Consider the following 72,089-nt stretch of genomic DNA (forward strand, 5'->3'; position numbering starts at 1 on the left):
CTGGATCAAGAAGGCTGAGATCATCGTCGAGCTGTACGTGTGCTGAACGCGGAGGTGTCGTCCGTTCGGCACTAGATCGTGGGACTGATCGCGGGACGGTTCGCGGGGCCGATCGAGGGACGTGAGGACGTTCCACTACATCAACCACATTCACTAACGCTTCTGCTGTACGGTCTACAAGGGTACGTAGATCACACATCCCCTCTCGTAGATGGACATCACCAAGATAGGTCTTCGTGCGCGTAGGAAATTTTTTGTTTCCCATGCGTCGTTCCCCAACAAATGATCCATCAATGATGATCATCACACTTACAACTCAAAACTTAGAGAAATGATGACTCTATATGAAATGCCTTCGGTAGTGTACCGTGACAATGATCTAGCATGGCATAGACATCAATGGAAACATCATGCTAGCTATCTTATGATCATGCAATGGCAATGTAGAAATGGTGGCACATGTCATGGTGGTAGTTTCATGGCAATATATCTAGGAATGGCTTTGAAAAAGCCATAGTAGGTAGGTATGGTGGCTGTTTTGAGGGAGGCTAATGGTGGTTTTATGCACCAGCGAAAGTTGCACGGCACTAAAGAAGATAGTGATGGTGGAAGGTGAAAGTGCATCTAAACCATGGACTCAACATTAGTCATGAAGAACTCATATAATTGTTGCAAAAGTTTTAGTAGTAATCGAAACAAAGCATTCAACGCATACTCCTAGGGGAAGGGTTGGTAGGTATAAACAATCGCGTGATCCCGACCGCCACACAAAGGATGACAATCAATAAACTAATCATGCACATACTTCATCACATAGCAGTTCACCATACGTGCATGCTACGGGAATCACTAACTTCAACACAAGTATTTCTAGATCCACAACACCTTACTAGTATAACTTCAAAATTACCACAACCACAACTCAAAACTAATTGAGATGAATCAAACTTCTCTAACTACTCAATGCACATGAAGGTGGAAGTTTTCATATCCCTTTGGATAACTACCCCTTTTGAGACTACTTCCATAGCATATATCAACTACCACGCCACGCGCTTCCGTGCTCTAAAAGATAGAAGTGAAACACATAGAGCAAAATCAACTAGCTCAAAAGATATAAGTGAAACACATGTGAGCTGAATTGTCTAAACAAAGGATATAAGTGAAGCTTGACAAAATCACGGTGAGTGCATGTCTCTCTCTCTAGGTGTGCAGCAAGGAAGATTGTGACACAACAAAAATAAGAGACTCCTACGATACAATACGCTCCAAGCAAAACACATAACATGTGGTGAATAAAAATATAGCCCCAAGTAACGTTACCGATGGATTGAAGACGAAAGAGGGGATGCCTTCCCGAGGCATCCCCAAGCTTAGGCTTTTTCGACATCCTTGAATCAACTTGGGGTGCCTTGGGAATCCCCAATCTTGAGCTCTTGTCACTCTTTATCTCTTTGTCCATAAGAACTTCACCCAAAACTTGAAAACTTCACAACACGAAACTTAAACAGAAACTCGTGATATCATTAGTATAAGAAAGCAAATCACCACTTCCCTAGGTATTGTAGAAAACTTAAATTCTACTAAAGTTGATGTTGGGTTACTGTATTTTCAATCTTCCATGGCTAATACCCCCCGATACTATCCATAGTTTCATCAAAATAAGCAACCAACTCAACAAAAACAGAATCTCTTAACAGCAGACCAGTCTGTAGCAATCTGTATACTTCGTATACTTATGGTATATCAACAATTCTGAAAAATTACGAAAGTCTGAAGAATTTGCGTAGCAATCAGCAGCAAAAAGAATCAACTCAAAAGCTCCCACCGAAAAAAAATGAAAATGCTTTTCGTGAGCAGAAAGTTTCTGTCTTTTCCAACATGATCAAACGATCATCCCCAAGGCTAATAATAACGGTTTCACTTGGCACAAACGCAAAAGAAACACAAAAACACAATCATAAAAGAATTATGAAAGTGTGGAAAACAGAAAACAGAACGAAAAAGGAATAAATTCATTGGGTTTCCTCCCAACAAGCGCTATTGTTTAACGCCCTTAGCTAGGCATTGATAATTCAATGATGCTCACACAAAAGACAAGAATTGAAGCACAACGAGAGCATCATAAAGCATGTGAAAATCACATCTAAGTCTAACGTACTTCCTATGCATAGACATTTTATAGGAAAACAGATTGTCAAGACAACCAATAGTTACCATATGCAAGGAAGAAGAAAGAGACAATAGCAATCTCAACATAACGAGAGGTGATTTAGTGATATGAAAGTTTCTACCACCATATTTTCCTCTCTCATAATAATCACATGTAGAATCATATTGGAATTCAACAATGTAACTATCACATAGGATATTCTTTTCATGATCCACATGCATGCAAAGTTGACGCTCTTCAAAAATAGTGGGATTATCATCAACTAAAGTCATGACTTATCCAAACCCACTTTCAATAATATTGCAAATATCATATTCATCATGAGGCTTAAACAAATTTTCAAGATCATAAGAAAAATCATCGCCCCACTCATGATCATTGCAACAAGTAGCGGGCATAGCAAAACTAGCATCCCCAAGCTTAGGGTTTTGCATATTCTTAGCATGATTGTCACTAATAGAATTTATAGTGAAACCATTGCAATCATGCTTTTCATCCAAGGAGCCCTCGTGAATCACTTCATAAATTTCTTCCTCACAATTTTCAGATTCACGCATCTCAAGCAAAACTCCATAAAGATAGTCAAGTGCACTCAACTCACAAGCAATTGGATCAACATAATTGGATCTCTTAAAGAGATTAGCAAGTGGATGAGGATCCATATCACTAGATTTTCAGCAAGCGAAGATGCAAGCATATTGAAGGCACATGGCACACAAGCGAACAGAAAGCAAGCAAGAGAAAAGGGTGAACGAAAAGGCAAACAAAAAAGGCAAATTGGTGAAGTGGGGGAGAGGAAAACGAGAGGCAACTGGCAAACAAAGTAAATGCAAGAGATGAGTTTGCGACACTTATTTGGATGAGTTCTTGACTCGATCCTCCCCGGCAACGGCGCCAGAAATCCTTCTGCTGCTGGCTACGCCTATAGGGATTTCCTTGGCAAGTATGCAAAGGATTCCCCCGCGGCCTTGGAGCCTTGCGTTGGTGTTCCCTTGAAGAGGAAAGGGTGATGTAGCACAGCGGTGGTAAGTATTTCCCTCAGTTTGAGAACGAAGGTATCAATCCAGTAGGAGGATCGCGTCAAGTCACAAGTACCTGCACAAACACAAAGAGCTTGCACCCAACGCTATGAAGGGGTTGTCAACCCCTTATAGATTGTTTGCAAAGTGAGAACTGAAAGCAAGAAGTAAACAAAGCAAAGTAAAAGTAAAAGCTGAGATGATAATTGTGAGTAGACCCGGGGGCCGTACTGTTCACTAGTGTCTTCTCTCATGAAAGCAAGTAGACGGTGGGTGAATGAATTACTGTCGAGCAATTGATAGAACCGCGCAAAGTCATGACGTTATCTATGGCAATGATCATACATATAGGAATCACGTCCAAAACAAGTAGACCGATACTTTCTGCATCTACTACTATTACTCCACACGTCGACCGCTATCCAGCATGCATCTAGTGTATTGAGTTCATAAGAATAGAGTAACGCCTTAAGCAAGATGACATGATGTAGATGGACAATCTCAAATTTATGATGAAAGCCCATCTTGTTACCCTTGATGGCAACAACACGATGCGTGCCTTGCTGCCCCTTCTGTCACTAGGAAAGGTCACCGCACGGTATGAACCCAAAACCAAGCAATTCTTCCATTGCAAGAATCATAGATCTAGTTGGCCAAACAAAACCCAAGACTCAGAGAGACTTACAAGGATATCAAATCATGCATATAAGAAATCAGCAAAGACTCAAATATAATTCATAGATAATCTGATCACAAATCCACAATTCATTGGATCTCGACAAACACACCGCCAAAGAGGATTACATCGGATAGATCTCCATGAAGATCATGGAGAACTTTGTATTGAAGATCCAAGAGAGAGAAGAAGCCATCTAGCTACTAACTACGGACCCGTAGGTCTGAAGTAGACTACTCACGAGTAATTGGAGAGGCAATGATGTTGATGTACAAGCCGTCCAGCTCCAAAGTACCCTCTGGCAGGGCACCGGGAAGGGTCTCCAGATGAGATCTCGCGGAAACGGAAGGTTGCGGCGACGGAAAAGTGGTTTCGTGGATGCCCTGATTTTTTCTGGGATTTTAGGGAATATATAGGCCAAAGAGCTAGGGCAGGGGAGCTCCAGGGGGGCCACAAGCCTCGTAGCCGCGGGCCCCCTGGCCGCGGCTACAGGGCTTGTGGGCTCCCTGTGGGCCTCTTGCCTTGGCCCTCAAGTCCCCCGATCTTCTTCTGTTCCGGAAAAAATCATTTCGGTGATTTTATTCCATTTGGACTCCATTCCAAAATCAGATCTGAAAAGAGTCAAAAACACAGAAAAAACACGAACTGGCACTTGGCACTAAATTAATAAGTTACTCCCAAAAAAGATATAAAAGGTATATAAAACATCCAAAGTTGACAAGATAACAACATGAAACCGTAAAAAGTTATAGATACGTTTGAGACGTATCACCAGCCCACCTAAATTGGCCCACCTAAAATGGGTAGGGGGTATAACCCCCCCATCTAACCCTAGCCCACCTCACAGCCCCTCTCACTCCCCCCACCTGTGCCGCCAGGAGGAATCCCACGAGGGGATGTTCCCCTCGATCCCACCCTCTCGCTACCCTCGTCCTCTTGTCGCCCCACTTGCCAGATCCCGCGAGGGGGTCGTGCCCCTCGTCCCCCATCCCATCGCCCCGCTTCACCCCACCCCCTCACCCACCTTTTCCCAGCGCGCCACCGCGCTTGCCATGGCCCCTGCCCCTCGTTCCCTTCTCGAGCCAGGTGCCCTCACCCCGTTCCTCCGCCTCCATCGCTTCCCTTTCCCCATGTCACCCAAGCGCTCGCTCGCCAGATCCCCTCGCTCAACCCAGTGCCCCCATCCCCACCGGCCTCCCCAACCTACGGCCGAGGCCCCCAGCTCCGTCGCCCGCCGCCCACAACGCGCCGGCCCTCCTCCCGCCGTCGGCCGCCTCACATCGCGCCACCACTGCCTCCGGCCTCCCGCACCCCGCTCTCCCTCTCCGGCAACCACCACTGGCGCCCCCCTACCGCACAGTTACTTGACCCTGTTACTGGGAAACATTGATGGACAATGTTTGGCAGGTGGATTCCCGCGTGTATGTGTCGAGGCGTGGCTGGGCATCCTAGTCCTTGACACACATCCTCGAGTTAATTAAAATGCTAATGGATTTGGGTATTTGATTTGGGTTGGTCGGAGACCATTTCGCACTAACCAGCTACGCGGGAAGAATTATGGGTACTCGACGTCGCGGTATCAGCCGAATCTCTTCAGATGTCTGCAATGGAGCGGCGCGCGCCCGAGTGGTCTGGATAGACATCGCACTTGTTATAAGGGGTGCTAGGACTGACCTCGGCCGCCCATGCATCATGCAGGAGCGCGGAGGGCAAGTGGGCCCACGACCCCTTTGTGCTTAGGATTTAGACCAGCGGGCTGGCCTCTTTGTTGAGCTTAGGTGGGGCTGCGACGTGTCGATATTCCGAGGCCGGGCATGACCCAGAAAAGTGTGTCCGGTCAAAGTGTTATCGAGTGTGACGGGAAACTTGGTGCACCCCTGCCGGGATGAAAATTAACTATTCGTATAGCCGTGTCCACGGTTACAGGACGACTTGGAGTTGTGCCCTGATCTTATACAACTACAATGGTTACTTAACTCGATTTGTCTGCCTCGGGATTGCTTCCTCGCAGGGAGTCGATGGAGGATCTCTGGGCGTGACCTCATTATTTTAATTGCTGCAACAATATGACTATTATTTGTGTTACTTGTTCTACTCTCGTCTATTGCTGCAAGACCCCTGAAGATGCTAGTCTTCGATAGGACTTGGCCTTCTCTCTCTTTCTCACATTGTTGCAGTCAGTCCACATATAACCCCCCTTCTTTGATACTGATGCATACTTAGTATAGTTCTTATGTAAGTCTTGCGAGTACTTTGGATGAGTACTCACCGTTGCTTTGCTCCCCCTTTGCCCCCTTGATCCGTTGCTGCGACTAGATGATGGAGTCCAGGAGATGGAGTTTCCTGCCGACGCCTGCCAGCCCGATGGTGACTTCTACGTGGAGGCCTCTCAAGACCAGGAGTAGTTAGGAGGTTCCTAGGTAGGAGGCCTCGCCTCGTTCGATCGTTGTATCTTTTGTGCTAGACTTCTCTAAGGCACCCCGTGTTTAATGTCTGTACTCAGATATTTGTTGCTTCCGCTGACTCGTGTGTTTCGAGAGCTTCTGTATTCTAGCCCTCGAGGCCCCTGGCTTGTAATATGAAGCTTGTTTATTTTATTTGTGTCTAGTGTTGTGTTGTGATATCTTCCTGTGAGTCCTTGAGTTTGATCGTATGCATTTGCGTGTATGATTAGCGTACGATTGAATCGAGGGCGTCACAAGTTGGTATCAGCGCCAGCTGCCTGTAGGTAGCCCCCTTTCCAACTCCTTGGCCAAAGTTGAGTCTAGTGTTTGAAAAACTTTACTAACACTGATGTTGTGGCTTATGGGCCCACATCTCAATTGGGTGGTATTAGTATCTTTTACTCCTTTCCTATACTCTGGGCTCTACTCTCTCTTCTCTTTCGGGATAAATATTTTGCTAACTCTAACATTAGGTTCTCGTAAATACTTGCTCCCGGAGAGCCCTGTATTCCAGACGATGGCTTTATCCGTCAGAAGAACTGCAGTTACACTTTGATGTTCTCTTGAGAACTTGTGCTCATTACTTTTGCAATTTTCCCTTCCTTCGTCAACCCCTATGGATGATTACATACAAATGCCATTCATATTTTCTTTCAAATTGCTCTTGTTTTACGGGATGCAGCGAATTATCTTATCGGGGATTCGTCCGTCGTCAGTTGTCATGGATTTCGAAAGCTCTCCGAATTACTATTCGATCTTTCGGAATCCCCAGTAGCCTATTGCTTTTGACCTTTCTCACCTGCTTGTGTTATGGTTAAATCCATATGTCTAGCAGCGTTCATTAAAATCCTTTGTGATTTTCCTGTGATCTTGTTGATTCTACCTTTGTGTGAATGCACACAATCATCTGTTGGTATTCATAAATTATTTTCTGGCTTAGACATCCTTTCAAACAGTGTTGGTTCTCGACAAATCAACTTTGGTTGGTTGTCCATCTAAATCCATTCAGCCTACTTGTATTTGATCGGAGCATCTGATTATGATACACCAACCTGGAAATCCTAATTTCTTTGGTAATTAAATATCGGTATTTTTCAGATGTTCTATAACCCGATGCATTGCATCCTATCTCCCTCTAATTGAGTACCGATACTCACATCAGGTCCTTTGTGGATTGCCAGACCCATTGCTGGGTTATTATCCGACGGCATCCTTAACATTCAAAAAATTCTTGTGATATTGTTCCCCTGATACATAATGCCATTGGTAAATAGTGGCTTCTCCTTCTGATAAGTTGTAACCTACGCCTTGGTCAGCCATGCTCTTCAAGCATGTGCTAATTACTCTTGAAGTTTGCGGTATATGTTCCTAAGATGCCCCAACGGGTTGAACCTATGCCTTCATAAAACAATATGATCTGACGAGTTTTCACGAGTCTTTCTCTTCTGGTGCTTTGCCGAATATCCTTTCAAAGCTACAACCCGATCAAAGGCGGGGAGTAAGTGGCAGGTGATGCATTGATGAAGTGGGAGTCGACCTTGAACCTTGTGTTCATGCCCATGGAAACCACATTGCTCTTATCATAGAAACTTCTCGTATCAATAATCATTTGTTGCATGGTTTGATCTTGCATCTGTGAATTGGTACTTTCCAACCATGGTTCCGACCATGATTGTTCTCCGTTGATCTCATATGTAGACAAGTTAAGGTGCTTGTCTTCCAGAGATCAATACAGTAGTCTAGCCTCTACTCTGATCAACCTCTGAGTATTATCCCTGTTATCTCGAAAATATCATGAAGCTGTATTACTTGTTATGAGCTCTTCATCAACTATGATATTTTGTTGATTCCAGTTTTCCTCGTGTTCTGAGTTGGACACTCAAGGACATCGATGACCCAACCGAGTACACATTGTGATTCAAGAACTCATAGTAATCTTCTTTGCTTACGAGTTTGTACTCGATCATGTCACTCCAAGTTATTAAGCTTCATCATCATCGTCAAGTTGGAGATTGACCATGCTATCTATGCCCTCCTTGTCCGGAACATATTTTCAACTCTGCATTAAGCTCACATCGAGCTTTCCACATCATATTGGTTGTTTTGAAAGCCAATTTTGATTCTGAGCTAGAAGTCTTAACTGTGTTTCCAACAACCTTTCGCTTCATCATTTCCTTGCTTGATGTCATCGTTGAATGACTACATCTTGATGAAACTTCTCGACAAATGTCTCGTGATCGATCATCAACATTCTGAACTCTTCCTAGGTATCAACCAGATTATTGATGATAAGAGCTACTATCCTTTCCCCTCGATGATTTGTGTTATCATCGACAAACCTTATTGCTTTCTCTCCAACACAAACTTGGTCATGTTTTGTGTTGTCCCTTAAGTTCCTTGCTATTCAACTTATGTTATCTTCTACCTTGGAGTATTACTACCTTTTATTTCAAGAATTTCGTGAGGATTGCACACCTCTTAAGAATTCTTGATATAGTAATACTTCTCACCATCACCATTCATTTCTTGGTCCCGCGTTGTTCCAAACCGGAATACCAACAAGTGAACTTTGATGTGTGATCCCAATAATTCTGACAAACCCTATCGTTTTGAAGTTAGCGTCTGATAGTTTCAGTCTTGGTGTGTTGGTTGTCGACTCACCATTCTAACATTCATCGTGCTACTCAGTCCATATTTCCGAGTGCACCCTTCGACCAATGTTTAATTGTTGTTGTTCCCTCGAGCATATGACATTATACCATTTGATTTGACAAATGCTATCTTCTTGATATTATAATTTTGGAAATTCATCCCTGATAAAATCTTGACGGATTGTTGCTGAGCCCATCAGCCACACCCTCAACTTCTCCATGTCCCATGATGAAGCTCTTGAAAGTATTATCCTTGTGCCTAGATCATGAAGAATATGTTGGATAGAAGAAGTGTATTTCCCAAAGTTCACGTGCACTCTTTCTGCCGTGAATATGTGAAAGTTTTGTTTCGCTTCCTCTCGGGAAATACCAAATAATTCACGCATGTGCAAAGTGTTATATGTTTTGAAGATTTATTATCTTCACTTCATATAACTTCTCTTAGCACGCCAAGCCAGTGACTTATTGGATCAAGGGAAATGAAGTCCCTTCATAAGAACTAATCGAGGCTTGCACAATGGACTTGATATCCTCGATGGTGGTTCTCAAATCAGAACTCAGTTGCATTGTGTTGTAAGAATTCCACGTGGGCACGAATGTCTTGACATGGTGTTCACATGTCTTACAATCTAACTCGTGATCCAAGGTTTTCTTGTGTAGTTCATACCCCGAGAATATTGCATCATCATCTCGTCTATTTTTGGTGGTCCCCTTTTCTTCTCAAGCACCCTGAGGCTGAGGTGTCCTGACACCAATCAGATCTGAATCTCGGGCAGATATGATGGTTGGAACATTTTCCAATAACTATAACTTTGGTCTTATATAATCTGGTACGGTGATGTCTTGTCTGGCACACCAGGCCGAAGGACCTATTGTTATCAATTCTTCCATATGTAAGATTCACCATCTTCCATGCGGAAATTATATGACTTATTTCCTAAGTTGTTCCTCATGGATCCTCTTTGTGTACCCAATGGTCCGACCTTTATTGGATGACCATGTCAGTACTACCTCGAAGCACGGATGTGGTACTTCAGTTGTCAACAGGAACATTGGAATCGCAATGCTAAATTGTTCCTGATCAATTATCCAAACCATATGGTATGGGTAAAAATCATGATTCTTCTTGCCCTTTTATCAAGATGGTTAGGTACTTGATGACCTACCATGTATATCATACTCTATTTTCCTCGGGAATGGTATACTCTAATACTGGTGTGTGTGAACATATTTTCTTTGCCATTGGTCAGTTTGACCTTTCTTGTGTCATAACTTATCTAAGTAGTGTTAATTCCGTGCTTAGGTAAAGTTCTCGGTATACAACTCTGTCAATAAGACCCTGTTATTATCGTGGATAACATTCCGGTAGCCGCCGGTGGACGAGAACTTTGCCTATTGGTCCGCCTCGTTTCAGCGAGCAAGAAAATGGTTCTATTCGTCCCCCGCCATTGGTACCGACGTTGTTGCCAACAAACTGATAGGTTATCCTCTGACATGTCTTGTTATCAAGACCGTATAAGATGTCGCCGCTCTGCTTATTCTTCGCCTACATGGTGGACCCATAACCCAAAGTTCCACAGGATTGAAACCTGACTCTACTATACACCCTTGACTCCAAAGTATCCTTTGCACTTGGCACATATGAAATTCCTGAGCCACCGTTCAAAGTACCGATCACTCTTCGGTCCAGATGTTATCCAACATGCCGAAGATCAAGTCCGCATTATTCATAAGAATCTAAAGGCTGCTCAGTCTCATCAAAAGAGTCTGTATGAACGTCATTATCAAGACATAGTCTATTAACCTGGCGAAAAGGCTTATCTTCGTGTCACACCAATGAGAGGTGCACGCCGTTTTGGGATCAAGGGCAAGTTAGCTCCTCGCTATACTGGTCCCTTCATTGTTCTCGAAAGGCGTGGGAAAGTGGCTTATCAATTGGAACTGACGGCGAACTTTTCTCAGGTTCACGATGTCTTCCATGTGTCTCAGCTCCGTCACTGCTTGAAGGATCCTATTCGAGCAGTGGATCATGATATGCTTGAGCTGCAACAAGACCTCTCTTATAAAGAGCATCCGGTTCGCATCCACAACCATCCTGAACATCAGACTCGTCGCAAAGTCACCAAGTTCCTTAAAGTGCAGTGGTCGAATCATTCTGAAGATGAAGCCACTTGGGAACGCGAGGATCATCTTCGTGATGAATACCCTGAGCTCTTTCCTTCTACCTCTAAATTGTCGGGACGAGAATTCTTATTAGTATGGGAAAGTTGTGACATCCTCAACTGTTGCTACAGTAAACCTATCCAAAGGATGCCATGTCACCTTGAGTGCTATCGTTGATCTCGCGTTAGTTAAAACAGTTTGAATTGAAATTTAAAATAAAGTCAAGCGAAAAGAGTTTTCGATTGTCAAAATAAAAATGTTCGGGTTTGTCGGATATTACCTAGGAGAACTGTTCTTTAGGAATTATTGTTTTTGAGGGGATTTAGTTTCACTCAAATAAAGTAAATCTAAAATTGTAATAAAGAAAAGAAAACACAACAGAAATAAAAAATAAAATGAAAGAGCAAAACCCCCATCCCAAATTGGGCCTGCCAGCCCACCTAAATTGGGGGGGGGGGTATAACCCCCCATCTAACCCTGGCCCACCTCACAGCCCCTCCCCACTCCCCCCACCTGCGCCGCCAGGAGGAATCCCACGAGGGGATGTTCCCCTCGATCCCACCCTCTCGCTACCCTCGTCCTCCCGTTGCCCCACTAGCTAGATCCCGCGAGGGGGTTGTGCCCCTCGTCCCCCATCCCATCGCCCCGCTTCACCCAACCCCCTCGCCCCACCTTTTCCTAGCGTGCCACCGCGCTTGCCAGGGCCCCTGCCCCTCGTTCCCCGCTTGAGCCAGGCGCCCTCGCCCCGTTCCTCCACCTCCCTCGCCTCCCTCTCCCCACGCCGCCTGAGCGCTCGCTCGCCAGATCCCCTCGCTCACCCAAGTGCCCCCATCCCCATCGGCCTCCCCAACCTACGGCCGAGGCCCCCAGCTCCGTCGCCCGTCGCTCACAACGCGTCGGCCCTGCCCCCACCGTCGGCCGCCACACATCACGCCACCACCGCCTCCGGCCTCTCCCACCCCGCTGTCCCTCTCTGGTCACCACCACCGGCGCCACCAGCCTACCGCACCGGCTGGCCCCTCCGGTCCTCCTTCAACCCGCAACCGTCGCCGTCGCCGGTTTCACCACCGCCGGATCCACCTCATCGGACTGCAGCACCCCGTCGGCCGCCGCCCTCCCTCGAGCCCGCTTTGCACCTCTACGGGCTCGGTGAGCTACCCCCTTCCTTCCTTCCCCCCTCCGGCCCCGTTTCGGTGCTCCGCACCATGGCCTCCGCTGAACTCCACCTCGCCCCGTGGTTCTTGCTCTCGTGTAAGTTGAGAGGAGGAGGAGTTGTTCCTGTGAGATGTAGACGGAAGAGTTAAGAAAATAAAATAGAGTGGTGTATATATGTATGTTTGCAGGGGTATAACATTTTGTATGTATATGCACAGTATGTGCGGTGCATGTGTATAAATATGTATGTATGTTAAAATGAAAATATGTATGTAGGTATATATGTGGTGCGTGTATTGTTAGTGTACTAGCTGTCCTAATGACATGCGGGGCCCATGTCCCAAAAAAATATTTTAGTATATAGAAAACGGAAAATTAAATAAATAAATATATGGTTAAATAATAATAATAATAAAAGTAAATAAATAATAAGTTATATTAATTAATTAACTAATTAGTTAATTAATTAAATAGATAAATTACTAATCTGTTAATATAGATAAATAATTATCTTATTAGAATATGACACGTGGGTCCCATAGTAAATTAATCTGATTAATTAATATTTAACCCTAATTAAAAATGAAGTCTATGACACATGGGACCCACTAGTCAGTTGAATTAATTAAATATGTTTTTAATTCCTAATTATTAAATAAAACTTTAAAAATTAAAATAAAATAAAGTGTAGGTCAGATGAAAATATTTTCAACATGAAAGTTGATGAGGAGAACGAGAAGAAACCGAATACACGGTTCATTCGTCTCTCACGCGTCCCTAGCATAGAAAACATGGAAAATTTTCATCGTTTTCAGTCTGACCGGTAGTAGCCAGAGACACGGGAAATATCATCTGATATTCTCCCGACCCGTCTAATGGACAGATGTTACAGCGTTAGCTCATGTCTAGCCTGCATATTGCCATGCCATGCTTGGTGTTGCACTTGTTGCTGTTATTTATTGTTTCTCCCCCCTCTTCTTACCGGTAGACCCCGAGACTGACGCTGCTGCCGTGTACTCCTACCTTCTTGAGGACCAACCCTTTGCCGCAGAGCAACATGGCATGCAAACCCCCTTGGTCATCCCTATATCGCCTATTCTTTCTTCCTCATGCTTGCATTAGAATTTTGGGACTATTGTAGTTAGCTCCTATATGTGATGCATAGCTATTTTTTGATGAACTGCTACTTTCAGTACCGTACTTTAAACTATTTAGCATAGGAGGAGCAGTCATCCCCTCTAACCCCTTACTCCAGTTGCACCGCTTAATTGTCGAGTCTCGATCCCTGATCGAAGAGCCAGACCCGGCATGGCACTTACACCCCCCTTAGTTGTGCGACACTACACATATACTATCGGGTACCGAGGGTGACACCTCGCGAAGTACTCCTGATGATATCTGTGTAGTACAGCTAGTCGGTCGTGGTTATCGAGGGTGATTCCTGTTTCACCATTCCTGACGATGACTCTGTCGTGCAACTCCTCAAGTGTGGGACCCTCGAGGTGTGATTCCTCTAGGTCCACCTTGACGGATACATCGTTCGGAATCCAAGGAGGGTGATACCTCGGATTCCCCCTGATGTTTCTACCACACAATTACTTGACCATGTTATTGGGAAACATTGATGGACAATGTTTGGCAGGTGGATTCCCGCGTGTATGTGTCGAGGCGTGGCTGTGCATCTTGGTCCTTGCCACACGTCCTCGAGTTAATTAAAATGCTAATGGATTTGGGTATTTGATTTGGGTTGGTCGAAGACCTTTTCGCACTAACCGTCTACGCGGGAAGAATTATGGGTACTCGACGTCGCGGTATCAGCCGAATCTCTTTAGACGTCAGCAATGGAGCGGCGCGCGCCCGAGTGGTCTGGATAGGCATCGCGCTTGTTATAAGGGGTGCTAGGAATGACCTCGGCCGCCTACGCATCATGCAGGAGCGCGGAGGGCAAGTGGGCCCACGACCCATTTGTGCTTAGGATTTAGACCGGCGGGCTGGCCTCTCTGTTGAGCTTAGGTGGGGCTGCGACGTGTCGATATTCCGAAGCCGGGCATGACCCAGAAAAGTGTGTCCGGCCAGAGTGTTATCGAGCGTGACGGGAAACTTGGTGCACCCCTACAGGGATGAAAATTAACTATTCGGATAGCCGTGTCCACGGTTACAGGATGACTTGGAGTTGTGATCCAATCTTATACAACTACAATGGTTACTTAACTGGATTTGTTTGCCTCGGGATTGCTTCATCATAGGGAGTCGATGCAGGATCTCTGGGCGTGACCTCATTATTTTAATTGCTGCAACAATATGACTATTAATTGTGTTACTTGTTCTACTCTTGTCTATTGCTGCAAGACCCGTGAAGATGCTAGTCTTCGATAGGACTAGGCCTTCTCTCTCTTTCTCGCATTGCTGCAGTCAGTCCACATATAAACCCCCTCTTCTTTGATACTAATGCATACTTAGTATAGTTCTGATGTAAGTCTTGCGAGTACTTTGGATGAGTACTCACCGTTGCTTTGCTCCCCTTTGCCCCCTTGATCTGTTGCTGCGACCAGATGATGGAGTCCAGGAGATGGAGTTTCGGGCCAACGCCCGCCAGCCCGATGGTGACTTCTACGTGGAAGCCGCTGAAGACCGGGAGTAGTTAGGAGGTTCCCAGGCACGAGGCCTCGCCTCGTTCGATCGTTGTATCTTTTGTGCTAACCTTCTCTAAGGCACCCCATGTTTAACGTCTGTACTCAGATATTTGTCACTTCCGCTGACTTGTGTGTTTTGAGAGCTACTGTATTCTATCCCTCGAGGCCCCTGGCTTGTAATATGAAGCTTGTTTATTTTATTTGTGTCTAGTGTTGTGTTGGATATCTTCTTGTGAGCCCTTGAGTTTGATCGTACACATTTGCGTGTATGATTAGCGTACGATTGAATCGAGGGCGTCACAGTCATTAAACACAAGAAGGGTAAAGAAAATGTTATTGCTGGTGCTTTGTCTCGTCGTTATACTATGCTTTCACAACTTGACTTTAAAATATTTGGTTTGGAGACCATCAAAGATCAATATGTGCATGATGCTGATTTCAAAGATGTGTTGGAGAATTGTAAAGAAGGGAGAACATGGAACAAGTTCATCATTAATAATGGATTTGTGTTTCATGCTAACAAGCCATGCATTGCAGCTAGCTCCGTTTGTCTTTTGATGTTACAGGAGGCACATGGAGGAGGATTGATGGGACACTTTGGCGTAAAGAAGACGGAGGACATACTTGCTACACATTTCTTTTGGCCAAGGATGCGACGGGATGTTGAGCGTTTTGTTGCTCGTTGCACGACATGTCAAAAAGCTAAGTCACGACTCAATCCTCATGGTTTATATATGCCTTTGCATGTCCTAGTGTTCCTTGGGAGGATATATCTATGGACTTTGTTTTAGGTTTACCTCGAACAAATAAGGGGAGGGATAGCATATTTGTTGTCGTGGACAGATTTTCAAAAATGGCACATTTTATACCATGTCATAAAAGTGATGATGCAGCTAATGTGGTTGATTTGTTCTTTCGTGAAATTACTCGCTTGCATGGTGTGTGAAATAAGATTGTTTCAGATTGTGATGCTAAATTTGTTAGCCACTTTTGGCGATGTTTATGGGCTAAATTGGGGACAAAATTGCTTTTTAGTACTACATGTCACCCCCAAACTGATGGACAAACTGAAGTAGTCAATAGATCTTTGTCTACTATGCTTAGGGCTGTTTTGAAGAACAATCGAAAATTGTGGGAAGAATGCTTGCCTCATATTGAATTTGCTTATAATTGTTCGCTGCATTCTACTACAAAGATGTGCCTTTTGAAGTTGTGTATGGTTTCCTACCTCGTGCACCTATTAATTTGTTACCTCTTCCATCTTCGGAGAAGGTTAATTTTGATGCTAAAGAATGTGCTCATTTGGTATTAAAGATGCATGAGTTAACTAAGGAAAACATTGAGCGCATGAATGCTAAATATAAACTTGCTGGAGATAAGGGTAGAAAACATGTTGTCTTTTCACGTGGAGATCTTGTTTGGTTGCATTTGCGTAAGGATAGGTTTCCTAATTTGCGCAAGTCAAAGCTAATGCCGCGTGTTGATGGTCCATTCAACGTGTTAGAGAAAATAAATGATAATTCATATAGACTTGAGCTGCCTGCAGATTTTGGGGTTAGTCCCACTTTTAACATTGCAGATTTGAAGCCATATTTGGGTGAGGAAGATGAGCTTCCGTCGAGGACGACTTCACTTCAAGAAGGGGAGGATGATGAGGACATCAACACCATTGTTACACCCACATCCCCAGCTGCTATACATACTAGACCGGTTACTAGAGCTCATGCACGCCAACTGAATTACCAGGTACTTTCGTTTCTTGGGAATACTTCTAATGTTCATGAACATATGATGTTGCCTAAGTTAGATACTTTTGTTGTGCTCATGAATAAAGGACCTAGCATGGACAAGAAGGATATCTGTTGGAGCGGGATGAAGCATGGAGAAGAAGGTACACGCGCGGGAGAGAACAATGGAGCTTCCCCTGGTGATTTCCGCACTTTAAAGCCACCATAAGGAGAGCATGAAGGCTTTGGACGAAATATTCAAGACCCCACTTTATAAATTTCGTCCATAGGCCTATTATAGGTGTTGCGCCACTTTTTTTTGGGGCCAGGCCCATGTAATTTCAAAATACCATAATATAGGCTATTTTTAGAGTCCGTATGTGTGGGGAAACCGAGTTTAGGGCTGTTTTCGGAACCCTCCTACAAGGGTTACGAAATTGCCTCTCTATTCCCTCATATATATAGCCCTTAGGGCACCATTTAGACTTGGGTTTTGTTTAGATTACAAGTTCGCCATAGCTGCAACTTCGCGTTCTTCGTTTGCGTTCTACGACCAAAAAAAGGTGTCACAGAACCCCACCTTCATCAATAAAGCTTTCCTCTTATATTCGCAATATCTTGATTGCAATCTTAGTTTCTTGCATGTTCTTCATTTGCGTGCAGGAAACAGACCTTCGTGGTCAGGTTGATCGTGCTCCGACGTGGTCAATAACCTCTCGGAGTTGGTTTAGCGATTGCTAAGGCGCAACGTCTTCACACGTTCGTAGTCGGATCGTCAAAGTCGACTCTACCAAAATGAAACCACCATCTCATCGAAAGACATGGACAACTTCGCCTCTATCACCGGGGGTTGTAGTTTTCCCTAATGGCATCTCATGTAGTTGGCATACGATGGGTAAACTAATTACTATTGGGCAATTGATAGAAAAGTGCATAGTTATGTGATATGCACGACAATGATTATATGTATATAGGCATCACGTCCATAAGCAAATAGGCCGACTCCTGCCTGCACCTATTACTATTACTCCACCCATCGACCTCTATCCAGCATGCATCTAGAGTATTAAGTAAAATTGAATAATGCTTGGAGAACAATGATATAATGTAGACAAAGAGAACTCACTCAATATGAATTAACCCCATCGTTTTATCCTTAGTGGCAACAACACAAAGACGTATCTTGTCCCCTTTTGTCACTGGGATATAGAGACCTGTCAAGTTGAACCCACTACAACGCACTCCTCTCACTAAAGAAATATCAATCTACTTGGCCAAACTATTTCAATTAATCGGAGAGATTTACGAAGCTATGATAATCATGCAAATAAGAATCATAATTACAATTCAGAGAAGACTCATATCTTTATCAAGAATAATGTGAACATAAACCCACAATTCATCGGATCCCAACAAACGCACCGCACGACAGGATTACATCGGATAGATCAAAGCGAAGATGCGATGATCATTGTATTGAAGATCAAGAGAGAGAGAAAGAGAGAGAGAGAGATAGCCATCTGTGACGCCCTCGGCTTAATCGTACGCTAACCATACACGCAAATGCGTACGATCAAACCCAAGGACTCACGGGAAGATACCACAACACAACTCTAGACACAAATAAAATAACATCAGCTTCATATTACAAGCCAGGGGCCTCGAGGGCTAGAATACGAAAGCTCGATAAACACACGAGTCAGCGGAAGCAACAAATATCTGAGTACAGACATAAAACATGGGGTGCCTTAGAGAAGGCTAGCACAAAAGATACAACGATCGAACGAGGCGAGGCCTCCTGCCTGGGAACCTCCTAACTACTCCTGATGATCAGCGGCCTCCACGTAGTAGTAGGCACCGTCGGGGTAGCAGTCGTCGGTGGCGGGGACCTCCATCTCCTGGGCTCCATCATCTGGTCGCAGCAAAACGGATCGAGGGAACAAGGGGGGGAGCAAAGCAGCGGTGAGTACTCATCCAAAGTACTCGCAAGTCTTACATCAGAACTATTCTAATTATGCATCAATATCAAAGAAGGGGGTTTATATGTGGACTGACTGCAGCAATGCGAGAATAGAGAGAGAAGGCCTAGTCCTATCGAAGACTAGCATCTTCAGGGTCTTGCAGCAATAGACGAGAGTAGAACAGGGGTAAAACATTAATAGTCATATTGTTGCAGCAATATTAAAGTGAGGTCACGCCTAAGGATCCTCCCTCGACTCCCTGCGAGGAAGCAATCCCGAGGCAAACTAATTCCAGTTAAGTAACAATTGTAGTTGTAAAAGATCGGGGCACAACTCCAAGTCGTCCTGTAACCGTGGACACGGCTATCCGAATAGTTAATTTTCATCCCTGCAGGGGTGCACCACATGTCCCGTCACGCTCGATAACACTCTGGCCGGACATACTTTTCTGGGTCCTGCCCGGCCTCGGAATATCGACACGTCGCAGCCCCACCTAAGACTAATCAGAGAGGCCAGCCCGCCGGTCTAAATCCTAAGCACAAAGGGTTCATGGGCCCAGTTCCCCTTCACGCTCCTGCACGTGGCGTGGGCGGCCGACGTCAGTCCTAGCATCCCTTAATCACAAGCGCGATGCATCTCGGGACCACTCGGGCGCGCGCCGCTACATTGCTGGCATCTGAAAAGCTTCGGCTGATACCGCGACGTCGAGTACCCATAATTCTTCCCGCGTAGCCGGTTAGTGCGAAAAGGTCTCCGACCAACCCAGATCAAATACCCAAATCCATTAGCATTTTAAAAAGGCCATCAACACAGTCTCACGGGAATCCACCCGTCTTACAACTAATCACCAATGATCCCAGTAACATGGTCGAGTAACTGTGTGGTCGTAACATCGGGGGGAATCCGAGGTATCACCCTCGTTGGACTCCGAACGATGTACCCGTCAAGGTGGGCTTGGAGGAAATCACCCTCAGGGGTCCCACACTCGCGGGGTGGCACGACAGAGACGTCATCGGGAATGGTGAAAGAGGAATCACCCTCGATAACCATGACCGACTAGCTATACTACAGAGATATCATCAGGAGTACTTAGCGAGGTGTCACCCTCGGTACCCGATAGTATCGCTGTAGCGTCGTACAACGAAGGGGGTGAAAGTGTTGTGTCGGGTCTGGCTCGTCGATCAGAGATCGAGAATTGAAAACAAGCGGGGCAACTGAACTACGGGGTCAGAGGGGATGACTGCTCCACCTATACTAAGCAGATTAAAGGTACAGGACTGAAAGTAGCAGTTCATCAAAAATAGGCTATGCATCAGATATAGGAGCTAACTACAACAGTAGAAAAAATACTAATGCAAGCAGTAGAAAGAAAGACATAGGCGATATAGGAATGATCAAGGGGGGTTTGCTTGCCTTGCTCTGCTCTGCGGCAAAGGACTGATCGGCAGGGTCGTAGATGTACCCGGCAGCAGCGTCAGTCTCGGGGTCTACCGGTAAGAAGAGGGGTAAGAAACAATAAATAATAGCACTGATGCAACACAAAGCATGACATGGCAAGATGCAGGCTAAACATGAGCTAACGCAGCAACATCCGTCATAGACGGGCCGGAAGAATATCTGACGATATTTTCCGGGTCTCGGGCTACTACCGGTTATACTGGAAACGATGGAAAAGTTCCATGTTTGCTATGATAGGGACGCGTGACAGACGAACGGGCCGTGTATCCGGGTTCGTCTCGTTTTGCTGATCAACTTTCATGTTGAAAATATTTTGATCTGACTTACGGATTATTTAATATTAATTTTCAAAGTTTTATTAATTATTTAGGAATTAAAAACAGATTTAAATGATTTAATAAAATCCCATTATGACATCATCACGATGTCAGGCTGACATCAACATTTGACCGGTCAACTGACCAGCGGGTCCCGAACGTCATAGGCACAAGTTTTAATATCGATTAAATATTGATTTAACAGTTTAATTTAATGATGGACCCACGTGGCATTCTCTCATTATTCTAATTAATTAATTTAACTAATATATCTATTTATTTATTTATTTAATAAAAACATTATTTTTATTTTTTATTTTTAATTATCGCATGGGGCCTCCCTGTCATAGACAGCGGGTGCATTGGCCCCACCGGTAAGTGACCTAAGGTCATTTACTCATTTTTTTCCTTCCATAGATATAAACATGCAAATATCGTATTCCTCCAATATCTATATACGCAATACATACATAAATACGGGTATCAAATACATACATACATACATACGGAATACAACATTTGTTTTTATTTACTTTTCTCTCTCAACACTCATCTCTCTCTCTCTTGTTAACAGACACAGAACAACTCTCTGCTAACTCCACCTAGAAGAACCAAAAGTTCAATCCTTCCTACCGGAGTCTACCATCGACGGATCGGGGTCCCGTTTGCCGGAACGGAACCGGGGCGGCGAGGAGAACGACATGGTGGGAGGAGCCCGAGGAGGGGCTCACCGACGTTGACGGGAGGGGCCGGTGAAGCCGGAGTTCGCGGGAAGGGGCGGAGGAGACGGCGTGGTTCCGGTGGTGAAGGGGACGGTGATGATGGTGATGACGCGCCGGCGAGGGGGAGCCGGCCGGATCCGGCGAGGTGGAGATGTCTCCCTGCCCGGTCCCTCCTGGACCGAGCAGGAGAAGGCCGACGGGGGCGGCGGGTGGTAGGCCGGCGAGGTTGGAGGGCCGAGGTGGTGCTGCTGGCCGGCGCGGTGGAGGTGGGGGGGGGGGCTCGCCGGCCGGGAGAGGGGAGGGGCCGCCGGGGGAGGAGGAGGCCGTGAGGGGGGGGCACCGGGGGAGGAGGAGGCCGTGAGGGGGGGCGCCGGGGGAGGAGGAGGCCGTGAGGGGGGGGGCGCCGGGGGAGGAGGGTCGGTGGAGGGAGGAGGCCGTGGGGGCTCGCCGGCCGGGAGGAGGGATCTGGGGGCGACGGGAGTTACGGGAGAGGAGGGCGAGGCGACGTGGGAGAGGAGGGGGATCTGGCGTCGTGGGAGGGAGAGATGTGTCGGTGGGGTGGGGGAGAGGACCGAGAGAGGGGGCTCTCGTGGGGGAGGGTTACGGGAGAGAGAGAGAGCGTGGGTGGGTGGGGGAGTGCGTCGGTGGGGGTGGGGCCGAGGGGGAGCGTGGGGGGCGCTGGCGGCGCTCGGTGGGAGGAGGGAGTAGCGAGGGGGGGTGGCCTGCCGCCAGGGGGGCTCTAGGGTTTGGGTGGGGGCGATTTGGGGGCCTGGCCGGTTGGGCCTCTTGGCCCAGCTGGGCCAGGGGGTGGGGGGTTGCTTTTTTCCTTTTTTTTTGTTTCGTTTTGTTTTATTTTGCCTTTTCCCTTTTTTATTATTTCTTTCTTTCTAATTTCTTTTCTTTCTTTTATCATTATTTTTTATACTTTATTTTTATATATATTCTTTTAATATTTGTAACGAACTTATAAAGTATTCTTCTTTTGTTTCCAATTTTTTTAATCCGGATAGACTTGAATCAAAGCGGGTCTGAGATGGGAATTCGATGACGTGGCATCATTAGCCGTTGATCACTGTAGCTTAATTACAAGCATTACTGTAGCAAAAGTCGGGGATGTCACACCATCTAGGTACTAGCTACGAACCCATAAGTCCTCGATAAACTACTCACACATCACCATGGGAGCAGCAAAGATGATGTGGAGGTCATCCGTGATCGATCCCCCCTCCGGCAGAACACCGGAAAAGGGCTATGGATGTCCTCACGGAGGAACAGAGACTTGCAGCGGCGTAAAAAGTGTTTCGGGTGGATCCCTAGGTTTTTTTTGCAATATTTAGGAATTTATAGGACGAAGAGGGACGTCAGGAGGCGCTAGGGGGCCCACCACACATCAGGGCGTGACCAACCCCTCGGCGGACCCTTTTTTTGGTGGCTCTCTTGTGTGACCTCCGGTCTCCTTCCGAAGCTTCCAGGTCTTCTTTGGATTCAGAAAAAAATCATAAAAAAAGCCAAGGCAATTAGACTTCATTTGGTGTTGTAAATATGAAAAGCCAAAAGCATGTACTCCCTCCGGTCCTAAATATAAGTCTTTTAAGCGATTTCACTATATGTCTACATACGGAGCAAAATGATTGAATGTACACTCTAAAATATGTCTATATACATCCGTATGTGGTTCACTAGTGAAATCTCTACAAAGACTTATATTTAGGAACGGAGGGGGTAGAAAACAGCAAATGGCACTCGACAGCGGGTTAATAGGTTGGTGCTCAAAAATAATATTAATTGATATAAAAACATTCAAGAAGTATCCTAGAATGATAATATTATAGAGTATCCTAGACGTGTCACTAGCTAAGGATCCTTTTGGAAGAATAACTATATAGCTCGTGAGTGAATGAATATTCGATAGGCCCGAGCAAATCTGAGAGCAGGATTAAACTAGGGGCTTCACCTTCTTTTCTCTTAACTACTACTAGCCCTTCTCGCTTATCCATGGACCAGTGCTTGGCTAACTAGGCTAAACGTACCTATAGATAGGGTAACTGGAAATACCCCTAGATAAAAGGAAAGCAGTGAATGACTCTCTTAACCTGTTAACTTTCTTCTTTCCTTTCCTCCAGAATCATTGTGTTTTTCTTCCTTTCACCTAAAAACTTACTTCAAAGTTGTTTTTTCACTCTTTGGATGGGGGCAAGGCACCAGTCTCAATTGAGTCGAGGCCTCATCAACGTCGAGTGATCTTACCAATTGAAAAGAAATGCTTTATTGGTCGGTAAGAACTTAACTTCTAGGCGAAGGAAATATAGAATCTATGGCTCAACCTTCTCTTCTTGAACTTGGAGTGAAACTTCTCTATCTTTGTCATTAAAGGCTATGTATCCCTTTCTCTCATTAAAGGCTATCCCTTTCCTCACTCTACCTTCATAGGCCAGGACCTAGGCTAATAAGCCAATCTAGCCTTAGGATCATGGCATCTTCGTCCAACTTTCTCACTTTTGACCTTATAACTCGGCATTGCATCTCGTATCAGTTATATATATATATATATATATATATATATATATATATATATATATATATATATATATATATATATATATATATATATATATATATATATATACCCACTTGATGACTTTACCCCACCGGGTTGTTCTCGCTAATTTCAGGGCTAATCCTCAAGGAATCCTTTGAAACTAAGACGGCTATCAATAGTTGGATATGAAGTGAAGAGTTAAGTCATAAGAAAAAAAGGGTTTCTAATATTTTAGTGAATAAGCCTGAAAGAAATTGCACTTGTTGAGATAAGTCAAGTTGTTCTTAACCATAGTATTTTAGATCCCAGTGGGTCCATTCGAACTTACAAGATTGTTTGTAAGGTCTCGCACATCATTGATATTTGAAATTAATTCAAAAGGAATGAGTTTTTTCAGTGACGTCTGTGACCTCGGAAAGTCATTTGCTACTCTGCTTATCGACACGAAAGGAGGGCCATGCTCCATTTTTGATAATTAGTCCTACCCTTAGCTTTTCTACTTGTCTCGAAACAATGGTGTGAAGTTCGCCAGAATACAACGACATGTTGAGTTCTCAATGACTATCATGAATTGAAGGACATTGATTGTTGTTGTACCTATTGATAAAGGATTGGACAACTCGACATGAACTACATAACGGGCTTCAAGGAATTGAAGAATCAGCTAGTCACTACGTTGCATACTCGTACCAGGGAAAGTTGCATATCAACGGGCACTTCGTTGCTCGGTTGAACAGAAACTCACGTATGGAGTACTTGTGAGATCTTTCACTCTTCGACAATGAAAGCTTCGAACCCTGGCTCATTCTCTCTTGCTCTGTACCCTCCTCTCCCTCTCTGAGTCCGATCCCATCGAGTGCAATGTCGACCTCCGGCTCCGACGACTCTCATGCCGAGTACAACGAGTAGCTGGCCCTCCGCGTCACCTTGGAGCGGTCCAAGGTGGAGACCGGCGACAGCTCCTGATCTGGAGCTCAGTCGAAGCTCCGGCACCGGCGGAGCTATGACGCCGAAGCTGGACCCTCCTGGCCCGCACGTAGCTCTTCTAGGAATGCGCAGTCCGCACCTGCCCCGCGCGTTGTCCTTCCCCTACCAGCCCGAGTGTTGGGTCCTAGTGCCCGCGCCGTTGGCCCGCACGCGCCGCCAGCCGTGAGAGACAGCGGGCAAGAGAGAGGGAAGCAGATCAATCTGCATGCCACCACCGCGGGATGCCGATGGAGCCCGAGGAGGACGAACACCTCCTCGCATGGGTGTACCACCGGTCCCTCACGACGGCGGAGACGGACACTCGACGCCTCCGATGGAAGAATGCCAAGGCGCTTCGGCTTACTATTGAGTACTCGGAGCGCGAGGCGAAGAAGCTAGAGGAGGAGAATGCCTGGCTCACGAAGATGAAGTGGGAGCATGATAGGGATGTCCGTCGGATGGAGGGCCTTATCATCCTCTCGAACTCCGACTCCGACTACAGCGGCACCTCGTCCTCTGACCCTCCTCCAACCACGGACGGTTACAGCTATGCCGGTGACCCGAAAGGGCAAATCGCCGACAAGGAAGTGGTGATCTGCCCCTCACTCTCCCCCTACGCAAAGTTTATATAGTTTTTTAGTAATTTAAGAAGTATGTCTGATGAAATGAAGATGATCTTTTGGCTAATCTTTGATGTCTTTTTAAAGCTGATTTTATGTTTGTGTGCTTTCGATTTTGTTTTCTCATGTTTGATCACATAGAATAACTCAACGTTGCAGGGGTAGTATGAACATAGGACGCTGGATATGAAATACACGGATGTAAAGAGGGAAATATAAGATGCGCCCGGTCACGCGTTTGAGGGGCCGGATTTACAAGTTCCGGCTCCAGATGCTCTTACAATGTTGTAAACCAAATAAGCAATAGTGCCTTCCGCAAGCTGGATGTCATGTCAAGTCGTCAAGCCCAGTTCCCGCAAAAAGAAAACTCATCAAGCCCAATACATGACATCTGTGGCACCGGAATACAAGGAAATCACTTCCCCTCGACAAGCCCCCATCAGTATCCGCAATTGCCGGACATTTTTCAGGTCTCTAGATGAGCTCAGGATGTTTTTTATTTTATTTTTGTACCAATAAGCAGTTCACTGTTCAACAAGCATATAACAACAAACAGAATCACCACCATCCAAAGTCAAATCATAACTCCAAGAATATACGAGTAGATGGACGAATGGCTGTCCTTCAATTCAAAGCATATACGAGTAGATTGATCATGGATGCCAAATTGCCAAATGCATGCTGGCTAGGCTAGGAGCGTTCCATTCATCACAGTTAGAGCTTCTCCCTGGATTTGCACTCTCTGATTTGCGCCATCCAGTTGCAGGTATAGTGTTCCACCCCTGGGAGATGCCTGATGATACATATGGACATATGAAGGAAAACCAACATCATGGTTCAACTGACCGAGTGAATGTTGCTGCATCATTTTTTAAATAAAATATTTTTTTCCTAGTCCATATTAAATTGCTGAAAACATAGCTAAGCACATACTTGAAATGCCGTCAATTTTTGCTTCCCCAGCTTTCTGCCTCAATAGGGTGCCAAAACACAATGTATACTGCCAGTAACGGGGTCCTGTCAAAATATAGTGATCATAGGGTATGAATTATGGAACAGGAAGATATATTACATGGAGAATATCGATAGCAATATACGCCAAATGATAAATGTTAAATGAACGAGTTTTGTCTTATATATACTTACTGTTCAACTATTGCTATGTAATACTCTCTCCATCCCAAAATAAAATATTGATAAATGTTAAATAACAAAGTTAGTACAAAGTCAAGTCACTTAATTTGGGACGAAGGGAGTACAAGACATTCAAGTTCCTTGGTGAAATTATCTGTCACAATTGCAAGGTAAAAACTATAACTGCCTAGTTAATGTTAGAAATGAACTGCCTAGTTAACACGACTAAGTATCAAATTACACATCAAGATAAGGAAGGCTTAAGAACAAGCTGGAAGTAGACAACTCGATAGACTACAGGACTGTGGAATCCAGACTGAAAGATGTAAGCATATCACATGAGCCATACCTGGCCAAACGGGCCGGCCCGGCACGGCACGGCCCGGCCCGCCGTAATCGTGACAGGCACGGCACGGCCCGCCTGGGCCTGATTAATATACGGGCCGGGCCGTGCCGGCCCACGTGCCAGCCTCCCAGGCCGAAGCACGGCATGCTGGCCTAATCGGGCCGGCCCGCGGCACGCTAGGCCCACGACACGTTGGCTATTTTAATTTAAAAAAATAAAAAGGCAAAAAAAATCAGGCCCCCCTCCCTTTCCCGCACCCTCCCCTCCCTTTCCCGCGCTCCCACCTCCCTTTCCCGCTCCCGTCTGCCCTTTCCCGCCCTCCCCTCCCTTTCCCGCGCAGCCCTCCCACCCAGCCGCCCCTGCGCCCCCGCTGACCGCGCCCAGAATCCCAGATGGCCAGCACCAGCCAGGTCTATCGGCCCAAAGCCCCAAACGTGCCCCCCGTCGGCCCGCCTCGCTCCCTCCTAATCGTGCCGGGTCGTGTCGGCACGCGGGCTCGGGGTGGCAGCCCGGGCACGGCCCACGGCGTGCTCGTGCCTGGCCCGAGCACGATTAGCCCGTGCCGGGCCCGGCCCGTGCCGGGCCCGGCCCGTGTCGGGCCTGGCCTGTGGGCAGTCGGGCCGGCCCGCTTGGCACGGCCCGTTTGGCCAGGTATGACATGAGCATAATTAGGTATTGGGACTTGGGAGAGGCAATCATGCACTTACTTGTAGTTAGCTACATATTTTGATACAAAAACTGGTTGATGATGTAAAAACTATAACTGCCAAGTTAACACTACTAATTATGAAATTGAAAATCTAGGAGAAGGAAGGCTAAGAACAAGCTGGAAGTAGACAACTCAACAGACTACAAGAATATGGTATCCAGACTGAAAGATGTAAACACTACACATGAGCATAATTAGGTACTTCGACTTGGGAGAGGCAAACATGCACTTATTTTTAGTTAGCTACATATTTTGGTACTCCCTCTGATCAGCGTCAATTAATATGGATCAGATGGAATACAAAAATTGGTGAATGACGTGGTAAGTTCAACAAGCTTCGCCATTTCTATATACTTTGGACTAAGAAAAGACATCACCTCATCTATCCCAAATTTTGGGAAGAAGAAACGTGTAAAGAAGTCATAACCAGATCCAGCAGGCGCCGGTCCTGTAACAATGAGACCCCTGCAGGCCAAGTTTCTAATTTCATCGATGCTAGGAAGGATATCCACAACTTCTTTTCCCGAAGAAAGTTCCACCTGAAAGCCATGCAAGATTTGTATTGACAATTAACGTCTGAAGTAAAACTGGCCTACGATTAGCAATATTTCATAAAACGGGGCCAAGAGAAATAGTTGTTCAGCTCATACATTCGTACCAGCATGCTCCATTATAAAATGAAGTTGATCCTGAAATGTAACTATGCAAGCAAAAATAGGGGGAGAGAAGGTACAATGAGGTCCCCGTCGGTCGCCGATTTGTGAAGCTGACAATGGGTGCACCGCTTAGGGTCTCCGGAATCAACGGCATTTCATTGCAGTCCAGAAAGCCAATCATGGGGAAATCCAGCTCATAAACAGCTTCCCCTGCTTGTCACCTGGGACGCCAGTGTTCCCTGGTGCAGGAACTGTCTTGGCAGTTAGGGTCCCGGACCTGGTCGTGAACTCCAGCTTGCCATGCTCCGGAAGAACAGTCGTGAAGAGGAAGTGCGCAGAGGCCAACGTCGCGTGGCCGCAGAGGTCAACCTGAAAACAATGAAATGATGAGTCAAGGTAGGTTACTGTGCAAATCGACTGGTGCAGAAGTTCAGGTCGATACTGGTCGTAAGAGGGGGCTCTGGGATCTGTGGACGAGATGGATGGGGAGCTAGGATACCTCGGTGACGGGAGTGAACTGTCATAATTTACAACAGGCTTTTCGCTTCTCGAACCATTTCCTAAGTGATCTGCTGCTTGTACTTTCGCTACAATGATGTAGTGATACAAGTAGGATCTGAAGGCCTTAGGCACTACAACAAAAGGAATATAGCTGCCATAATTTAGAACATGATTTTGGTTTCTAGAACCATTTCATGCCCAAGTAATCTGATGCTTGTACTTTCGCTACAATGATACAACGATATAAGCATGATCTAAAGGCATTCAGAAAACCTTCGCCGTTCAGGAGATCAAACTCATCACTATTACTGAAGAAGGGAAAATCCATGTAATCACCTTCTGGCATTGATGCATCATCTAAACCAGGCATGCAAATCCCACCATCTGCTTGCAATGCTAGATGGTCTATGTTGGCTGTCTTTATTTTCTTACCATCAGCAAGAGTGAGTGTGTCTGTTTCATCAACCCCGTTCCAGATTGCTTCTCCACTGTTATTAGGAGGGAAATGGACGTGTTCCACTCTAACTTGATCAGTAATCAACATTTCTTTTGATTCTGCTACTTCATTGCCGCATTGGTTGCTAGATGCCAATTGCTGAAACTGCATAGAATCCTGAAAATCTGTAATATCTCTAAGAGAGACATTGCTCACTTCACTTGGCTCAGGAACTTTTTGTGCGTAGGCGTCATACATTTGAATGTCCGAATAGACATATGGTGCATTATTGGTGGCATCTTCATTTTTTATCATGCTCCCAGGATGCTGTGCATGGAAAGAATGACCATGTATTTCAGGATGTGTTTGTTGTGCACCACTGTAGCTTCCACCTACTTGCGCATAACAGCTCACTGTACTCATCCCTGGTTCAACATTTTGAACTACATGCTGATCATGTGAAGGTTTAGGTACGCCTCCACAGACACACTCCCCGCCAATCGCCATGCAAGAACAAGGGGCAATGAGAAAACCAAGGTCGTTGGTGTTACAGGGTTCATTGCATACTCTCTTTCTCATCGCGTAGTATAAATTCTTGACACTCTCTATTTTCCGCTTCTGAAATGAGAAATCTTTTGCCTTTGAGTTGACAAGTTTATGTAGCTTGGCAGGGTTGGAAGTGAAAAGTTCAGCCTCATACTCAACCATCCGAGCAGAAGCTTGTGCTGAGATCTCTCGGTCATATAGCAATGAAGTCCAACAACAATAGGATTCATAGCCCAACCCTTGCAGTAGAAAACTGGTATGCTCTCAGGCAAGATAATCGACTTCGGTATCTAAGTTCTCTAGCAAACCAGAGTGCCCCTCAAGAAATATACCTTTAGCTTCTTGCATGTCCTTGCAGCCATATGCATCAATGCCTTCAGTTCCAGCTCCATTGGCATAAAATTCTGAACTAAGTTGCTGAACTGATAGAGCCTTTAGCTTCTCTAATACCAATGTGAAGCTAAGCTCATTTTCCTGCTCGGCAGATTGTTGCTGCTGTTGCACTTCAACGCCCTTACTGAACAGTGCATGATCCTTCCACTCTGGTGGTGTCTCTTTGCAATCGAGATCATCGAAACCATTGGAAGATTCTTTGCTTGAGCTGGCATGCCCATTGTCCACTTCTGCCGTTCCAACTCCCTCAACCTCAAACTTGTTTTGCTTTACCATGTCTGCATATGACACTAAACCCTTTTCTGGTTTGAGCTCATTGCTCCGCTCATTGTTCCACCCATCATCCACATCTCTCAGTCCAACTCCCTCAACCTCAAACTTGCTTTGCTTTACCGCATCTGCATATGACACAAAAATCTTTTCTGCTTGGAGCTCATTGTTACCCTCAAATTTTTGTACCCACACAGGAGGTAGTGTTGGTTCTCTCACATGCTCAGCTCCTGGTTGTGAAGCAGGCGGCATCCAGAACTTGCTGGGGGAAGGCGAAGGAGTAAACATAGCCATCAAAGCACGTGTTTGAGCATGATCCAATTCAAATCGGAAGAAGTGAGGCTTCTGGCCATAGACAGTGGGCATCTTCTGGTAATAATTGCCTATAATAGCATTCCTAAGCACGAGTGGTAAATAATGCTTTGGATCAACTCCAGCCCCAGTTGTACCTGCAGTTCTTTATAAGAAAATTTTGATTCCAGGAATCTGGTCAGTTTCTTTGATTACTGACTGAGTTACTACTAAATTTGGCAGGTTGGCACACTTGCTTTATTTGCAAGCAGCCGTCATCCTATCAATGCTTCTGCTGTCCAGATGTATCTCTGTGTGTGTGTCTTGCATGACCAAAGCACAATTTGCAAGCTTGACGGAAACAAAGGGATTCCACATCAACTGTCTAAGGAAGGATAATGGTCACAATATAGAGGAATAGTGATTTTAATTCATCAAGAATATTTTGTTTTGGCAATTGCACTGATTTATTTTGAAGTATGGTACTAAATAATTTTGAGTCAAGGTAACATCTGACTCATTTTCTGATAGTATTTAATAGTTATTCTTTGACTATGGCATTTGGCCCCTCGAGTTTCTTTCCTTTTTTAATCAGATGACCGGCCGGAGTATGCATCTCTTCAAGCAATTCTATTCAGGCCATTTGTTCTTGCGGGTCTCTCCTCCAGTGATTGTGATGCAAAAACCGGTAGTGCTATTTCAGATTGGATCACTTAGCATCCGCCGGTGCCGCTGCAGCTGACCCTAAGGATCAGGGCACGGGTGTTCGTGCTGGGCATCCACGAATTTGACAACAAATAAATGTTGTATAAATAAATTTTCAACTTAAATCCAAGGACCTAGTATGCTCCATATAATTTAAAATCCCTTTGGCACACCTTGATTGTTCTAATTTGTCATCTTCCTATAAAGATGCCATGACCCCCCCTCCCAATTTAAACATGCATTATGTGGAAAATAAAGTGATATTGCAAAATATACTTCTTATTAGTTGCAAGATATCTTGTTTACATATTGTTGATGAGAAGGTGCGTGCATGTCTTTAGGGTGAATTTATCATTTGATATTGGACACAGCAAGTGATTATATGCCATTTAGTGTTTTGAGGTCATGGGTCATAAACTTGGTTAAGACTTTTTGCAGCATATAGTAGTCTTCATGCAATTTTGAATGTAATTCAGTTCACAAAATGCTGATATTTTAACCGCTTCTACAATAACTACATTGAGTTAGCTTGGTTTACTGCAAGTCATATAACTCTAGGTTAGTTATTCTCAGTTGATCTGTTGCTATTGGAAAAATCTTATCCTTGCAATAGTTCCTCTGTTTACCATTCACTTTCTTACATGAATCATCTATGCACAGGTGGTGGAGGATGAATATGAATTCTTTGCTGTTATCTGAAGGTTAGTGGAGTGATATTTTTGTTTTCACAACCACTTCAACAGCCTCTTGATATAACAGCTCTTGGTCAGCTGATCAACTTCTCTCCGTCCCCAAGCTATCATCTAATCCATCCGTCCCACAATATAAGAGCATTTTTCAAGCTATTCTTATTGCGGGATAAAAACACTTCATAACACCAGGAGAACTGATTTATCACTTGCGTCTAAGAAATGGCATGAACTTACGGTGGATAAAATCGATGGCTTGAAAAATATCTTCGAGGGATGGTGCGAAGAGGTAGTCTGTTGTGGGAGAAAATAAAAGTTATGTTAACTTCATAGATAAGATGCACTTGCAATAACAAAATGTTTATCTTCTTATCCTTGAGTATCCTCGACATTATATAATGCAAATAAATTAATCAATCAGAAGTTTAGAAAATGGTCCAAAGTATTAGAGAATGAAGAAATGGGGATGTGACTGCATGCATCTGTCAAGTTGATAAGGTGAAACCCGCCATATGGATCACAAATACCATTGACTCATCTTGACCCTAAAAAAATAAGAAGCAATATGCTGCTGTCATCCTTGAAAAATGCCCAGACCTTGGTATTCTCAACCTAGATCTTTACTTGGATAACGGGGAGGACAATGGCAATATTTGCAACAAAGGAAGATTTTTGCAACAGGGAGTACTTAGACAGGTTCAAACAGAGGTACAGGGGAGAAACAAGAATCAACTTGCATATGGTAATCTATCAAGCATGAACACACATCGACAAGCACGGTCTTTCACTTATCTGCCTATCTCTAGTTTTTTTGTCAAACCCCACAAAGCTAACAACTAATCGATGCTAGAAACATTATGTTCGGACAGATGTAAAACACCCAATTTATCTATACCATTACTATCAGGTTGGTGGATCAACATCCATCCAGAATATGAACTTGAATTGTGTGGATCTGTATGGATGCATATAATGACAAGGAGCAGCACACATAAATGTTGTCAACAAGTATACAAGTATATCTACCATAGATATGCTAATAAGTTACTACTCCTTGAGGGAGAACATTAGTCTGACCGCGAATCATTACCGATGGAGGCGAGGGAGTAGGGGGTGCCGGCGAGCAGGACGGCGGCGTGCATCTTCTCCTTGAGGCCGTCGTAGAGGCAGCACCCCGGCTTGGTGTACAGCACCAGCCTCTGGGGCGCCGGGGCCGAGCTCGACGCATCCCCCGCCGCCGCGGCACAGAGGAGGTGGGGCGCGTGGAGAGGAGGACAGGCGATGGCGGGGCACGGGGAGAGGAGTGCCGGCGGGGCGCGTGGCTGGGGAGGCCGCGGTGGCCGGGCGTGGGGAGAGGAGGGCCGCTGGGCCGCAGGGCGGGGAGGCCGCGGTGGCCGGGCGTGGGGAGAGGAGGGCCGCTGGGCCGCAGGGCGGGGAGGCCGCGGTGGCAGGGCACGGGGGAGGCCGAGGTGGCGGGGCACATGGGGAGGAGGGCCGGTGGGGCGCGGGCAGAGGAGGGCCGACGGGGCATGGGGCGGGGAGGCCGCGGTGGCGGGGCGCGGGGAGAGGAGGGCCGCGGGATCGTGGGATGGGGAGGCCGAGGTGGCGGGGCACGGGGCGGGAGGAGTAGGCATCGATGGCGGAGGACCGGCGGTGGCGGGGCGTGGGGTGGGAGGAGGATGCGTCGATAGTTTGGGGAAGGAAGAGGCTACGATCGTGGGTGGGGAGGGGTGTTTACGGCCCGAGCGGGGGCGACGGGGGCGCGAGGCGAGCGGGTTGAGCGAGGAGGTGGAGCACGGTCAGCCTTATTTTATTTGGTAAATGCACACGGTGGTGCTGCGTGGATGGTGAAAGGCCGTTAAATTGTAATTTGTTGTCTATTTGTGTGGTGATGATTGGTGTTTGTTTTTTGAGGATAATAGTTGTGTGTATCTAGAGAAGTTTTCGTTTGATCTTTTATTAGTAATATAGACAAAGCGGCAGCGGCACGATAATGGCAACGGCGTCGGCGTCGGCGGCGGCTTCGGCGGCTGCAAATTTGCGCTGGTAGTGGTGAGCTGGATGGTAGTCAACTGTATTACTCTGTAATCTGCATTCTAAAATGACAAGTAGACGACGTGCAGATTATGTCTTTTCGTCAGTTGTCACCGGAGTAGTGTTTTTTGATTAACTAGCTTTCAATGGTGAGCGAGCTTGTGTGGAATTTCGTGCTTCCCCATCAGACTAAGCTGGCTTTTCAATTTTCTCGGTTGAACTTGTCGTGTCGTCTGCGATGGCTTTAAATTAGCGTTCGATGGCCGTTGGATCTACCAGCGGGGAGCTGTCCGATCGGTCTTTTGTCACGTCTCCTCGTCTCTTCCTGCACTCATTCATTTCTAAATCAACGGACGTGTTGTATAAACAATTATTTTGATTGTTGCAAATGTCGTATTATTAGTTTTTAAAACAACGGTCGCGTTGCATAAATAACTGCTTTGGCTATTGTAATTGTACGATACAGTGGCATCTCTCACCACTACAATAAAGTCGCTGTTGTAGATTTTTTGTAACCCAAGACTCGTTGCAGAAATTTTTGCAACACATGTCTTGTTACATAATTTTTTTGCAACAAAGATCTTGTTACAGAAAAACTTTGCAACAATGATAATGTTGTGGTTTCTCTTCACCTTCGTATAATGTTATGGAAGAAATATTTTACAGCATGATTGACGTTATAGAAAATCTTGCAACAAAGAGGAACATGCAAAAAAAAAAGTGCCACTGTGTTCTCTCCGAGCTAGATGGTGGTGACAGAGGATTGAAGTCATCCATCCCTGCCTTCACGTCGCCGCCGGCGAGCTCCAACCTTCGACCAGCACCGTTGTCGTTGCCGACAGCACCGTCGGCTAATTATTATAAAATTCTTGCAACACACATGATGTTGCAGAATTTTTTTGCAATGAAAATGGTGATAAAAAAACACCGCCGTCGTTGCCGATAGCACCACCATCGCTCGCCTCCGTCGCCACCAACCAGAAGGCCATCCACCTCCAAGCTCTCGTCCCAAGCGCCACCAATGTCCATCGTCGGTTGCATCCGTCGGTGAGCATGTATCCTACCTCCACCTCTGAGCTCTCGTCTTGAACACCACCAATCCCCGTCATCAGTCGCGTCGACCGACGAGCTCACGTCCTGCCTCCATGAGCGCTTGTTGTTGTAACCCCTAGCTACTTCTTGCATGCTACCCTCGGGGGCATGGCCGGTGGGCACAAGCTAGAGCAGTTCGTGGGTGTCTCCGTGGGAGCTAATTACCATGCTGCTTGCGTGTGTGGTGGATGAGGCTGGATGGCTAAAAGGAAGAAGGCATGAGAAGAAAAGATGTGGAGGAGAGTAGTCGAAGGATAAGATAAGACAACACATGAAAGCGGTTGGCTCGCCCACTTGGACACACGTCATTCATGGGAGCAGGCAAAAGCAACGGAAAAAATCAGCCGACTAATGGCGATCATTTCCCTTTAGGTTAACACTTCCTTTGTATTAAAAAATATATATTAAAAATTACATTGCCGGTGTCAACAAACATCTAATATTTTAGGGAAATTATTAGTTCCAGCCGAGAGACCGCATGCAAGACGTCCGTCACCTCCTCCTTGCGACATGTGTCTTGCATAGGTCCACCTAGTATAATTGATATAGGTTCAATGCAACGCGTGTGCGTGTGACAAAGGAAGTTTTCTGCAACATCAGTTGTCTTGCAAATTTTGTCCGCAACAACTTCCATGTTGCAAAAAAGCTAAAACGAAAAAAATGTGCAACATCACCCAGCAGAAGTTGGGCGTGTCCAACCGTGCTGCCGCAACCTGACAAGTTTCTGCAATGACGACGGAATTACAAAATGCCGACGACAACGAGGGCGGTCTTGTTGTGATGTCATCTTTCATTACAAAAAAATCCACAACAACATCCATGTTAGAGAAGTCCTTTTCGGAACATCATCTATGTTGCAAAAAAGTGAAGAAGAAAACAAAATATGTAACACAATCTCTATTGCAAATGTTTCTGCAACATAAGCTCTATTGCAAAATATTTGAAAACACTGCATTTGTTGCAATGGATTATGTTAGATCTACGGCTGCTGAGGCGTCGGATCTTTTAAAAAGATTCATGGGCCGACGCATAGCACAACCTTAAATTCTATAGATGTTTTCGCAACACATTCTTTGTTCACTACTGAAAACAGATAATTTGCCATGTGCCTAGTCTTTGCCGTCAGCTAGTTGATGGCAAAGAGCATCTTTGCCGTGAGCTGACAAAGAACAGACGACAAAGTAATGGTTGTTGGCAAATAGAATCTTTGCCAACAGCCATTACTTTTCCGTCAACCAGCAGACAACAGAGAAGGTGCATGCAGACGGTAAAGGCTTGGCTGTTGGCAAAGAACCTATTTGCCATCAGCCAGACCTTTGTCGCCTGCCAGCGGACGACAAATAAGGTGGAGGTAGACGACAAAGGGGATGGCCGGCGACAACCCTAACGGTCAGAACCAAACCCACCCCACCCGCCCCCACCCAACCCTTTGTCGTCTGTCTCCACACCTTTGTCGTCCGCCTGCAAACGACAAAGGGGACGGGCCCCAAAACGGTAACCTCTCTCCCACCCGCCTCTCCCCCACGCCACACCCCCTCGCCACCGCAGCCTAACGGCCGGATCTGTCCACAACCACCGCGCACCCCCTCCTCCCTGCGACCCCTCTCCTCCACCACCGCCGCGACCCCCCTCCTCCACCACCACGCTGCCCCTCCTCCACCACCGTACCGCCCCTCCCCGCACACCCTCTCTCCTCCACCATCGTCGCGACTCCCTCCTCTACCACCGCACCGCCCCTCCCTACGCACCTCCTCCTCCTCTACGCCCTGCGTCGGCCCCCACCCCGTCGCAGCCGGCACCCTGCCCCCGCCCCTGCCGCAGCCGACGCCTTGCCCCCGCCCGACGCCCCTACCGGCGCCCTGCCCCCAACCCTGCCGCAGCCGGCGCCCTGCCCCCGCCCGACGCCCCTGCCGGCCCCGGCGCCACACTGGCCAGGCCCCCACCGCCCCGGCACCCACTGCCCCTGCAGGTGAGTTTTTCCCTTTTTCTTTATTTCCTGCTTTTTCTTTTAAATTAGATAGTTAATTTAGATAGTTGGTTTATTTTTTGTTTTTTCTGTTAAATTGGATAGTTAGTTTTTTTCTTCTGTTTTTATGTTAAATTAGATAGTTAGTTCATTAGGTAGAAAAAGTAGACAGAAAAGAAAAAATAGATAGAAAAGAAAAAAAACTTAGAAGAAAATAAGAGAAGAATAAACTAGAAGAAAGAAGAAGAAGAAGAAGAAGAAGAAGAAAGAGGAGAGGAGGAGAAAGAGAAAAAAAAGAAGAAGAAGAGGAGGAGAAAAAAGAATAATAATAATAATAATAATAATAATAATAATAATAATAATAAGATGATCAAGAAGAAGAAGAAGAAGAAGAAAAAGAGGAGAGAGGGGAAGAAGAAAGAAGAGGACACCGACCCCCGACCCCCGGCCCACGACCCCCGACGCCCGACGCCCGACGCCACCAACCCCCGACCCTTGACCCCCGACCCCCGACGCCATTGACACCTGACTCCTAACCTCCGACGCCCGACACCACTGACCCCCGACCCCCCGACTCCCTACCCCGGACTTCACTAACCCCCGACCCCGACGTCCGACGCCACCGACCCCCGACTCTCGACGCCACTGACCCTCGACCCCCAACCCCTGAAGCCCGACGCCACTGACCCTCGACTCCCGACGCCACTGACCCTCGACCCCCGACGCCACTGACCCTCGACCCCCGACCCCAGACCCCCTACCCCCGACCCCGATGCCACTGACCCCCAACCCTCGACCCCCGACACCTCTTCGGCCTCTTGTTGACTGAAAAAACTCCAACCCCCGACACGAGTGACCCTCGACCCCGACGACACTGATCCCCGACCACCGACGCAACTAACCCCCGACCCCAGACGCCACTGACACCCGACACCACCGACCCTCGACGCCACTAAGGTCCGACCCCCGACAACTCTTCTGCCTACTCTTGAACGAGAAGGTGCTTTTCGGCCTTCTAGAGGCCGACGGGGTCATAGTTTTCTAAATTATGAGTTAGGTCACATATTTTCCGATATGTTAATCATAAAAACATCATATATGTGTTGATCAGGTGAATTTCAATGTGCAGTTGTTCGACGACCTCCACGTGCGTTGGACGAGCTCCGCCCCTGCGTTTGTTGGTGAGCACAAATGACTTCTCCTCCTACCCCCTTAATTTTCTCTGTTCCGGTCTTCGTGCCGATGAAACTTGCTAGCTATAGGTTTCTTCAATCATGAGTATGCGTGACCAGTATGCGTCTCCCGTTCGAAAGGGCGACATCTATAAATATGCATGTCTTTGCATATTTATAACCGCCATCCTTTCGAATTGTCCAACGGTATCCATGGACAACCCGATTATGTGTAGATTGGGTTCATTTTCCCTCTGCTGTGCTCCGGATCTGATGCGGAATTTCGTCAGTACCTCCCTGTTGTTCTCCGGGTACACATCCTCTCTACTTATTGCCGAGACATGTATCAGGAGAACAGTGGGGAGGTGCTGCCGAAATTATGCGTCGGATCTGGAGCAGAGCATGGGAAAACGAACCCAATCTACACATACTCGGGTGGGATTAAGACCTATCTTTACCTATTAGCGTGTAGGTTGCATGGACGTAATAAAACTGACAAACTTTATTAGCGGATGAATATAGATGATGAATTATATATTTAATTCTTGTGTGCCCATAGGTAGCTAGGCAAGATGAGTGATCATGCTTGGATGTACACTGGTCACCCTAGTCAAAAAGGCATGACCCATGAATGGTTAACAAAAACCAAGGGGTTTGTGAGAGCCGCATTTGCAAATGGCCAGCAAAAAACACGGTGCCCGTGTCCCAACTGCGACAACTGGAAAAAGCAGACATAGTTTGAAATGGGTAAACACATGCAGAATTGGGGTTTTACGCCTAATTATACGGTGTGGACTTTTCATGGTGAGTGTGACCAATGTGCCAGAGCTGAGGTGATTCGTCGTCGCACCGACGAGCATGGTACCGGGATCGAAGACATGGTGTAAAATTTGATGATGCTCGGGATTCGAACGATGAGATGGAGGAATCTGCAAAGGCCTTCTATGAAATGTTGGAGTCTTCAAAACGTCCTCTCCACGAGCAGACCGAGCTTTGTCAGCTGGAGGCCATCGCGCAAGTAATGGATCTGAAGGCTCAATCCAACCTAGACAGAGAATGCTACGATGCGATGATGACGATATTTGGACGCTTTCTACCCAAAGGCCATGTACTGCCTGCAAACCTGTACCAGTCAGAGAAAATCCTCCGTGTACTTAAGATGCCCTATGAGAGGTTACATGCCTGTGAGAATGGATGTGCCTTTTTAGGCTTGAGTATGCGGCCTTGAACTATTGCCCCATTTGCAATTCTTCCAGGTATATTGTGGTAGACAACGGTATGGGTGAGAAGAATCAGACCAAAATCCCCATTAGTGTTCTTCGGTATCTGCCAATCGTACCAAGACTTCAACGTATTTTCATGGTCGAAGAGACGGCCAGACAGATGACATGGCACAAATTGGGAAAAAGAACCGAACTAGACGCGGATGGGAACAAGATGTTGGTACACGCTTGAGATGGTTTTGCGTGGAAGCACTTCGATGCATTACATAAGGATAAATCGAAAGATCCAAGGCATCCTAGAGTTGCCATCAACACGGATGGGTTCAATGTGTATGGTATGACGGCAACACAATACAGTTGTTTGCCTGTATTTGTCATTCCACTCAATCTCCCACCCGGAGAGATTATGAAAAGAAATAAAATTTTCCTGACGTTGATAATTCCAGGGCCCAACTATCCGGGGAAGAATATGAATGTGTACATGCAACTGCTTAAGGGTGAGTTGCAAGAAGCATGGGATAATGGGATCAAGACCTACAACGTCGCTACCAAAAGAAATTTCAAAATGCATGTGTGGTACATGTACTCGACGCATGATTATCCGGCGTTTGCGCTATTCGCTGGCTGGTGTGTGCATGGAAGGTTCCTGTGCACCACATGCAAGGCAGCTCTTCAGTTCCATTGTTTGCAGGCTGGTCGCAAGGTTTCTTGCTTCGACATGCATAGAGAGTTCCTGGATCCTGACCATCAGTTCAAAAAAGACAAGAATAATTTGATAGGCCAACAAACTCTTGATTAGTTAAACGCCCTCGAGCCTGATCCTTTGCGTCCAGGGTACTTCAAAAGGTATAATACGGAACACGCCTAGACTCACAAGTCATGCTTATGGGATCTGCCTTACTTCAAAGACCTCCTTTGCCCACACAACATCGACGTGATGCACACTGAAAAGAATATTGCGGAGGCCATTTTTGGTACAATGTTCGGCATAGAGGGAAAGTCAAAAGATAATCCTAAGGCTAGAATCGACCTGGAGGCTCTATGTGATAGATCGTTACAAAACTTGCGACAATGGAAAGCAAAGCAAAGCATAGCGAAGCCAAAGGCATGGTTAAATCTTGAAAGGCTAGCTATGAGGGAAATGCTATTGTGGGTGAAAATGCGGTTGATGTTCCCCGATGGGTATGCTGCGAATCTAAAGAGGGGAGTGAGTCTTGAGAAATTGAAAATATTTGGTCTCAAGAGTCATGATTGGCACATATGGATTGAGCGGGCAATGCCGGTGATGTTGCGTGGCTTTATCCCTGAGGATGAATGGCTAGTACTGGCAGAGCCGAGCTATTTCTTCAGTTCTATTTGTGTGAAACAACTATCGCCTAACGTGCTAGATGAAATGGAAGAGTTGGCGGCTGAGTTGATCTGCAAATTAGAAAAGATCTTTCCACCAGGCTTCTTTAATCCAATGCAACATTTGATTTTGCATCTCCCGACCGAGGCAAGATTGGGGGGGGGGGGTGTTCAAAATCGATGGTGCTACTCAACTGAGAGGATGCAGAAGACGCTTCGAGCTAAATGTAAAAATAAACGTAGAATTGAAGCATCGATGGCTGAGGCATTCATTACTGAGGAGGCGACAAAATTCGTGACAGCACACTACGAAGCCAAAAATCATCATTTGCATAACCCGAAGCCTTGGTACAATGATGGCGATCCTAAAAAAGGTCGATCCAACCTGAGCCTATTCAAAGGGAAGCTCACACCATCCGGTGCTTCGTAAGGGAAATCGTTGGATGTCAAAGAATGGCGGACCATTTCATTGTATATCTTCACCAACCTAACAGAAGTGCGGCCGTACATCGAGTAAGTTCTCGGTAAATTATTGTTCCGCAACTTCTAATTCCTTTGAACTACTCTTATTCCTGGATATTTGATATAGCCGGTATGTCGCCGAATTCTTGGATGGAGCGGTCATCGAAAAGGATTCCGTCGAAGAGTATGAGCTTCTCGCAAAGCATGGAGGCGACTATCCCAGTTTCATCTCTTGGTTCAAACAAAGGGTAATTAATTACCATTAATGGGCCATTTTATTTCTTGGTCTAATTTGCGGCTAATGTATCCATTCTTTCGTATTAAACTTGTAGGCTGATGCAGAGTCTATGGACGCCGAGTTGAGACAAGTCGCTAATGGTTTTGACAATAAGGTTCGTTCATTTGACAAATACAACATCAACGGGTATCACTTTCGTACCTTTGGCAAAGAGCTATCTATGCCCGACCTAAATACTACAAATTGTTCTGTCTTTGCTATCGGCAAAGGACGCATCGAGTATTATGGAAGAGTTGAAGCAATTTATGAACTTCTATTCTATGGTGAAAACCCACCGACCATCGTAGTCTTCAAATGTTATTGTTTTGAGCCGAGGGAGACTAGATGGACTCATGAACATATAGGACTAGTCGAAATCAACCAAAACACCCACTTAGATGTTCCCGATGTCTATATTACGGCTCAACATGCGACACAAGTTTTCTATCTACCGTGGGCCTGCCAAACTGATCCAAATCTGAAAGGTTGGGATGCCGTTTATGAAGTGCCGCCACATTTTAGACTACCTACCCTCAATGAAGAGGATTACGAACCACACATTAACCCAGACACATATGAAGGAGAATTCTTCCAAGAAACACGTATGTCCAAGAAACATTTCAAGAACCGCTCTACTTCACCCCAGAACATTGAAGTAGACAGCGACAGTGAATCTGTCTTAAGCCCCGAGCCCGAACAGGAAGAGCCGGATGAAGAAGAGGTTACTGTTGCGGATGACCTATCACTTCTTGACCGATTACATAATGGTGGCCTTCCACATGTTCTTCCTGATAGTGATGATGATGATGCATTTATTGATGATAGCGATGATCATGATGCATTTATTAACCCCCAAGCATATATAGACGAGCACGATTGTTATTAGTTCATGTCAGGTATTCAACTTTTACTATATATAAATCTTGAGTTCATGTTAGGTATTCAATTTTTATTAGCCATGTTGGTATTTATGATGATGATACAATTAAATTGTATATATTTTATTACTCATGTTGTTATTTATGTTGTACTAATTTTATTTACTCTTTGTCATGACATCTGTTGAAAGATGGTGGGAAAGGGTCGAAAGCACTCTGCGGGTCCTTCTTCATCGGCGGGTGGTGGGATGGGTACTTCCAATCCTGCCTTGCCTCTTCGGAGAGCGTTGCTCTCTACTCTACATGGAGTGGCCGCTTCTTCGACTCCCGCGGCCCCCGTGAGAGGAGGTAGACCCCCCGCGAAGCCGAGAGGTACTAAAGGTACACGTGGTCGCGGGAGAGGTAGGGCGGTGGCTACCACACCTTCCTCACTACCACCCCAAGCCAATTCACCTGAACACATGACTACTAGGGTGGATTCGTCTGAAGTGCAGGCTATACGGTCTCCGGTTCACGAGCCTCAGGTCGACGAGCCTTCGACCCACGAGACTCGTGTCCTAGAGGCTTCGTTCCAGGCGACTCCGGAGCAAAGCATGGATGAGGGTACGTCCCAAGAGACCTAGTGGGATACCTGGCGTGATTTGGGTCAGCCTGAGCCAAGTGGCCATGCTGATAGCGACGAGGAGCTGGGTGAGGGGGCCACCATCTACCAGCGTGGTAGTTCGGGGCTCCCGCTCGTGCCGGCGACCCACGAGTAGAGGTGGTCGATTAAGCCAAATGGGGACAAGTAAGTTAATTTACTCTTATTTGTACCTTTGCCTTCATGTTTTCTCAAATATCTAATGTTTTGGCTTAAATTTGTCATACTGCAGGGGTTTGATTGTTGCCAAGGGTGTCCGCAAGCCCAACAGCGTCCTTGGTGTGCTTTGTCGTCAAAACTTCCCGGGGTTTGTTACGTTGCCCGGCCGGGAGCGAGAGGTAGGAATGACCCAGGAGCACTACTTGGGTACCCCGGCCCCGCCGGAGGTGGAGATCGACGGTGTTTTGTGCCATAGGAGGGCCGACATGGTGATCCGACAGTTCTTGGTAATTTCTCCTTTACACATTTATAAATCAACCATAGCTAGTTATTGTACTAATCGGTGTTGTCTCGTTTGCAGACCTACTACAGGTGTGAGGAGGGATACGAGGAGGATGCATCAAAGGTTATCGAAACCGAATGTCGCCGCCTACTTCAAAACTTTCGGCACGAGGCTCGGGTGCAGGCTGTTCGAGACTACTATGCCTCGCAACGTATTAGGAAGGACAAGGCAAAGTGCCGCGATTCTAAGATGGAGAAGGAGCATTACATGAACGTAATTACATATTATTAAGGCCTTGTAGTTAGTTTCCTTGGTTTGATTCTTACACACTACGCTCAAATTTCTCTTTATTGACTTAGGTGCCCCCGAGATGGTGTGTGGATATGATGGATTGTTGGGAGGCCTTGGTGGATGAGTAGTGCTTCGAAACATGGGAGGCCAGCCACAACAATGCCAAGGAGAGGCATGGCAAAATGGTTGGTGTGCCACACCATCAAGGGAGCGTCAACTTAATCTAATTTGGCGAGAACTTGGTATGTGGTTTGCTTCATGCCTCATGCAATTCTTAATGCTATCTTGAGCCCTTTACTAATACATTTTTCCTCTCTCTCTCTTTTAGGCGCGTCACAATAAGACGGGGTGCCACAAATGTACGACCTGTATGCGATGGCCCATACTGCCTCGTACGAGAAGGTCTAGTCATTCTATGAGCCTGACCTCGAGCATCAAGAAAACTTCACCAACATCTCCTCCCACGACAAGCTCATGAAGTACAGAGATCACGGGAAGGCGAGGAAAGGGGAGGACTTTAACCCGAGCGAGGGGCCTATTGATCCAGAGCTGGTGATGATAGCTGGCAACCGGAGGCCCGATGGCTCGATCACCATTGGAGACGGCCTTATACGTTGTCCTAGCACTCTGCGGCAGATAAAGGCACGCCAAATGAGCTCCTGTCGTGAGATAAAACCTCGTCCATGGCCAGTCGAGCTCGCCATCGAGGTTAGTTTAATGGACTCAACTATCTTTCCACATTATGTTGTGCGTGGGAACCAATATGATTACAATGCTAACAATGAGTTGTGTTGCAGGCTGCTATTCTTAAAGAGAGAGAGGCAATGGAGGCGCTTTTGGCGGAGAAGGATAAGGATTTGAAGGAGCTGGAGGAGAGGACGGCTGCATTGGTGGAGGAGGAGAGGGCACGGAATGATGCGTCTAACAGGGCCATGTACGAGCTCTTCGTGGTAAGTTTCTTCTTCATATTATTTCAAATCTTGCATTTTAATGTCCGTTTCATTAATAACTAAAAAGTTTGACTTGTTGAAAACAAATGTACAGTCTATGTGCGAGAAGACCAGCCACGTCCCTCCGGCGATGCCAGTCATTAATATAGCGGGGACGGTGAGTTTCATTTTAATGCAGTAATCTCAAGAGTGTCATCGTGCTAACGACATATTGAAAACGATGTTTGGTGCAGAATATCTCCCGAAACGCATCGCACGACCCTTCTAGAGTGGAGTCTTCTCCAGGTGAAACAAGCCACAGCCACCGTGCTTCACCGCCGTGATGACAATAATGGTATGTTATTTCTAGTGTTTTGCTTAACAACCGCATAATGGTCCAATATGGCTTAATAAGCATAGTTAGCTCCAAAAATGACATATTTAACCCAAGTTAGCTCCAAAACGACATATAGTGAGCTTGGCTTCCGCCTAAATGACATAATTAGCTTAGTTAGGTCCAAAATGACCTATTTAATAAAAAATGACCTATACTTACCTAAGTTCTTTCCTAAATGGCATAATAAGTCTTACGTAGCTCCAAGATGACCTATTCCCGCTAACTTAGCTATTAAATGGCCTATAATTAGCTTAGCTAGCTCCAAAATGGCTTAATAAGCATAGTTAGCTCCGAAATGACCTATTTTACCCAAGTTACCTCCAAAATGACCTACAGTTAGCTAGGCTTCCACCTAAATGACATAATTAGCTTAGTTAGCTCCAAAATGGTCTATTTAATAAAAAATGACCTATACTTAGCTAATTATCCTCGAAAATGACATAATTAGCTCCAAAAAGGCATACTTAGCTAATTTAGCTCGAAGAAGAGGACAAGAGGAGAAGAAAGAGGAAAAATGAAAAGAAGGAAGAAGAAGAAGAAGAGAAGAATAAGGAGAAGGAGGAGAAGAAGGAGAAGGAGCCTCCTTCTTCTTCTCCTTCTTCTTCTCTCCTCCTTCTTCTCCTTCTTCTTCTCCTTCTTCTTCTCTTCTTCTTTTCTTCTTCTTCTCCTCCTCCTTCTCCTTCTCCTTCTCCTCCTCCTCCTCCTTCCTTTTCTTCTTCTTCTCTTCTCGCTTATTCTCTTTCTTCTTCTACGTAGCTTATTTTCCCCAACAAAGACATACTTAGCTAATTATCCTCCAAAATGACATAATTAGCTTAGTTAGCTCCAAAATGGTCTATTTAATAAAAAATGACCTATACTTAGCTAATTGTCCTCCAAAATGACATAATTAGTTCCAAAAAGGCATACTTAGCTAATTTAGCTCGAAGAAGAGGACAAGAGGATAAGAAAGAGGAAAAATGAAAAGAAGGAATAAGAAGAAGAAGAGAAGAAGAATGAGAAGGAGAAGGAGGAGAAGGAGCCCTCATTCTTCTCCTTCTTCTTCTCTCCTCCTCCTTCTCCTTCTTCTTCTTTTTCTTCTTCTCTTCTTCCTTTCTTATTCTTCTCTTCTTCTTCTCCTTCTCCTTCTCCTCCTCGTCCTCGTCCTCCTTCTTCTTTTTCTTCTCCTTCTCTTCTTGCTTCTTCTCTTTCTTCTTCTACGTAGCTTATTTCCCCAACAAAGACATGCTTAGCTAATTATCCTCCAAAATGACATAATTAGCTTAGTTAGATCCAAATGGTCTATTTAATAAAAAATGACCTATACTTAGCTAATTATCCTCCAAAATGACATAATTAGCTCCAAAAAGGCATAACTAGCTAATTTAGCTCGAAGAAGAGGACAAGAGGGGAAGAAAGAGGAAACATGAAAATAAGGAAGAAGAAGAATAAGAGAAGAAGAAGAGAAGAAGAAGGAGAAGGAGAAGGAGGAGAAGAAGAAAGAGAAGGAGCCCTCCTTCTTCTCCTTCTTCTTTTCTCCTTCTTCTTCTCCTTCTTCTTCTCTTCTTATTTTCTTCTTCTTCTCCTCCTCCTTATCCTTCTCCTTCTCCTTCTCCTCCTCCTCCTCCTCCTTATTTTTCTTTTTCTTCTCTTCTTGCTTCTTCTCTTTCTTCTTCTACGTAGCTTATTTTCCCCAACAAATACATACTTAGCTAATTATCCTCCAAAATGACATAATTACCTTAGTTAGGTAAAACCATCATAAGAACCTTGGTTAACTCATTAAAATAACTAATTTAGCTCCAAAATGACATAATAAGCTCAAAAGGGCATAAGAACCTTGGTTAGCTCATGAATATTATATACTTAGCTTGTTTTCCTCTAAAATGACATAATTAGCCCCCTTTAGCTCCAAAAAGATATAATTAGCTAATTTAGCTCCAAGAAGAGGAGAAGAGGAGAAATGAAAAGAAGGAAGAAGAAGAAGAAGAGAAGAAGAAGAGAAGGAGAAGGAGAAGAAGAAGCAGAAGGGGGAGAAGAAGAAGGAGAAGAAGGAGAAGGAGTCCTACTTCCTCCTTCTTCTCCTTCTTCTTCTCCTTCTTCTTCTCCTTCTCCTTCTCCTTATTCTTCTTCTTCTTCTTCTTCTTCTTCTTATCTTCTTCTTCTTCTTCCTTCTTTTCATTTCGCCTCTTCTCCTCTTCTTGGAACTAAATTAGCTAAGTATATCCTTTTGGAGCTAAATGGATGTGAAACTTACTTATTTCTTCTCCTCTTCATCTAGTCTTCTTCTTCTAACTTACCTATTTCCCATTTTGCATATTACATTCACTTCACGGAAGCTTGGATTATATTGATGGAGTGCTTCAATATGGTTTCTTCTAAAATGGCTTCACAGAAGCTTGGATTGAAACTATTGTAGTAAATGGATATGAAACTTCATATGTATGGATGAAACTTGTGTAATATATGGTTTGGTACGAATGAAACTTGCATAATATGTATGTATTATGGATGAAACTTATTTTAATATGGTTATGAGTATGGGACAGTTTGTGTGAAATATATTATGTATAATGGTTTATGGATGAAACTGTCAAATATATATTATGTATTATGGATGAAACTGCCAAATATATATATATATATATTCCTGATTTGTGTGAAAATTGCTGGATATTATTAAAAATAAAATAAATAGTGGCAGTTTGAACCCTTCGCCGTCTGCCCATCGACGACAAAGGAGCTACATCAGACGGCAAAGGGCCCAAACTGGCCTTTTGAATCAAACTGGGTGCCCCCTTTGCCGTCTGCCATGCTTGTGGGCAGACGGCAAAGGGGCAAAGGGCTGACGGCAAAGGGGCAAACTAGAGGGGCTTTGGTGGCACCTTTGCCGTGAGACCACCAGCATGGCAGACGACAAAGGGGTCCATGGCAGACGGCAAACTATCTGTGGGCCCAGCAGGATGCCGTTAGCACTTGACGGAGGTGCCCGTAGATGTGTCGTCTCGTATTCTCTACCGTCTGCCCCCTCACAGCAAAGATCCTTTGCTGTCAGCTGTCCCAATGCAGACGAGAAAGAGGCCCTTCACCGGATTTTTGTTTGCTGTCTAGTTTGCATTTTGTTGACGGACGACAAAGGCCTTTGCTGTCTGCCATGGCAGACGACAAAGTATCTGATCCCTGTAGTAGTTGCAGAAAATATTCTATAATAAACTTTGTTGCAAAATAAAATTCTATAGATGTTTCCGCAACATGATCTTTGTTTTAGAAAATATTCTATAAAAACTCTGCTGCAAAATAATCTACAAACGTTTCTACAACATGTTCTATGTTGCAGAAATTTTTACAACAAAATCTATACTGCAAAAGTTAAAATGTCCGTCAGACATTTGATGACGTTGGTGTGACGGGGATTTTTGTTTGTTTCTGCAACAAGCATCTTGTTCCCAAGAGAACGAACACACAACAATACGTTTGTTGCAACGAGGCAAGAGCAATTTTTTTTTCTATAACATAGATCTTGTTTCCGAAACATAGGACTTGTTTCAAAAAAAAATGTTTCGACAGGAGCGCAACAAGGTCGTGTTGCAAAGCATCAAACGCAAGAAGACTTGTTGCAATGGTTGATGCACGCTCATTGAAAAAAGATCGGACGATTGTTGAGCTCACGATCCTACGACTACCAAATCGAAGGATGTTTTCTTAACATCATCCGACGGACGCGTAACAACCTCCTTATAATACCAGAGGACATTGCTAGTTTGTATAAGGAGTGTCCGACTTTAATTAATAAAGTTAACTAGGCAAGAATATAAAAAATGTTGGTCTTTAGAATGAGCTTATCTCTAGAAGTAATATTATTTTCTCTAATTGTATTATCTGCTCAGCTCCAACACATAGCAATAATAGAGCAATACTTTATTAATTTAACGCTGAACTTTCCTTATATAGACCGACTCAAATCAAGAAGGCAATACGACTAACAAAAGCATAAAATTAAGAAATACATCCATCAAACACACCATGATAGGTTGCTTCCGTTGAACAAGTGGACATTCTTAATCTTGTTTATCACCCCTCAGACCACCTTGTTGTCCTCCCTTTTTCTTAGAGGCCCATGTAGGTAAAACAATATAAACTATTTCAAAATGTAATGAGTCAAATGGTGCAAGATACAACCCTTTATAGTAAGTTTTGTGTGTCAAGTCCTGAAGAGCCCAAGCTACTGCCACCAATGAGCGCCAAACAAATCTATATTTTTGACCTCAGATACGAGACAGAATGATGGGAATCTTCTAAGACGATTTGGGGACCTATGTACATCCAAAGCTTTCCCACACACAACTCCAAGGAAATCTAGCCAGAGCAAATTAAAAAGGGATGTGGTCTACGTCCTCAAGAGCTCTGCAGGAAGCACATGAAAAGTTCATGGGTCCACAATATTTTTGGAGGTTAAATGTTGAGGGAAGTCTATCCTTGGCTGCTTGCCAAAGGAAGATATGAATCTTAAGGGGGCGTGGTGGACCAGAGGGCTTTCACATAATGAATCAAAGGGCCATGGATTTTTTTAGTATAGAGATATTTCATCGAGAAGCAACTTGATGCTTCCAGGTCCCCGCGGATGATGTCTGATACGTCTCCAACGTATCTATAATTTTTGATGGTTTCAAGCTATTATCTTATCAAACTTTGGATGTTTTGCATGCCTTTTATTTATTTTTTGGGAGTAACTTATTAACTCAGTGCCAAGTGCGAGTTCCTATTTTTTCCCATGTTCTTGACCCCTTTCAGAGTAGATTTTGAAACGGAGTCCAAACGGAAGAAAATTCCCAAAAAGATTTTTTCTGGAATGGAAGAAGATCGGAGGACTTGAGAGCCAAGCCAGAAGAGCCCCAGGGGCCCCACAAGCCCCCACCCTGCGGCCAGGGGGGTCGTGCCATCCAGGCTTGTGGGCCCCCAGGAGGTCCGCTGACCTAGATCTTGCGCCTATATATTCCCAAATATTCCCAAAAAAATCAAGAGATAATCGCAATCACTTTTCCGCCACCGCAAGCTTCTGTCTCCGCAAGATCACATCTGGGGCACGTCCTGGTGCCCTGCCGGAGAGGGATTCGGACATAGAAGGCTTCTCCATCAACACCATGACCTCTCCGATGATGCGTGAGTAGTTCACCATAGACCTACGGGTCCATAGCTAGTAAATAGATGGCTTCTTCTCTCTCTTGGATCTTCAATACAAAGTTCTCCATGATCTTCATGGAGATCTATCTGATGTAATCTTCTTTTGCGGTGTGTTTCTCGAGATCCGATGAATTGTGGATTTATGATTAGATTATCTATGAATCTTATTTGAGTTTCTTCTGATCTCTCTTATGCATGATTTCATATCCTTGTAATTCTCTTCGAGTTGTGGGTTTTGTCTGGCCAACTAGATCTATGATTCTTGCAATGGGAGAAATGCTTGGTTTTGGGTTCATACCGTGCGGTGACCTCACCCAGTGATAGAAGGGGTAGCGAGGCACGTATCGTGTTGTTGCCATCAAGGAAAAAAAGATGGGGTTTTCATCATTGGTTTGAGATTATCCCTCTACATCATGTCATCTTGCTTAAAGCGTTACTCTGTTCGTCATGAACTCAATACACTAGATGCATGCTGGATAGCGGTCGATGTGTGGAGTAATAGTAGTAGATGCAGAAAGTATCGGTCTACTTGTCTCGGACGTGATGCCTATATGTATGATCATTGCCATAGATATCGTCATGACATTGCGCGGTTCTATCAATTGCTCGACAGTAACTTGTTCACCCACCGTAATACTTGCTAATTTGAGAGAAGCCTCTAGTGAACACTATGGCCCCCAGGGTCTACTCCACACCATAATTTCAGCCTTACACTTTTTATTTTTTTGCACTTTCCGCCTTCAGATCTCACTTTGCAAACAATCTTGAAGGGATTGACAACCCCTTTGAAGCGTTGGGTGCAAGCTTGTTTGTGTTTGCGCAGGTACTCTGGACTTGACGAGACCCTCCTTCTGGATCGATACCCTGGTTATCAAACTGAGGGAAATACTTACTGCTCCTGTGCTGCATCACCCTTTGCTCTTCAAGGGAAAAAACCAACGCAAGCCCAATCTCCGTCAACGTGTCAATTTCTGGCGCTGTTGTTTGAGAAGTAGGAGAAGGATTTCTGGCGCCGTTGCCAGGGAGGAAGATCAAGTCAAGAACTCATCCAAGTAAGTGTCGCAAACTCATCTGTTGCATTTACTTTGTTTGCCAGTTGCCTCTAGTTTTCCTCTCCCCCACTTCACCAATTTGCCTTTTTCGTTTGCCTTTTTCGTTCGCCCTTTTCGTTCACCCTTTTCTCTCGCTTGCTTTCTGCTCGTCTGTGTGGGATAGTCTATCTCGATGGCTAGATCCACCACTTCGAACGATACTCCCGAGAGCGAAGTTCTCAATTTCAAACAAATTGAGGGATAAAACTTAAAGGACGCTTGGTATAGGATTTGCAATGCTCAGAGTAGATCTACTCATAAGCAATTCACTTCCGTCTTGCTTCACAGTTTTTATGTAGGTATTTCTCCTTGGAATAGGTATATTATTGAGACCATCGTAGGTGAAAATTTCTTGGGTAGCCATACCGTTGATTCTTACGGAGCTGTGATAAATTTGGTAGGCTCACCCCCACTCATGGTTAATGGAACTACCTTAACTCTAGAATATGTGATGTGTAGGCTGGACGCTATTGAAAATAAAGTTGCCACGATTGAACTCATTGAGAATTTGGATAAAAAGATCCACAATCAAATCACTTAGTATGGATCCAAGGTGGGAATGGTTTTGAAAAATTGAAAGGAGAAGGAACCCAGAGTTAACGAAAAGCTAGGTCATGATTCCGCTAGGATTGGCAAACTAGAGGATGTTATAACTAACTTGGGTTCCGCTTTTGCCGCTGTGCAGAATACTCCAAATTTTGCCCACAATAAAATCACTAAGTCTGTATTTGTTCCTAAAAGTAGTGGTGAATCATCTAGCAAGAAAGATGAAAACCTCAAGATGATAAGTGATCACGCCACTTATGGTTTGAGCACCAAAGACGACGATACGTGATTCTATCGCTTCTATGCCTAGCTAAGGGCGTTAAACAATAGTGCTTGTTGGGAGGCAACCCAATGAATTTATCTTTTTCTTTCTGTTTTGTTGCGTCCACACTTTCATAATTCTGTTGTGATTGTGTTTTTTGTGTTTCTTTTTGTGTTTGAGCCAAGCAAAGCCTTTATGACTACTCTTGGTAATGGTTGTTTGATCCTGCTGGAAAAAGATAGAAACTTTTCGCTCACGAAATGATTTTTCATTTTTATTCAGGAAGAGCGTTTGCATTGATTCTTTTTTATGCTGATTGATATGCTTTTTCACCAGACCGTCGTAATATTTCAGATTTTTTGAGGTAACAGAAGTTTACGACGTATACAGATTGCTACAGACTCGTATGTTTTTGACAGATTCTGTTTTTGTTGAGTTGGTTGCTTGTTTTGATGAAACTATGGTTAGTATCGGGGGGTACTAGCCATGGGAAAGTGAGAATACAGTAGCCCATCATCAGTATATGTAGAATTCAAGTCTCCTACAGTACCAAAAGAGGTTGTAGTTTGTTTTCTTGTACTAATGTTATCACAAGTTATTGTTTAAGTTTTGTGTTGTGAAGTTTTCAAGTTTTGGGTGATGTTCTCATGGAAAAAGAGATAAGGAGTGGAAAGAGCTCAAGCTTGGGGATGCCCAAGGCACCCCAAGAAAAATTCAAGGACACCACAAAGCCTAAGCTTGGGGATGCCCCGGGAAGGCATCCCCTCTTTTGTCTTCAATCCATCGGTAACATTACTTGGAGCTATATTTTTATTCACCACATGATATGTGTTTTGCTTGGAGCGTCTTGTATCATAGGAGTCTTTTCTTTTTGTTGTGTCACAATCATCCTTGCTGCACACCTTTTTGAGAGAGAGAGACATGCACTCATCGTGATTTTGCTAGAATGCTCATTGTGCTTCACTTATATCTTTTGAGCTAGATACTTTTGCTCATGTGCTTCACTTATATCTTTAGAGCACGGCGGTGCGTGATTTGGTAGTTGGCTTATGCTATGAAAGTAATCCCATGCGCTAGGTACCCAAAGAGGATGCAAAAACCCTCCATATTCATGTGCATTGAGTAGAAAGATAAGTTTCGATTCCTCTCAATTAGTTTTGAGACATGGATTCGGTAACATTAAGAGTTATGTTAGTAGGGTGTTGTGAATCTAGAAATACTTGTGTTGAAGTTAGTGATTCCCGTAGCATGCACGTATGGTGAACCGCTATGTTAGGAAGTCGGAGCATAATTGATCTATTGATTGTCATCCTTTGTGTTGAGGTCGGGATCACGCGATGGTTTACACCTACCAACCCTTCCCCTCGGAGTATGCGGTTAGCACTTTGTTTCGATTACTAATAAAAACTTTCGCAACAAGTATGTGAGTTCTTCATGACTAATGTTGAGTCCATGGTATAGATCCACTTTCACCTTCCACCATTGCTAGCCTCTCTAGTGCCGCGCAATTCTCGTCGGTGCACAAACCCACCAAAATTCCTTCCTCAAAACAGCCACCATATCTACCTACTATGGCATTTTCATAGCCATTCCGAGAAATATTGCCATGCAATTCCCATCGTTCTGTCTCATGACTTTTGCCGTCACTCTCATATTGCCATTGCATGATCATACTAGATCGTTGCACGTCCCGGTACACTGCCGGAGGCATTTCCTATGGAGTCATCATCATTGTGATCTTTGAGCTGTGAGTAAATAAAAGTGTGATGATCATCATTATTAGAGCATTGTCCCATGTCAGGAAAAAAAAGAGGCCAAAGATCCTAGAAACAAAAAAAGAGAAAAAAATAGAGGCCTAAGAGCCCAAATAAAAAAAAGAGAGAAAAAGAGAGAAGGGACAATGCTACTATCTTTTTCCACACTTGTGCTTCATAATAGCACCATGTTCTTCATGATTGAGAGCTTATTGCTTTGCCACTACCATATGCTAGTGGGAATCTTCATTTTATAACTTGGCTTGTATATTCCACTGATGGGCTTCCTCAAAATTTCCCTAGGTCTTTGTGAGCAAGCAAGTTGGATGCACACCCACTAGTTTCCCTTTTGAGCTTTGACATACTTATAGATCTAGTGCATCTCTTGTATGGCAATCCCTACTTATTCACATTGATATCTATTAATGGGCATCTCCATAGCCTATTGATACGCTGAGTCAATGTGACCATATCCTCCCTTTTTGTCTCGCAACCACCACCATACTCTATTCCACCTATAGTGCTATATCCATGGCTCACGCTCATGTATTGCGTGATAGTTATAAAAAGTTTGAGAAAGTAAGAGTGTGAAAACAATTACTTGGCCAATTCCGGGCTTGTCCATGATTTATATTAGTTGTGTGAGGATGATGGAGCATAGCCAGACTATATGATTTTGTAGGGATAACTTTCTTTGGCCTTGTTATTTTGAAAGTTCATGATTACTTTGCTAGTTTGCTTGAAGTATTACTGTTTTCATGTCAATAGAAAACTATTGTTTTGAATCTTACGGATCTGAATATTCATGCCACTTGAAAGAAGTTGCAAAGCACAACTATACCAGGTAGCATTCCACATCAAAAATTCATTGTTTATCACTTCCCTACTCGAGGACGAGCAGGAGTTAAGCTTGGGGATGCTTGATACGTCTTCAACGTATCTATGATTTTTGATGGTTTCATGCTATTGTCTTATCAAATTTTGGATGTTTTGCATGCCTTTTATTTATTTTTTGGGACTAACTTATTAACTCAGTGCCAAGTGCCAGTTCCCATTTTTCCATGTTTTTGACCCCTTTGAGAGGAGATTTTGAAACGGAGTCCAAACGGAAGAAAATCCCCAAAAGATTTTTTCTCGAACGGAAGAAGATCGGAGGACTTGGGAGCCAAGCCAGAAGAGCCCCAGGGGCCCCACAAGCCCCCACCCCGCGGCCAGGGGGGCCGCGCCATCCAGGCTTGTGGTCCCCTGGAGGTCCCCTCACCTAGATCTTGCGCCTATATATTCCCAAATATCCCCAAAAAAAATCAAGAGATCATCACAATCACTTTTCCACCGCCGGAAGCTTCTGTCTCCGCAAGATCCATTTGGGGCACGAACTGGTGCCCTGCCGAAGGGGGGATTCGGACACGGAAGGCTTCTGCATCAACACCATGACCTCTCCGATGATGCGTGAGTAGTTCACCATAGACCTACGGGTCCATAGCTAGTAACTAGATGGCTTCTTCTCTCTCTTGGATCTTCAATACAAAATTCTCCATGATCTTCATGGGGATCTATCCGATGTAATCTTGTTTTGCGATGTGTTTGTCGTGATTCGATGAATTGTGGATTTATGATCAGATTATCTATGAATCTTATTTGAGTTTCTTCTGATCTCTCTTATGCATGATTTCATATCCTTGTAATTCTCTTCGAGTTGTGGGTTTTGTCTCGCCAACTAGATCTATGATTCTTGCAATGGGAGAAGTGCTTGGTTTTGGGTTCATACCGTGCGGTGACCTCACCCAGTGACAGAAGGGGTAGCGAGGCACGTATCATGTTGTTGCCATCAAGGGTAAAAAGATGGGGTTTTCATCATTGGTTTGAGATTATCCCTCTACATCATGTCATCTTGCTTAAAGCGTTACTCTGTTTGTCATGAACTCAATACACTAGATGCATGCTGGATAGCGGTCGATGTGCGGTGTAATAGTAGTAGATGCAGAAAGTATCGGTCTACTTGTCTCAGACGTGATGCCTATATGTATGACCATTGCCTTATATATCGTCATGACTTTGCGCGGTGCTATCAATTGCTCGACAGTAATTTGTTCACCCACCGTAATACTTGCTAATTTGAGAGAAGCCTCTAGTGAACACTATGGCCCCCAGGGTATACTCCACACCATATTTTCAGCCTTACACTTTTTACTTCGTTGCACTTTCCGCCTTCAGATCTCACTTCGCAAACAATCTTGAAGGGATTGACAACCCCTTTGAAGCGTTGGGTGCAAGCTTGTTTGTGTTTGCGCAGGTACTCTGGACTTGACAAGATCCTCCTTGTGGATCGATACCTTGGTTCTCAAACTGAGGGAAATACTTACTACTCCTGTGCTGCATCACCGTTTCCTCTTCAAGGGAAAAAACCAACACAAGCCCAATCTCCGTCAACGTGTCAATTTCTGGCGCTGTTGTTTGAGAAGTAGCAATGTCCATCTCGTCAATGAGATGAACTTGATTGAGCTCAAGGAGAATGGATTCCCCAAGAGGCCATTTAATGCATTGAAGTTTCTAAGGAAGGAGAGGATCATATGGATATGTTGCATCACATTCTTTACAAGAAATTCTTGATTAGAAACAATTATGGCAATCTTCAATATTTGGCATATAGAGGAGTGTTGTGGAGGCATTTTGTACGTCCGAATTTGGTACTGACCCCCATTACCAACCTAGAAATGATCTCCCACATTAAAAATCCCCTTACACTTTTGAATCCCATTCTAGAATTAGGAGACCCTCTTCTTTTAAGTGAAGAACGAAGAATTTGGCAAGTATTTTTCCTTGAGGAGTTTGACCTATAGACTGGTATAATTTTGAGTGATCTTCCAACTCCATTTGGTTAAGAGGTCTATTATTCATTTTTTGGTGTTGCAAATCCCAATCCCTCACTGGGCTTTAGGGACGCATATATCTTTCCCGTGGACGATGTGGTTTTTATGTTTGATAGCTGCAAGGGAAAATATCAACCAGAGGGAAGGAATGGGAGGTTTTCAAAAATTCATTGGATAATATAAACTAACCAAAGACAATCTAGGATAACTAACAGAGGAGAATGATGTAGGGAATATAATAACTACACATAGAACAAAGTACTTAGAGAAAAATACAAACTAACATGTCAAATACACAAGCAAAAATATGATAGAAATAAATGCGACGAAGGCAAACTAAGCATATCAGATGCAACACAATAGAAAAGGGATACACCATAGTCTTCACAACAAGAAGTGTAGAGGGAGAAAATATGTCGCAACACAGGGTAAAAGTAGAATGTAAGTTGAGTGCAAGGAAATAGAACCCGAAAGTCTTGGTGAAGAAAACGATTTGTTCACCCAGTTCAAGTTGTTGGGGCAACTCTATGTCGGGTTGAAGGGGTTGAGATTCAACTCATAAGAAAAAGTATTCACTTTGTTCTCCTTGGGCCACAACCAGCTATGACTGCACCCAAACCCTAGAGGCAGACCTCTAAGGCCTTCACATACTTGTTGTTCAAGCAGTCCATATTTACTCGTAGACGCTCAAAGCATACACGTAACCATCTAGTGGGTGCACAATCCACACTAGTAATAGGTCAATTTAAACTCCGATCAATTTCTTTAGTGATTCTCAATCACTTACAAATTTAGGGCTTTGGGTTTTTATATGTCTATGGTCTATGGGAGGGAAATGGGATTCTCGAACAATCTCTATTTTCATTCGTGCGGAGCATCCAATTATCTATGCTTGAGGTAGGAGCTATTTATAGTTGGCGGAGCAAGCCCGGAGGCTAAAATGGCTGGTGCATGCTAAAAATACCATGATGTCACCTAGAGGGGGTGAATAGGTGTTAAAAACTTCTACGGATTTGTCTTTATCTTAATGCGAAAATAAACCAAGAGGATACTTGTCAAGCACAAATCCTAAACATACTAGGCTCAACTAAGTGCATGACAACTTCATCTAAACAAGATGAGCACAACAAGGATACTAACAAGCACAAGTAAGTTACACAAACTTACTTGAACAATATCATAATATATGAAAGTGTATGATACAAGTTAACAACTCACACTAATCACAAGATCTATCAATAATAGCAAGTATGAATAACGGGATGTAAAGTGTAGGCCTAAATAATCTCTACAAGGAAATGGCCAATGAAATATAATGAGGACAAGAAGATATAGTGTATGCAAGGTCAAGTGACAAAATTAAACCACAAGTAGTGTCTAGGGTTAGAGATAACCGAAGACACAAAGATAAGGATGTATCCCGATGTTCACTTCCTTCGAGGGAAGCTGGTCACCTTTTGAGAGGAGGATGTTACCACAAAGGCACACCAACGCCACGAAGCCTCACCCTATTATACTTGATATATCACCACGAAGGTGATTCTCAACCACTAGTGGTAGACCTTGAGGTGGCCTCCAAACCTTCACAAACTTTCCGGGGGACAAATCACAAGTTGATTCCTCACCAAAGAATTCCTACCGCCTAGTAGTCTCCAACCTCCAAGAGTAAGAATATCAAAGGGGGAAATGTTTAAGACATGCTCAAATCACAAATTGCTTTGGTCAAAAGAGAGAGGAGGAGCGGATGTACGCTTGGATGAAATCTCTCTCAAGAACATTCAAAGACCTCTTCAGGATTTACCACAAGAATGCTCAAATCCCTCTTTCTCTCAAATCCCACCAAAAGCATCTAATTGTATGGAGGGATGGGGAGGAGGAACAATGGAGGAGGTCAACAAATGAACCCTAGATCCATGGGATAGTTCCCCCCAAATGGATTTGAGTTTCAATGCTTGGGGAGGAGGAGAGAGTTCAAACCGATGGGGAAATCTTAGATCTGAAAGCTCTGAATCGTTGGGAAAGAAGGATACCTTATATAGTGCGTCACCAAATCTGCGTGTTATGCAAAAAAAAATGTAGCTCGGAACTTCCAGGATTGCCTCGAACTTCTAGGCTCCCTATTGATGCTGAAGGTATGAACTTTCTGGTTATCCTAGTGAGGGAGTCCGGGGCTAAGTGGTCATCGGGCCGCTTACCTATTTCTATGGGCCGGACTCCTGGGGCGTCCTATTATTATTGGATTCCGGGCACATAAGGTGATGTTGTATCCAAGATGGACTCTTCGGAAGACTTGGCGTGCACCCCACGGCCACATGGTAATCGTCATGTTTTCTCCTTGGTGTGACCGACATTGTGTAACCCTAGTACCCCTGGTATCTATATAAACCATAGGGCCTTAGTCCGTATGACATTTTTAAGATCATTATTCCTAGGGTTTAGACCACAACATACAATATCGAGGTAGATCAACTCTGTACTTGATACTCCATCATCAATATAAACAAGAGCAGAACATAGGGTTTTACCTCCATCAAGAGGGCCCGAACCTAGGTAAACATCGTATCCTTTGTCTCCTGCTACCCATCGATCCAAGATCCACAGTTCGGAACCCCCTACCCGAGATCTGTCGGTTTTGACACCAACATTGGTGATTTCATTGAGAGTTCCACTATGGGATCCCTAGAGGATCAATGGCCCGTGTAATCATCAGCGACGACATCTGTCACGAGGACGTTTTCATTCCTGGACATATCTTCGTGTTTGGCAGCGTTGTGTTGCATGTTGATCCAACCGGTCGTCTAGACTGGATCGGATACCTTGCCCCCAACGAGGATATCAGGTTCGGAAACTTAGGTTTCATCGCCAACTCATGGGGGAATCTTATTTTGACTAAGCTTTCGGCTCCCGGCGTCCTGACATCTCGAGGGGTGGATATCGCCCTTGAAGAGGCTTCCGCCCTAGCTCCGGCCCCAAGGCCCGAACGAGACGACATATTCGGATGATCTTTGGATGAACTACCCTCATGCGACTCCAAATACCAAGACAACAGCGGCGCTACGGGTCGACCCCACGAACTCCAAAAACATGGACGCCGCAGATGCCATGGAACTATACGAGTTGCTCGACCGAATTCAAGCCATGGGAATGTCAAATGACCAATTGTCGATCTATGAACAGATCGGGATTAAACTCGATGAGAGGGAAATCCATGTCCCACCAATCATGCACTTGGTTGCCACCATTGACAAACCTGATGAAAGTTCGTCTTCCAAGTTGCCGGAGCTTAGAACCATCTATGTTATAATATGGATCGCCCCTCTAGTTAGGCATCCAAGTTTTGCCCCGAACTTAATCGGGGTGCGACTAGTCATGTCCGACCAGTAAGTCAGACCGTGAGCCTAGCACACCAGACTCTACGATGGTGCTAGACACAACTGCCTAAATCGGGAATTAATATCTTATTGGGACACCGAATTTTCACCCACCCACCTCCCAATTCAAATGCTTTGTGAATAAATAAGAAAAGCCCAACATACGGGACCTACCATGCGTCAGGCAAGGTCCAGGAGAGACAGTGCAATACTTTTGGATAAATTCCTCCTAACAAAAAACCAGATACCGGACTACAGGGGCCAGGAAATTATGCAAATCTTCCGGCATAACTGCCAAGATGAAGGAATCTTAAATGCCCTCACCCGTCACCACATACACAGCTTCGCCGAGCTATCTACATTGATACACAAGTACTACGCAATGGGAAGTACCTGACATAGTCAACGTATGCGAGGGGAATCAATCCAGAGGAGCTCGAAGGAAGCAAACATCCCGGCAACGGTCGGCCGATCACGAGCACGCCGAGAAGAAGAGTAAGCCCCTCTAAGGATCTAGAACTGTCCTTGATAAGTTATCGAACTGTCCATGCCCCATACACTCCACACTACCCAACACTAGCCCGTACCATAGCCTTCAAGATTGCTGCGTCGTTAGGCAAATAGCAAAAAGTGGAGAGGCTATCCTAAGGGTCCAATTGTCGAACAAGCGTCCATCCACACCGCCGGAGGACAACAACAATGTCTTCACAATTTATGAGACGTTTTTTTTCAAATAATCAGAGGAAGAGAGCTCTTGGAGAACTCGACTAGGTATTCCAGGTGGCAGCAACGAAGTCATGGACAAATGCACCCATAAATTTCGGTGAAGAGGACTAACCGAGAATTCTTTCCAGCCGAACACCTGCCGCTTTGGTCCTCAACCCCATTATAGACAGTTTTAAACTTTGCAAGGTACTAATGGACAGTGGCAGTGGCTTGAACCTCATTTATGAGGATACTTTGGATAAAATGCAGTTTGACAGATCTCGCGTCGAGCAAAGTAGCACAACCTTTCAAGGGATTATCTCGTCAAGAGAAGCATGATGCACAAGACGAGTTTCTCTCGCCGTGGTTTTCGGCACCCATGAGAACTATAGGTCCGAAGAACTCGTCTTCCATATTGTACCCTTTTCAATGGTTAACACGCTCTTTTGGGACGTGAGGCCTTCACTAGATTTCCGTCTGTAGCGCATTACGGGTGCATGAAGCTAAAAAGGCCTAGGCCCAATGGTGTTATTGCACTTACAAGTGACCCGGACAGAGCTCTTTCGACCAAAAATAAAACCGCATCGCTTTCCCTCGAGGCACTTTCTGAAGCTCTTGTGGCTGAGAAATTAACCAAATTATGATCACTGGTCGATAATGATGATGTAACCCTCAGCAAGAGGCCCAAGTCCACATCTTTCAAACTAACTGACGAAGTAGTCAAATTGAAGGTACATCCAACGGACCCCAACAAACCAACGTCCATCGGAGCATAGCTCAACCCTACAGTCGATGAAGCATTGCCCACATGCTTATAAGAAAACTGGGATATATTCTCCTCGCACCATTCAGATATGCCAGGAATCCCACAAAGACTGGCAGAGCATAGCTTGAATATAATCGGCATCTTTAAGTCAGTCAAACTGACGTTAGGTCGATTTTCCGAACCCAAGCGTCAAGCCATGGGCACCGAATTAGCAAAATTGCTTGAAGCCGGATTCATCTGAGATACAAGTGGTTGGCAAATTTCGTCATGGTACCAAAGAAGGATAAATCCTCGCGCTTATATGTCGATTTGAAAGACCTAAATAAAGCCTGCCTTAAGGATCGCTTTCCCTTACCCCGCATAGACTAAATCATTGATGCCACCGTCGGACACGACTCATTATGCTTCCTTGATGCCTGCTCCGGATACCATCATATCAAAATGAAGGAATCCAATTAGGCTGCAACCACCTTCATCACCCCTTATGGGCCATTCTGCTTCAACACTATGCCTTTCCGGTTAAAAAATGCGGGCTCCACATACCAACGCATGATTCAGACATTCCTAAAAAAGCAAATTGGCAAGATAGTTGAAGCATACATGGACGACCTGGTCATTAAAACTAAACACGCCAGCCAGCTGGTGGACGACCTTCGGCAAACCTTCGATAATCTTTGGGAATACGATATACAGCTCAATCCGGACAAATGTGTATTTGGCGTCCATGCGGGTAAACTGCTCGGATTCATCATCTCCCATGGAGGAATAGAGGGCAATCGGGCGAAAATCCGAGCTCTATCCCAGCTCGCGATCCCGACGGAGTTGAAGCATGTGCAAAAACTGGCAGATTGTGTGGAGGCTTTTAGCCGCTTCATCTTTCTCCTTGGCGAAAAGGCGCTACCGCTCTATAGAGTGCCCAAACAAACAAACAAATTGACTGGACTGACAAGGCAACAACCACACTAGAGGAAATTAGAACACTGTTAGCCAGTAATCCTATAGTGACGACACCTACTACAGGGGAGCCGATGATGTTGGACATCTCGGCCTCCAACCAAGTCATCAATGTAGTCCTCGTTGTCGAACGAGAAGAAGAAGGCCGCAAGCTCCGAATACAGAAGACAGTCTACTATGTGTCCGAGGTACTTACCCCATGTAAATCCCATTATGCGCACTACCAGAAGATAGCATATACATTTTTTATGGCGTCACACAAGCTCCGACACTACTTTCAAAAGTGTTCGATCACGATAGCATCCGAAGTACCCCTAAAAAATATAATCAATAACAAGGACGCCACTGGATGCATAGCCAAATGAGCTATTGAGCTCCTACCTTTTGAAATCATGTACAAGCCATGTTGACCTATTAAATCTTAGGTGTTGGCTGATTTTCTCACCGAATGGACGGATGTCGAACTCCCTAAAGAGTACAATACATATTCCCATTGCATGATGTACTTTGACGGCTCCAAGATTCTTGCCGAACTGGGGGCTGGCGTCATACTTACATCCCCACCGGTGACAACATCTGGTATATGCTATAGATTATGTGCACTGATTCCAACAATGCGGCCGGGTAAGAAGCTCTATTGCATGGACTACGGATGGCAACTTTGACGGGTGTACGACGGCTAGAGGTACCGGGAGACTCTAACCTCTCTATCTCCCAAATCAATGGCGAATTTGATGCCAAAAATATGAAAATGGAGGCTTATAGGAATGTTGTCCTTAAGATATCAGTGCGGTTCAAATGCCTTGAATTCCACCATGTCGCTAGAGGAAGCAATCACGTTGCTGACGTTCTTGCTCGTATGGGTGCCAAACGCGACCCTGTCTCCAAAAATACCTTTCTGGAATGACTCTTCAAGCCTTCCATTGTATGGAAAGATGAAGAAAATGACATTGGAGGCAATGGCAAGGAACATGTCACCCCCTTATAATCGAGCCAGATGAACAAATCATTGACGGCTCAGCACTGGAGGAAATGCTTTTGGCTCACAGAATCATGGCAGTAATCGCGCCATGGACTTAGCCTTTTCTCACCTATCTTCTCCGCCAAGAGCTCCGCGATGACCAAATAGATGCAAGACGAATAGTTCAACGATCCAAGGCCTACAAGGTTCATTAGGGGGAGTTATATAATACAAGTACTACCAGACTCCTCTAGCGGTGCATATCTGAAGAAGAGGGTAAAAAACTCTTGGTTGAAATACACACAGGCATGGGCGGTTACCACACAGCAGCTCAGGCCCTGGTAAGCAAGGCTTTCCGGGCTGGCATCTTTTGGCCCACGGCTCACGCAAACGCTCACACACTTGTCCAACATTGTGCTGGGTGTCAGCTTTTTGCAAATCAAAGCTACATGCCCGCAATGGCTCTTCGGACTATACTGATCAGTTAGCCATTTGCGGTCTGGTGGTTGGACCTGGTAGGACCACTTAAAGGGGGGGTCCAAGAAAAATAAATATTTACTCGTTATGGTCGATAAATTCACCAAGTGGATTGAAGCCAACCCGGTAACTTCTGCCAAGTCCGCATTGGTTATTGATTTTATATCCGTCGTGGTTCACCGGACTATGGATCCAATTTCATAGCTCAACAAGTAAAGGACCCGTGCGCTAATTTGGGCATTAAGTTCGATTATGCCTGTGTGTACCACCCACAACCCAATGGACAGGTTGAATGAGCCAATGGCCTCATCATTAGCGGAATCAAACATCAACTAGTCCGATCTCTGATAGAATGTGATTGCCATTGGGTAGAGGAGCTTGACTCTGTACTATGGGGCTTACGCACCACCCCAAACCGATCTACAAGATATATGCCATTTTTATGGTATACGGGGCGGAAACGGTCCTCCCCTGCGATATCATCCATGATGCATGATATGTCTCCATCGTATCTACTTTTCCAAACTCTTTTGCCCTTGTTTTGGACTCTAATTTGCATGATTTGAATGGAACCAACCCGGACTGACGCTGTTTTCAGCAGAATTGCCATGCTGTTGTTTTTGTGCACAAATAAAAGTTCTCGGAATGTCCTGAAAATTTTCGGAGATTTTTTCGGGAATAAAACAAAAATACCTGCGCAAAGATCCACCGGAGGGGGCGTGCTAGTGGGCCACAAGCCCACAGGCCGCGACCACCCCCCTAGGCCGCGCTGTGCAGGTTTGTGGGGCCCACGTGGCACCACCGCCCCCAAACTCAGCTCTATATCTTCCGTTTCGCCTGGAAAAAAAATCAGAGAGAAGGTTTCATCGCGTTTTGCGATACGGAGGCGCCGCCACATCCTGTTCTTCATCTGGAGGGCAGATCTGGAGTCCGTTTTGGGCTCCGGAGAGGGGAAATCGTTGCCATCGTCATCATCAACCTTTCTCCATCGACAATATCATGATGCTCTTCAGCGTTCGTGAGTAATCTCATCGTAGGCTTGTTGGACGGTGATGTGTTGGATGAGATCTATCATGTAATCGAGTTAGTTCTTGACGGGGATTGATCCCTAGTATCCACTATGTTCTAGATTGATGTTGCTACTACTTGGCTATGCTTAATGCTTGTCACTAGGGCCCGAGTGCCATGATTTCAGATCTGAACCTATTATGTTGTCACCAATATATGTGTGTTTTAGATCCTATCTTGCAAGTTGTAGTCACCTACTATGTGTTATGACCCGGCAACCCTGGAGTGACAATAGCCGGAACCACTCCCGGAGATGACCATAGTATGAGGAGTTCATGTATTCACCGCGTGTTAATGCGTTGGTCCGGTTCTTTATTAAAAGGAGAACCTTAATATCCCGTAGTTTCCATTAGGACCCCGCTACCACGGGAGGGATGGACAATAGATGTCATGCAAGTTCTTTTTCCTAAGCACATATGACTACATACGGAATAGATGCCTACATTAGATCGATGAACGAGAGCTAGTTACATATCTCTCCGTGTTATAGTTGTTACATGATGAATCACATTCGTCACACTCATCCATCACCGATCCACTGCCTACGAGTCTTTTACTACTGTTCTCGCTACGTTACTTTGCCTAGGCTTGTCCCTTGCTACCAAAGGGATTGGGCCACTTTGCTGCTGCTGTCAGTACTGCTGTTACTTGTGACTTTGCTGCTGCTGTCAGTACTACTGTTACTTGTGACTTTGCTGCTGCTACTAATGTTCCTTACTACTCCGCTGTTACTTGTTGCAAGACTTTGTTGGCACCATTGTCGGCTAGGTAACCGGCACTAAATACCCGTCAGCAAGGCTTTTTCGGGCAACGTTGCTATCATACTACCTTGCTACTGATACTTTGCTTGCAGACACTAATCTTTCAGGTGTGGCTGAATCTGACACATTCAGCTGCTAATACTTGAGAATATTCTTTTGCTTCCCGTCTTGGCAAATCAACAAATTTGGGTTCAATACTCTACCCTAAAAAACTGCTGCGATCCCATACGCTTGTGGGACATCAAGGCTTTTTCTGGCGTCGTTGCCGGGGAAGCACAACTATATTCTTTGAGTCACTTGGGATTGACGTCTGCTGATCACTATGAGGAATCCGAAAGATCCAAGAACTAAAATCTTGCCTTCCACTACGAGGAGAGGTAAGGAACAACCTCTGCACTTGATTCACCTTCAGTTTTGAGTACGTTTGCGACATCGCCTCCTGCTAGAAATCTTGATATGTCGCCTGTGCTTGATGATACTACTTCTGCCGTCCATGATGCTTATGATGATGCTATGCTTGATACTATACCTGATGATGCTATGCTTGATACTATGCCAGATGTTGCTTGATTGCAACCTCTGGCGATAGCTAGACGAATGCTGATGACAACAAACCTTCCCCTGCAACGGCACCAGAAGAATGCTACTAGCACTCCCCAGCAATGAAACTAGAAGAATGTTGTTGACAGGCCACCAGCGCGTGGGTTCGCAGCAGTTTTCGAGGGTAGAGTATTCGATCCAATTTGTTGATAAGCTAGTTGGAGGTGAGAGGATACTCTCGAGTATTAGCAGCTGAATTTGTCAGATTCAACCACACCTGAAAGATTAGCATCTGCAAGCATAGTAGTAACAACAAAGTAATATGATAACAACGGTGTCCGAAACGATCTGTTGAAGGCAGACTATTCCTAACGATTGTATCAATGGCGCCTCCGTTGCCGCATTGACGGAAGTTGTCAATTCCCATGAATGTCCGATGAACCAACAGCGTAGCAGGTAGCAACAGTCTAACGAGCAATAGCAGTGGCAAAGAACAACAGTAGTGACAGCGGTAGCAAGTAGCAACATTAGCAAGCGACAGTAGTACCAACAATAGCAGCAGAGCAAGACAAGTAACAACAGTAGCAACAGTAGTAGCAGCAGCAGAGCAAGACAAGTAACAGCAGTAGTAGGACAAACTCGTAGGCAATGGGCCGGTGATTTGTTTGGATGATATTCGTCATGCAACAGCTATAACATGGAGAGATATGTGGCTAGCTCCCATTCGTCATGCAACAGCTATAACATGGAGAGATATGTGGCTAGCTCCCATTCGTCAATGTGATGTAGGCATGCATTATGTGTGTCGTCATACGTGCTTAGGGAAAAGAACTTGCATGACATCTATTGTACATCCCTCCCGTGGCAGCGGGGTCCAAAAGGAAACTAAGGGATATTAAGGTTCTCCTTTTAATAAAGAACCGGACCAACACATTAGCACTTGGTGAACACATGAACTCCTCAAACTATGGTCATCACCGTGAGTGGTTCCGGTTATTGTCACTCCGGGGTTGCCGGATCATAACACATAGTAGGTAACTACAACTTGCAAGATCGGATCTAAAACACACATATATTGGTGACAACATAATAATTTCAGATCTGAAATCATGGCACTCGGGCCCTAGTGACAAGCATTAAGCATAGCAAAGTAGTAGCAACATCAATCTCAGAACATAGTGGATACTAGGGATCAATCCCCATCAAAACTAACTCGATTACATGATAGATCTCATCCTACTCATCACCGCCCAGCGAGCCTACGAATAGATTACTCACGAACGACGAAGAGCTTCATAGAATTGGAGAGGGAAGAAGGTTGATGATGACGATGGCGACGATTTCCCCTCTCCGGAGCCCAAGACGGACTCCAGATCTGCCCTCCACATGAAGAATAGGTGGTGGCGGCGCCTCCGTATCGCAAACGCGACAAAAACTTCTCTTTTTATTTTTTTCTGGGACGAAAGGCAACTTATAGAGCAGGAATTGGGGGCGGCAGAGCCATGTGGGACCCTGGCCCACCCCCTGGGGTGGAACTTGGCGCATATATTTTTCTTGTTTTCCAAAAGTGCTCCCCGTAAATTTTCAGGACGTTTGGAGAACTTTGATTTCTGCACAAAAATAACACCAAGGCAATTCTGCTGAAAACAGCGTCAGTCCAGGTTAGTTCCATTCAAATCATGCAAATTAGAGTCCAAAACAAGGGCAAAAGAGTTTGGAATAGTAGATATGATGGAGACGTATCAACTCCCCCAAGATTAAAACCTTGCTTGTCCTCAAGCAACTCAGTTGACAAACTGAGAGAGAAAGAAAAACTTTGACAAACTCTGTTTGATCTTGTTGTTGCAACTATGTATAACTCATAACCAGAATTTCAGCAAGATCACAAGTTAACCACATAAGCAAATTACACAAAGGTCTCACGGTAAACTAATATCAATGGCATAATCAGCCAACGAGAAAATCATAATGAGTTTCAAATACCAACACTTCAATCAAAACAAGCATGAAGCAATATGAATAGGTGGTATTTCGTTAGCTGTTTTTGAGACCGCAAAACATAAATGCAGAGCACTTTCAAAGATCAAGGGCTGACTAAACATTGTGATTCATAGCAACGAAGATCCAGTCATAGTCATAGTCAATATCAATCAAAAGCAAAGCATAAAAATGACAGAGGTGCTCTCCAATTGGTGCTTATATAAGAGGAGGATGACTCGACAGGAAAATAAATAGACAGGCCCTTCGCAGAGGGAAGCATTGATTTGCAGAGGTGCCAGAGCTCAAGCTTTGAAAACAGAGATAATAATTTTGGGTGGCATGGTTTCATTGTCAATGCAATGATCAAGAGTTCTCAATATCTTCCATTCTACTCATGCCATTGGCGGTTCCCAAACAGAAAAGTAAAGTTTTAACTCCCCCACCACCAATATATCACACTCCACGGCTAGCCGAATCCTCGGGTACCGTCCATACTAACATCAATCCGGGGGGAGTCTTGTTTTACAGTTATGTTTTCGATTTAAGCGTGGAACTGGGCATTCCAAATACCGGCCCCTTTCTCGTGAATGACTGTGAATAAACACATGTCGAGGATAACACTCCTAGCATGGAAGATACCAATAGCCCTCTGTCACCACATGAGTGGTTCGGGCATGCAAAACATATTATTTCTTGAAGGTTTAGTGAATGGCACATGCAAATTTACTTGGAATGGCAGGTAGATACCGCAAATAGGTAGGTATGGTGGACTCTCATGGAAAATCTTTTGGGTTTATGGAAGTGGATGCACAAGCAGTATTCCGCTTAGTACAAGTGAAGGCTAGCAAAAGACTGGGAAGCGACCAACTAGAGAGCGACAACAGTCATCAAGATGCAATGAGTTTGACTAACATTGAATGCAAGCATGAACATGATATAAATCACCATGAACACGAACATGATAGAGGCTATGTTGATTTTGTTTCAACTACATGCATGAACATGCGCCAGGTCAAGCCACTTGAAACATTCAAAGGAGAATACCATCCTATCATACTACATCATAGTCATCTCAAAATCTATGTTGGCATTCAAGACAAACCATTATAAGCTCTCAGCTAAATAAGAATGGCATCAGAAACTATGATCTCTAAGTTGTCATTGCAAACATGGTTCTCTCACAATAAAGCTAAATCTGGGTCGACAAGCTAGTTATATTTACAAAAAAAATAGATAGAGTTCATACCAGCTTTTCAGTCTCAGTCACTTCATCATATATCATCATTGTTGCCTTTCATTTGCACGATCGAACGATGTGAACAATAATAAGCGCATTGGACTAAGCTGAATCTGCAGGCAAACACAAAGGAGAAGACAAAGTAATATGGCTCTTTGAAAGTTAAACAGGTAAGCATGTAAGAACCACTAAACATTGTAACCAATATCTTCTACCTTGACACAAAGAAAAAGAAAACTATTTACACGGGAAAGCTCCCAACAAGCAAAAGAAGAAAGAAAAATCTTTTTGGGTTTTCTCAAAAGGACACAAAACAAGAAAACAAGAAAACGAAAATAAACTAGCATGGATAATGCAGTGGCAAAGTGTAAACACCGGCTAACAAAGTGAAAGCATAAGCATGAATGTAAAGTTGGTGAGAACACGTACTCCCCCAAGCTTAGGCTTTTGGCCTAGCTTGTTCTACTCCCATGGATGATCCTGGCGAAACCCAAAGTCATAATGGGTGTTATACGGGAGTGCTGCAGCCACTGCCTGAATAGCTGCCTCACGAAGTCGAGCGGCCGTCGCCTCCCTCTCATACTCCTCTGCCTCTCCTATGGTTATGTAGTATCTTTGTTTTACCTGAAAGTCAAAGAAAGCAGGAGCAGGAAGGGTAATATGGAAAACACGCTGCTGGTCAAATATCAAGCGGTATAGGAGGGATCCATGATCTCTCTCAAGGAACTGGTAGCGTGTTAGAGCGACACGATCAAGGTAGGCTGTACGGAGAGGAGGGTCTTCTGGACGGATGGATACCCCAAGAAAATTTGCTAAACGTGTAGCATAAACTCCACCAAAGTAATCCCCTTCATTGGCATTTTTATTCAGCCTCCTTGCTATTATAGCTCCCATATTGAAGCTCTTGTCACCTGTTACTGTGCTCTTAAGGATACTAAGGTCAGAAGCGCATAGGTGACAATGTGCACCCTTGCCGTTAATGCACCTACCTATGAAGAGGGCAAGGTAGTGCAAGGCAGGGAAATGGATGCTTCCTATGGTGGCTTGCGTGATATCTCTGGTTTCTCCAACAGTTATACTAGAGACAAAGTCTCTGACCGAAGACTTAGGAGGATCATTAACACTACCCCAATCGGGTATCTTGCAAGTCCTATTGAAATCCTCCAGATCCACGGTATAGGATTTATCATAGAGATCAAATAGTATGGATGATTCACAGCCAGCTAAAAACTTAAATCTATGCACGAAACAGACAGTGAGCATAGCATACTGTTCACATTTATCTGAGAGGAATTCTTCTAACCCGGCATTGCGGACAAGTGTATCAAACTCATCCTTGAAACGTGCTTCGATCATGAACTCATCGGAAGGCCATTCACATGGTTGTACCGGTGCGTCCCTTAGTTGAAATGGTTCAGGCTCCCGAAAGGAGAGACGAGGACCCTTCTTACTTGAGGAACCACCATGAAACTTCCTCCTGAACATAATTTCCTTATGCTGAAATTTTTGAAGTTCAAGAGAAAAGTGAATAAAGACCCACCACACCTTGTAGCAACTACTCCTACTAGTGCCTAGAGACCGTATCACGCGCTAAAACTACTTGGGACCAACTAAAATCAACATTTATAGCTTAAGAACACGGTCACCAAGGTAGCAAGAATTCGCGAAGGATAAAGCCCTAGAGCAAAAACTAATTGGACCAATGGAGGAGTTACTTACCAAGGAGTAATTTCCCCAAAACGGTTCGGATAATGGTGCTTTGAGCAAGGAGATCGAAAATCACAGCCAAATGAGCAAGAACACAGGTTTGAGCTGCGAAACAATTTTTTCTGGAGGTGGAAGAAGAGGCTGGGAGCTGAAATGAGTGGAGGGGGTGCCTATGGGCCCCACAAGCTTGCACCCCGCCACCAGGGGGGTAGGTGGCGGTGGCAGGGCTTGTGGCCCACTGGTCTGGCCCCCAGGCCAGCTCTCAGGCCCAGAAATTTTCAAAAATTCCAGAAAAAATCATACTAAATTTTCAGGATCATCGGAGAACTTTTATTTTCGAGGTATTTTTCTCCGGGACGCTTAAAACAGTAAACAGGAAAAACTAAACTAATTCTATCATTTTTCTTCTAAGCAACAGAAAAGGAAAACTCAAAACAGAGGTATGTGACTCTTTGATTCATCCGTTTCATGGTCATCGAAAGAAATCCGTCAATGGGATTGATCAAGTCCTTATGACAACACCTTCTTGAATTGCAAGAGAGAACGAAGAATTTCCGAATATCCACTAAGTCACCTCAATGGGGATATGTATCTCCCCAACAAGCAAATCATACTTCATCTTGACACGAGGAATAGGGCATTCAAAGCTCCCAATGAGAATCGGTGAAGTCTTTTCGATAGCATTGATGCAATGTACTGGATATCATTTCTCAGAAAGTGCATTGTGTGCTCATTACCGTTGACGTGGAAAGTGACATTGCCTTTGTTGCAATCTATAACAGCCCCTGCAGTGTTTAAAAAGGGTCTTCCGAGGATGATAGCCATGGCA

The 72,089-nt window shown here is 44.9% G+C and overlaps 1 protein-coding gene across 1 annotated transcript; it reads right to left on the reverse strand.

Moving 5' to 3' along the window:
- Window positions 1-25,699: 25,699 nt before the first annotated feature.
- On the reverse strand, window positions 25,700-33,534 carry LOC123441616. The gene is made up of 7 exons (XM_045117968.1): window positions 32,991-33,534; window positions 32,138-32,194; window positions 28,907-30,664; window positions 28,147-28,438; window positions 27,791-27,952; window positions 26,158-26,241; window positions 25,700-26,017 (listed from the first exon to the last, which is right to left on the reverse strand). Exons 1-3 carry the CDS (start codon window positions 33,532-33,534, stop codon window positions 29,817-29,819), a joined length of 1,449 nt encoding a protein of 482 aa, XP_044973903.1. The 3' UTR covers window positions 25,700-26,017; window positions 26,158-26,241; window positions 27,791-27,952; window positions 28,147-28,438; window positions 28,907-29,816.
- Window positions 33,535-72,089: the final 38,555 nt, after the last annotated feature.

The sequence above is a fragment of the Hordeum vulgare genome, chromosome 3H (assembly GCF_904849725.1).
Source record: "Hordeum vulgare subsp. vulgare chromosome 3H, MorexV3_pseudomolecules_assembly, whole genome shotgun sequence".
Lineage (NCBI taxonomy): Eukaryota > Viridiplantae > Streptophyta > Magnoliopsida > Poales > Poaceae > Hordeum > Hordeum vulgare.

What these genes read in the sequence shown, in the direction of transcription:
- LOC123441616 (XM_045117968.1), bottom strand. Translation starts at nt 33,534, where the DNA reads ATGCCTACTCCTCCCGCCCCGTGCCCCGCCACCTCGGCCTCCCCATCC. An exon ending in CTACTCCCTCGCCTCCATCG is followed by an intron (nt 32,195 to 32,990) that starts GTAATGATTCGC and finishes CTCCCACAACAG; the next exon opens with ACTACCTCTTCGCACCATCC. An exon ending in AGCCATCGATTTTATCCACC is followed by an intron (nt 30,665 to 32,137) that starts GTAAGTTCATGC and finishes AAAGAACTGCAG; the next exon opens with GTACAACTGGGGCTGGAGTT.